This window comes from Cyprinus carpio, chromosome B13 (assembly GCF_018340385.1).
Source record: "Cyprinus carpio isolate SPL01 chromosome B13, ASM1834038v1, whole genome shotgun sequence".
In the NCBI taxonomy this organism is placed as follows: domain Eukaryota; kingdom Metazoa; phylum Chordata; class Actinopteri; order Cypriniformes; family Cyprinidae; genus Cyprinus; species Cyprinus carpio.
Window position 1 is genome coordinate 27,841,541 of NC_056609.1, and position 60,948 is coordinate 27,902,488.

General features: G+C 35.4%; 1 protein-coding gene and 1 long non-coding RNA gene across 2 annotated transcripts; one reads left to right on the top strand and one right to left on the bottom strand.

Annotated features, from left to right (window-relative positions):
• Positions 1-44,079: 44,079 nt before the first annotated feature.
• LOC109100390 (bcl-2-like protein 11) lies at positions 44,080-59,967 on the bottom strand. The gene is made up of 4 exons (XM_042737546.1): positions 59,610-59,967; positions 57,602-57,879; positions 54,552-54,685; positions 44,080-44,930 (listed from the first exon to the last, which is right to left on the bottom strand). The coding sequence occupies exons 1-4, from the start codon at positions 59,624-59,626 to the stop codon at positions 44,814-44,816; spliced, it is 546 nt and encodes a 181-aa protein (XP_042593480.1). The 5' UTR covers positions 59,627-59,967; the 3' UTR covers positions 44,080-44,813.
• Positions 46,566-50,200, top strand: LOC122139480. Its single transcript, XR_006156340.1, has 2 exons — positions 46,566-46,841; positions 49,577-50,200. It is a non-coding gene; the product is annotated as an uncharacterized LOC122139480 (long non-coding RNA).
• Positions 59,968-60,948: the final 981 nt, after the last annotated feature.

Sequence of the window (60,948 nt, forward strand, 5' to 3'; positions counted from 1 at the left end):
AGCAATGAAATGCAGAGCAGTGTTTATTAATTGTGGTGCAATGCCGCAGTCGTCCAGAAGGTGTCGCCAAACCCCTGTTGAAGCCGCAGCGCTGTTTTCCTATTGTCTTGAAGTTGTTTCGGCGCAGGTATCTCTCCCCATATGCCACAAATGAGTCATTAGAGTCATTTTGAAACAAAGGGAACTCTCTTTAATTTCGCAGTTTCATTTACAAACGTGCGACCTTTAGTATTTCACAAAAATACGGGCGTTTTTCATGAAGAGAAGCCTACAGACGCTGTAGGCTACAGATTGTGGCTCAAACACGTCGAGTTTATTTAAAGTCACCGTGATTACGCTTAAATCTCTTCTCGTATTCAGATGACAGCTCATTAGTTTCTTAATAAGTTACTCATGAACGACCTCTGTTATAAATATTCTTATGGTTTCTGTGGAATTATGTGCTGTTTTGCTCTAGTAATGGGTTATAAAAGAACACCTGAAATCATTTTGAGTCAGTCCTATGAAATTAAAGCTATTTTGACATTTCTTTATTTTTAGAAAATCGTCCAGTATGATCATTTATTACAGTTGTACTTTACCTAATTTATTTTGATTGTTGGGCCTACTTTAGCTACCTTTTAAAAAAATTAATCTGATCTCTAAATGTCATCATTCTGGGTTTCAGTGTCTCTTGTTTCTTTTGCTAACCACATTGTGAAATGTGATTAAATATCTAGATTAATTTAAATCCGAATTGCAACACATTAGCAACTTTTTGCTCGCTTGTTTATTTCACACATTTTGGAGCTTGATAACTAGTCAAGATGATCCCTTTTCACACGGATATACAGGCATAATTAAAATAAATAACATTGTGGTTTTTGTTTTTTAAGTAATGCAACTTCAGTACTGTAATATAAATTTACAAGTGAACAGTGAAGATATTTCAACCCTGGCTGGCTCTTCATAATGAATTTCATATAGTCTAATTTATTCTGTTTGATTCAGTCATTTATAAAATTTCTGACTAATTCAAACCATCTTATTTTGATGTTATCACATTTTTAGGTCTGACAAAATGCTTTTTATGTGTAGGATATGCTACAGTACTACCAGAATAGATGTTTTTATATCAAAGGCCGTGTTCTTTGTTTGTGTATCATTGTATATTAACTGAATTACAAGAGAGATATGCATTAGTCAGATCCTCCGAGGGCGTTTATTTCCTGAGCTACAACTCTTATCTAAAATTTGCTGTTGTGTGTCGACATTTAATTTTTTCCTCAGCTTAAATGTGTGAAAACTGAAACAGATTTTTAAGAGAAGATGCTGGCTTTCAATCTACGTCACAAATGTAATCTGTTTATATTAAAAATTAAAGTTACCTAAATGAACCAGTGCATGCATTTTAAAACAGACTTTTGTCCAGCTCTGGTGTTACCAAAAAATAAAATGCAATTCCTTGAATTGTCACCAGAATAAACTAAGAGGGATGCTTCTGAATGTTTCTTATTATTGTATTAAATAAGGGGGAAAAAGTGCATGTGCTTAATACAAAAAGCCACATACTCTGTATGACTTTTAAAGAAGCAATCGATGAGAGAAACATGCCGCCCGTATTCGAGTTTCTTCACACAGTTACCTCACTGACATTTTGTGAGTTTCACACACATTGGGCGTTAGGGTTTCTATCTTTACAGCCAACACAAAAACTATAATACACATTTAGAATAAAAGTTTCCAGTTCATATTTAAAGCCTAATAAATGAATCACATGAGTGTCTGCATTACATTCCACTTTTCAGCTGCCTTCTCGAAGTGTGAAAAATAATTGCTTTGTTTCTAAAAAAAAAACATAACAAGCTGATTTCAAACTCAACATGTGTCTGATTTTTAATTTGGTACATTTTAAACATGTATTAGATTTAGTTCTGTGTTTTTCATGTTGCAGCCACGGTGTGCCGTTTCCTCCTCACTATTACAACATCAGACCGGTTTGGTATTCTTTCTCAATTTATCTTATCTTTAGCTGTCTTCGTTAACTTCTAACTGTGATTTCTGGGAATGTCACACATGCAGTCCTGTAGTACCTGCGCATGTAGGCTGCAGCCTTTAATCATGACATTCTAGTTCACACATTGTGGGTGGATGAAGAAAATTTTTGAATTTCAGATGTAAGGGTGTTGTGTTCCATAAAGCCGCCTATCAATCAATATGGGTTTCTAGTGAGATTTTGAATGGACCTATGGCTGTAGTTTGATAAGAGATGATATCACATTGACTATTTCAGTATTAGTCAGTGGAAACGGTTGCAGGGTGTATAGAACGGCATATAAAGGATCAGCTTCAGTTTGTCTGCGTTGTATTAACTATGAAGGGTGAGTCGTTTGCTTATGAATTGTTTTTCCATCTTAGCTGTGCTGATTAGACTGTTATTTTAAGTTAATAATGTGAGACTGATTTGCTCACGCTGGATTTAGGGATATTTGAGATGACTGTTGTGTTTGGGTAGGGTGTGTGAATAGAGTTGTGGGTGTCTATACGATGAATATGACTATATTGTTTGCGTGCCGTGTGTTTTTGTTGCAGGGACGTTGATTATGTCTGAATGTATGTGTGCGCGTGACCGCTCGTGGTGTGTGTTGAGTGGAAAGGAAGCGCTTGACAGGCGTTCTCTTTGTTCTGAAGCATCGATTTGACTGCACTGGCTGATAAAGACCGTGGATCAGTGGTTCTGGTTTTGCTTCGGGACTGATTTTTACACTGTTTTAAAATAGTTTACAAGGCAGAAGTTTATAAATGTCCTTGTAATCAAATATTGGAGTGGATAAATATTGCTAAAACATGCTAATTTGGGCATCTAAAATTGCTTTAAGACTGATTTTTACACCATTCTAAAATTGTTTACCATGCAAATATTAATAAGTAGCTTCAAAATCAAATACTGGAGTGTGTAAATATAGCTATAAACATGAACAATTTGATACTTTTTTTTTTTTTTTTTTTTTTTACACCATTCTGAAATTGTTTACCAGTCATTTTTTTTTTTTTTTTATATTTTACTGAATGTTGTTTAAAACAAATATTGGTATAAGTTAGTAGATGGTGTTACAAACAATTTTGGTATCTAAAATTGCTTCAGGACTAAAATTGTGCAGGCAAAAGTTAATAAATTACCTTCAAATCAAATATTTGAGTGTATAAATATTGCTATAAACATATGCCCATTTTGGTATCTAAGGTTCTATTGAATGTCATACTATCTGTAGCAATATATATTTAATGCAGGTGTTTTTTCTTTTGTCTTGCATATCTAGTTTAACAGATTAATTGAAATAAAGAGATACTGTGTGTTTTCTTAACGTGATAAGCCTATATTCTAAGCCTATTCTATTTTCCTCCCTAGGCTTGATGTTGTGTGGTTAGTTGCATATTATTAGTTGCGTAAAGCTTTGTTTTTTTCCAGCTCTCTGTGATCAAAACAGACCCCTGTGACCCATTTTTTTGTCTCACGACCCACCGGTTACAGCACCAACTCACAAGATGTTTGTTTGTTTTTTTAAACAGGAAATGGCCACATGACCAGTTTATCACCTCCATTGCCCTTCTTATTGTGTCTTTCAGTAAAATGTCTGTTTAGCCTATTAAAGGTTTATCAGAGAAATAAACTTAAAATCATCCTATTCAGCACAGGAGGTGATTTTCATCACTGAAAGCAAAATCCAGGTTATGTTATTATGCAGATGAAATCTTGCACAGAATACCTTAGTACAGTTAAAACTCAGGTAAAAGATAAAAGTGAGCATTTGTTTTAAGTGCATTTACTCTGCACCCTGCTGTCCATCATATAAGGAAAACTGTGGTATTATGTTTAGCTCTGTTGATGTGCATTAGGCACTTTGTGAAACCAATGCGATGGTTCAAAGCAGCTGTATTTGGGCTTTTTACAGCATAGACACGACAATCTTCTCCCGTGATGGACTGAAAACTGCCGAGGGCTCCCGAATTTTAGATTGTGAAAACAAAATGATGACATAACAGAAGATAAGAGCAGACTGTCGCTTCTGAAAGCCGAGATGCGGTAAAAGAAGTATTGTAAATTGCATACGGCTGAGACATGAAACTCAAGCTGACTTCCACATTGTAGTTTATTTGAAGGCGCCCCGATGGCACAATTGTTCTGCTTTGAGCGAGGAAATTGAGCAAGGCCACTCATTTAAGCAGTGACAAGGAAATACGTAATGGGCTCATACAATGCCCCGAAAAATGCACTGTACGTGAATTTTGTTGCCAAATTACATGACTAATAACCCTGTGAACCTGCTTATTTTTAGATTAACTTATTTTTACAATTACAGCATGGAAATGTGTCACTCAATAACCATGCATGTCATTTAAACTAGATGAAGCTTTTATTTAATATTATTTAACATACCTCGTTTTTTTTTTTTTTTAAGTTGCTTTAGATAAAAATGTATGTTGATAAATGTAAAGGATAAATAATTGCATCGCTGATCCAAGACGGTCAAACATGCAGTGTACTGCAAAATTCAACACATGACCTTGTAATCACAACCATGCTAAGTAACACATGAATTAACCGGCCTTCCGGGCTTTTAAGAATGTGAATTCTTCAGTTCAATAACCATCTGTCCGCTTACATCTGAGTTGGTCTGTTTGCTATTCATGATTTTTTTTTATTCCCTCATTGGAAACTGTCGGGAAGCGCTGCCTATTTCACTGTGACCTTTAACCTTTTATTTGTCTCTTTGAAGAACAGCTGCACTAGTCTTACTACACGCAACGTGGGACTATTTCTGCAGCTCTGGAAAAGCAAAAACTGTTGCCTTTTGTGCAGAATGGAACAAACGGTTCTTTGTGTTTGCATTCATGAGCTACAGTATTGGCTTTTTTTTTTTCCGTACACCGTCTGTGCAGGATTCCAGAACAGATTATCAGTGATTGTCAAAGATAAAATGCATTTTCTGATAGTGCATTTTAAGCTCATTTGATATTAAAAACAGTTTGCTGAGAGATAATAGGGGAGAGAGCTGTGTTTGTGTGCGCGTGGGTTGGTTTCAGCACAGATGGCACCAGCCAAAAGCATAGGATGTTTAAATGTCAGGCTAAAATACCATATCCTCCACAAAATATAGTACAGTCCCGGCCTAATTAAATTGACTCTTTTTTTTCTTTCTCTCTCTCTTTCTCTCTCTTTTTTTTAGTGAAAACCACAACTTTTCAGTTTTGTTTTTCGGGCGTAATTTGGTTTTATCTTTAAGCTCATCATCTTTGTGTTAAGACAAACATTCCAGGAACCTCCACTGAACATCACCAGCGTTATTTAGAAAGCCTCTCGCTCTGGGCTTTATGTTGGGTTTTGTTGCATGCGTCAATCGCTTCTTCGTAGCTATCACTTTACGTGCCGTTCTCCGCTAGTATTGTTTTTGTATTGTGCACACATTTGTAATGCAGATCGGATTGCACTAGTAATGCTTATCCCAAGTTTAATAGCATTAATTGATATTCCAGATGCATTGGGGTTGCTTTTAATGCATGCGCTTTCAGTACAGAAATGCATATTTTAATGAATCCATCAATCATATTTAAACCTTTTAGTAACCAGTAGATGATATTCTGGGATTAAGTGATGTTAATGTAGCTTTTTATACTTTAATTGTGCGATTTAAGTATCTCCGCAAGATATTTCACGTGGTGAACAGAAACAGAAAAAATATCACTGGTAAACCGTAAGATTAAGATTGCTTCCTTTGACCTTTATTACTGCAGAGAGACCATTTTAAGTCATTTTCAGGTGAGATCTGGCTGTTGGCTCGACATTAAAAACTAATCTCTGAATCTCTGATCCAAAACAACAAGGCAAAGCCACAACATTGTGTATAAATGCATTCAGTGAGATTTTAAATTTCATCTGCTTACATTGAGATCTAAATGTTACATTTCAAAATCCACCTTAGTGGTTTAATGTGTATTGTTTTGTGTGTGTGTGTGTGTGTGTGTGTGTGTGTGTGTGTGTGTGTGTGTGTGTGTGTGTTTGTACTTGTGGTTGTGTTTGTTTGTTTTGTTTTACTGTGGGAGTGGTGGGGATGTTTTAACGGCAGTCTCATAAACGCTCCTGCATGAAGCAAAAAGAGCAAAAAATACCCAGCTGCACACGGTGGACATTTTAGTGCTTTCTGAAATGTTGTTAAAATTGTTACCTCTTGTTTTTGATGTTCATTCAAATTACTTCTTGAGACTTCACTCTGCATTTGCCAAAGGAAATGAGCAAGTGGCATGCCATCAAAGTTTCCATGTTTACATAAACGTCTTGCCTTCACCTAATGACCTTTATGCTATTAAATAAATCACTTATAAATGCAAAAAAAGTTCTTTATGGATATTTGAACTGCTTTTGGTTATATTATTGATTATTATGGTTGAGCTCCTCTGACATTTTTCTCATGCATCTTTTAGTTGTCCTTTTAGACAAGTCAGTGTTGACTAATAGAAGAATGATAAGGAATTTAATTATATACTTTTAAAAATATGTGGGTAAGAGTGGATGAGCTGTGTTGAAGGCTGGTCTTGTGTTGACTGTGAAGTTTCAGTATTATTGTCAGCGTGTGTAGGTGTAACTTGTTATCAGCAGTCAAAAACAACGTATGATTTTACTCAAACTATTCGTTTTGGAGTTGTCATCATCTGCGTTGCTCATAACGCTGGGGCTACGGCGAATTTTTTGCGTCAGTTTTTGGTAAAAACTGTACCGGGTTTGTCAGATGACAATGCAAACACGTGTGCAGAAAGATTAGAAGAGTTTGCACAAAAGTGAAAAATGTTATATTTTGACACTATAAAGCATTAAATTGTGTGAGGCGCACCGCAACAAAAAAGAGCTGCTATGAAAGAGCTGGAGATGAGAAAAGTGCTGTAACATTTGTTTTGATCTCCTTCAGGAAGATCTACATCAGCACTGCCTTCATGTGTGCAGCACTCACATCTGAATTACTGCTTTGAAATGACCAGTTGTCTTTCTCAGGCTTTCACTTATTTTTGTGTTCTTCTTTTTCTTATTTTGTTGTGTCAAAGACAGGAGAGAATTCGACAGTCTGCCCACGGCAGTTTTCTCCTCTTTGCCTAACCACGAAGATCATCAAACGCACTTCTTCTGTTCTCCTGGCTGCCTCAAATGACTAATTCTGATAAAGTAAAAAATGCAGCGTAAACCATGTGCCTTTTTAGAGCGTCGTCATATTTTCTTTCGAAATGTGGAAATTGAGATTTTTCTGTTGTGGGATGAAAGATCTTGGAACGAGGGTTCGGGTTGTTTTGGTTTCGAAAATCCCCTAAAACACTCAAATCTGAACATGGTTAAATTATCTCTAAATTGTACATTTCGTTGGCTAATTTTATAGAAATATCTAAACATGCTTTAGTGAGGTATAATAGGTTTCTTCTAGAGATCTAAAGAAATACAGTTATTTGCACTTGTTGTTTACATTCTTTTTTTTCTCCCTTAAATGATAAATTTAGAATTATTGTGCCAACTTTAATTTGGAGACACATTTGTCTTGTAGTTGTTTTTATATAAATAATCCTGAAGTCATTTTGAAACTGATGGTTTAGGTGATATTATAGACACACAAGGGGAAATTTGCCTCTTGAGCATGTTCTCACCCACTCAGTTTCGTAGGAAAATCTTTAACCTTTTCAGCAACAACGAATGCCCATCAAAAAGTCTGAGAGAGAGAGAGAGCGAGAGAGAGAGAGAGAGAGAGCGATGTCTGTTTTTCAGGCCACGCGTGTTTTGAGACAGACATCTTAAGGACAGCATTTGTGATATTCATTTCGGTTATGACTCAGTTTTCTCTCATTTGAAACTACAGATTTTACGAAGATTCACGGACTGATTGAATATTTCTTTCATGAAAATTCATTTCGAAGTGTCAAATTGGGACGGCGCACAGCTGAAATTTGTCGAAGACATGTATTTCAGAGATTCCAAAGCTAATTTCAGTGAAGTTGCTACATGAGTAATTTATTTGAGAATGTGTTATACTGGTTTTAAATTTGAGCACTTGAAATGTTAGGTTTAATATTATTTATTTGATTTGATACAATCCATCTAAATCAGTATAGATACAATCACTTAATAATATGTTTATCTTTTATCTTATTTAAGATGTGTATTTCAGAGCAACTCTACAGAATTAATGGAGACCTCATGCACATGTTAAACTTTTTATATGTGACCCGTTAAAATCAGAGAGATTTCTAATTCTGGTTATGTTAATAAACCTGCCTGATTTCTAAACAACATCATTTAAAACACACAGTCTAAATGCATCATGCATTTTCTTTTAAAGCCCTATTTATATTCAGGCTAGAGTAGGCCTCATGTTTTTGACCTTTTTGTCACCTGAAGGTCACATGAATATATTCAGCAATATATTGAGATTGAGATTTTCAGAATAAATTGAATTGATGAATTTGTTGTTTTCTCATGAACTGTCTCCTCACACACGCACACAGATATTAGCCTCTCACTTCCTGTTTAAACTTTTGTTTACCATTTGAAGGTGCTATTTTTAACCCTCTCAGCAGCGGCCGTTCAGACACTTTCTTATGTGCTGTTTCTCTCCTTGTTGATGTTTTTTGCATTGAATAAAACAAATGTAAATTCTCATGCTCCCTTTGACAAATACTCTTTGACCTCAATTGAGAGAAAAACACACCGCCTCTGAAGTCTGTCAGCTCCCACACGACCTCTAAAAGTGACTGTAGACGGTCTGAATAATAATTCCTGTAACTTTATCAGAAGCACAATGAGCTGATAAATAATTTGAAAGAAAATAGATTGCGATCTGCTCAGTGTTCCTTAATGCAGCACGTCAGAGAGAATAGTGTTTGGTGAATTAACGGCGTGAATGCGATGAGAAACCGCGTGTTGTCTTTCTCACTGTCTGACTAACTCCTGTAGTGCTTTGTGGTGAGTTTTATTCAGATACTGCACGAATTTGACTCTAAGATTTAGTGTAAACTTGACTTTGTCTTCATTGTGTCGTAACCTCTCCTTCTCTGTCTCATCCAGATGATTAAGCGCAAATTTGTGATTGATATCTGGCAGGAACCTTTGTGCATGAAGAAATTTCTCGCCTACCATCCACCTACGGGACCGGTGCTTTTTCACACAGCTCGTCTTTTTTTCCTCGGCTCACGCTGGAGATGGTTACTAATCACTGTTTCCTAATTTGGAACTCATTTATCAACTGGCCTAGAGTAATAGATGTGAGATAAAGCCGTCTGTGCTTGTGTCAGCATGTGATACACGCATACATGCGACACACATCACGTTATGAGAGCTCAGCAAAGACTTGTTTGCCTATATTCCCCTCGAGTGTCTGGTGTCTCGGCCATAAAGCTGCATATTTGCTCTTACATCATCTAAAGCACAAATAGCATGGCAGTTATTAAAGGTGAAGTGCATCTTCAGAGCTAAAGGTTACGTATTTGCGATGACGACCATTTTAGGATGTTTTTGAATTTTCACACCCTACGGTATATGTGTTATGCATTCTTACTGGCATATGCAATTGTTTTATATGTTGAAAAAGGCTTTTCGTCTCCTAAGATTAGAGATATACAATGTACACTACAATTCAAAAGAAATTCATACTTTTATTCATGCATTAAATGCGTTAAATTGATCAAAAGTGACAGTAAAGACATTTATAATTGTACATTTAAAAAAAAATGCTGTGGTTTTGAGCTTTCTATTCATCACAGTATCCTGAAACACAAAAGATATGAAGCAGCACATTTGTTTTCACCATTGACACTGAAGACTAGAGTAATGATGCTGAAAATTCAGCTTTGATCACAGGAATAAATGACATTTTAAAGTGTATTCAAATAGAAAATTTAAATTTTAAATTCTAATAATATTTCATAATTTCTGATCACATTTTCGATCGCATTTTTGAACAACATAATGTAGTCAATGTGATACAAGGGGGTTTAAAATTTGCATTTATATTTTCAGTTCATGCTTTCTCATACATTTATTTTATTTTTTTTAAAAGGTTGCCCTTTCATGTCACATCTGTTACAATATTGTATTTTTCAGCATTAAAGGAAGGACCAATCCATGACTGAATAAGCCATTGTCTCACATAATTAAAAACAACAATAAATCAAAATGCATGTGCTGAAATTCTGACAATTTTGCATTCGCTTATTTTTTTAAATAAAAATATTTATATTAGGTCATCTAATGCACCGAATGAATGCTCAAAAGCACCAGTAAATATACATGATTAATGAAAACTCCTAAACCCATAAGAGTAGCGTTTTAAAATGTCTCTCTTTACAGCATTCGTCAGCGCAGGCCGAAACCGAGAGGCTTGTTTGCACTAGGATCTTTAAAGAATAACTACGAGGAGAAATGGAGACATTAATCTCACTCAGGCATCAATTAAGAGGTAAAAGACTCACTCGCCAGTAACCTGCGGAGTTGTGTGAATATTTAATAGACCGGGACGCCATGTTGTTGAAGGGTGTGAGTGCTGGTGTCAGGAATTTGTTTTTTATGGGACATAAGTGCATTGTGCTCATATTGCAGTAAACCTCTTGCTGATACGGTGGTATAAACAAAATCAGATTCAAAAGTGATGTGCGATATTCAATCAAGCACATGTTTAATCAATGTGTTGCTTTGACATTTCCCATTTCCTGTAATTATGTAATTCTGAGTGGAAATTGTTTCTACACCAAATTTTTATTTTGATTAAAGTTTATGTCTGTAATATGTTCTATAGCAAACAGGGGTTTTGTGTGATGGCTAACTAAATTGTGTATCAGCATCCAAGATGCATCTGTTTTATAACACTTCTGTGATACTACTTTGAATCGGCCCACATGAAGTTGTGTATATTGTGTTTGGTCTGGCTGCATGTGGACATAGTCTTTGTGTGGGCCAGTGACTCACTGTGTGTGTGTAAGTATCTAGGCACACTCGGCCACAGTGTCAGGTTTCCCATCAGGCCCTGAGAGAGCTTTTCTGGTTGTTATCTCTTTAGTCACGAGCAGCGCCATCCCCTCCAGCGCTGACAGAGAGACGGGTGCGAGCCTTCCTCACGCCGCTCTCATTCTACACTCTTACTTCACTAATTGTTTTGTGAGCAAAGACTGAATTAGCACAAGATCAAGGTTATTGCTCAGACCATGCTCTTTCAGAACTCGAGACTTAATAGAGACTGCAGTGCATGTTTAAAGGTCTTAAGTTTTTATTTTTTTCTGAATATGAGTAGCAGCTTAGATCAATTGGTCTTGGGAGAAATGTGAGCTCATATTGAGATTTTGATCACAATATTTGCTATTGTTGCAAAACTGAGTACACTTTAAGATGACTGGGGCCCTTTTTTCAGGACAAACAAAAGAAGCACACAAAAATGTCTCCATTTGTTCAACTATTTAATCTCACTGTGGTGTAGAAGAAAATATCGCATTGTACTTTTTTAATTTTGGATAGACTCTTTTTCTCTTAAATGTGAATATGTTTGTATGTATGTATTGATTTTTTTTAAATCAATTAAATGTATTTATTTTTATTAATACAGTTTTATTTATTTTCATTGTCTGTTTTAATTATTTTCATTTCTTTTTAAATTATTTATATAAATGTTTACATTTATAAGAATTTATATTTATTGTGATAGTGTGTTTTACTTGAATCAGAGTCTTTTCTGTGAAATCTCTCAGCCTTGTGTCATCGTGTATCATGTATTCTTCAAGGATGTGGGCTTTGATACGTTTCTCAGCCATTAACCAACAAAGTTCTTGATCAATGACTTTGTAGAGGGGGGACTAACACAAGATCATGTGGTTGAAGTTGAGAGGGAGACAGCCGCCATGCACAATGCAAATTAAACACTGTGTGGGTTAATATGTATTTGTTTTTGACATCATTTTCTAGCACAGGTTGTACCGCTGCTTTTCCGTTGAATCGCGATTGCCGCAAACTATTTGTTTTTGCTGCCTTCATTATTGAAAAAAAGTGTGATGTGATTTTTGAAAAACTGTTTGATGCAGATGTGTTCAGACAGTGTTGTTTTTCTCTGTAGGAAAAACAATTCCAGTCTGTAGTGTTTAATAGCTGCATGGTTTCGCTGTAATAAAGATCAAAATGAGACTTTTTAGCATTCATGTTGTGATCTTCCAAAAAAAAAAAAAAAAATAAATAAATAAATAAAAGTGTACTTTATAGTTTCAGAATGGTACTTTTTTTCAGAGCTCTTAATAGGAAACATCTTACTATATGACATAAAATGTAAATATTGACTATTTAAAGCATGACTTTGAAAGAGCAAATTCTTTCAAAAAGATTTTTCTCAAGTCATTTAACTTTTTTGTGCTGAGGTTAACTAGATTATCATCTCAAAGCCCTAATCATTTTTTATGAAAATCCTAGTCATAAAACATGTCAGGTGGCATTAATTCTATACATGCTGACGTGACATACTATATTATATTGCTGAAAACCGAACATGTGCACATGCATGGTTTAATTTGAATGATCACACTGGTCAAATATTGTATGTTCTTTCCCAACTTCCAAATGTTCAAAAACATTGTACTTATGTTCCCATTAAGTTCTGAAAATGTTACGTCTGAATTTCTCTTGAACATTCAAAAACTAAGTGAACATTCCATTTTAGAATTTTGCAAACATTATAAGAATGTTACTTTTGAACCTTTTGAAACATTTAAAAAAAACCATAAGATGAATGTCCAGCTAAAATTTTTTTTTTTTTAATGTTCCGTGAACAATAGAATTTTTCTATGCTAATGTTTTGAAAACACTATTAAATATGAAACTCTCCGGATGACAAAAAATATGTCCGAAGAACGTTTTTGCTAAGGTTTCATTAAGTAAAATTTTTACTTTACTTATACTTATATGACCATTAAATGAGCATGCAAACATTATGGGACTGTTATTTTTAACAAGTAACATTTCAAAAGCATTAGATCACCGTCCGACTAAAGCATTTCGGAAATAAGATGTTCCGTGAATCATATAGATGTTGTTGTTTTGTTCTTTTAACACTGGAAGAGCGTTTGTTCATAACTTTGAGAGAGCCTTGCGAGAACGTTAACCAAAGCTCAGAGAGCGTTTCTTGTTTTTGACCTTTAAAAGCAAACAAGATCAACTCTATTTCTAAAAGTCTAATCCGTGGCGGTCATTATGTGTGTAATGAAGTCCGCCCGCTCGCTCTGGGAACAAAGAGACTTCTCTCACTCATGACTCTGTGGATCGGGGAGGAGGGGGTGGAAAAGAAAACACAAAAAAAGCAGAAACGGGGGCTGTTGAGGGCACAGCCTCAGGCCCTGAAACCTCAGCCCTGCTATTACTGCACGTCTGCAGAGAAACGCTCACAGACAGGTGCCGCAGCCCGCGGCTCTCCTCTCTCTCCTGACGTTTACTTCAGTCGTTGTGATTCTGGAAGTTAACTGAAGTTTGTGTGCTTTTGTGCAGGTCACGGCGAGGAGAGACTGTCGTCCGGCAGAATGGCGTCAGACGTGGGCCGCAGGACTTGAGGTCAGCCGTTCACTCAGCGCACAGTGTTTATTCTGCCTTCAGGTCCTCCTGGGAAGTTCCTACTTAAGATTTCGGAAGTCATAATTATGATGTGAAGTGAATTTGCTTGAAATAATACGGATGAGTTGAGCATATTTATGTGTGTCTTTAACCCAGCTAAAAAGGGAACGTTCACAGAACTGTTAATACAATGTTCATTAAGAGTTATCTGGTCTTTTATAAATTTCCCAAAATTTTAGCACAAAATATTATTATAAATCTTTCATGGAATGTTTATAATTTCTGAAAAATCAAATGTTTTCTTTTTAAATGTTTATTGGTTTTGGAATGTTCAGAGAATGTTTTGATCATGTTTGCAAAATTATCAAATTATAAAACACATTAAAAAGCACATTTTGAAAGCGTTGGATGTTTTGAATGTTCACACAGTGTTATAACTTAATGGGAACATTATCAAAACATTCTTTGAACTTTTTTGTTTGCTGGGAACTTGAAAAGCATTTTTAGTTCTAGTGCAACAAAATTAAGAGCAAATGATGCACATTAGTTGTGATTTAAGCTTTATGTATTTTATTAACCTTGTGTAACAGGTCATAACGATTGATTTTTTTTTCTTTTTTCTTTATCACAAAATGTTTACAAGTTTTAAGATTTACATTAAATCAACCTTCACAGTCTTGGTTCCAGAAATAATGTTTCTCATTCATTTTCTATAAAGGGATTTAAAAAAAAAAAAAAAAAAAAAAAAAAAAAAACTTTGAGTTTTAAGCCATTAAAACTTCAAAATCCAACTAGCTTCCTACAAGTCAGTCTTCTCATAAAATATGACAAAACTCTTGACTTTCAGTCATTTATTGTTTATTATATATCATATAAAGTATAATGCAAATATTAAGTATAATTTTATTAAGCATTATACAACTGCAGTTGAATAGTTCATATATATAAATGTTAATAAATATATTTTATTTATTCATTATTTTATTTAATGTATTATTTTTATTATTTTTTTTTTTTTTTTATTTTTTATTTTTCTTACGAAAATGATCAATGATTTACATGTTTTACATATTTTAGTGTTTTAAGTGTTTTTGTTGATTGTGTTTATATGTTTTGTAAATTTTCTGAAAAGACGAATGGATTGTACTTCTTGAACCCAATTGTTGTGTTCTGTAGCAATTAGCTTCTGCTGTCATTTTATCAATGACACGAACCCACCAAAAAAGGTCGGGGCTTTTATAAAATCCCATGTTTCTCATTACTAATTACGACATCCTGGCAAATATGACTGTGACGTGGCTTGAAGACAGCATTGTTTATTATTTTCAAGCTAAACTGCTGTGGACAACAGAGCAGCACTGCCAAACTAGCTGAAGTATTATTGATGAGCCGATGCACTTATCACTGGCAATAAATGTTTCCCTGAAAAATACGATCAGTTTGACATCTGTCTTTTTCTGTGGTCAGACTTGTGACTGTTTATTTTAACGGTGTGTTTACGTTGAGCTGTCCTCCTACGATCAGTCTGCCAGTCGCGAACAGAGTGGTTGAGTTGTGGTTTATGTGCACGCAGTGCATTCCCAGAGTCTGTGTGTGAGGACACGTGTAACGCTCTCTCAAATGTCACTAACACATGAGATGCGAGCTTCATGTTGTTGACATACAAAAACTGCCTATTTGAAACATTTCTGCAGTTTGTGCCATTGCATTTCTGCTTGCCTTGATTTTAGGACAATGCATTTCCTGAGTGTGACCATTAATAGATTTATTTTAGTTTTTTGTTGTTAGTTACCAGGAAGAATATGTTGGATGAATTAGTAAATCATGGTGCAATTAATCATAACTAATTTTGCAGTGCTATTTTAAGTATACAAAAAAAACTCAAACAGTTTATTTATAATTTACATGTGCAAGTGTAAATACAAAATGTGTTTTGATTTTTAAATGTAGATCTTAATTAAGATTACAATTTATTATCTTGTTTAAAGACGTGTTTGTGCATGCATCTGCATTAAATGCAGTGCAGCGTAGAGTAATGCAACGGCTGAATTTGGATTATGCAGATGTCATATTTATTCCTCCCACTATTAACACTAATGGGTGTCGGTTAAATGAAACAGTTGAATCATGAATTTTGCATAAGTGTTAAAAGTCAGACAGACTTATGGGTTAAGGTCACCAAATATTTGTGACTTTAGAGTGAGTCATTGTTTGTTAAAATAAGAACAGTGTCATTAGTTCTTAATCAGTGGTTGGTAGATGATAAAAAATGGTACATGTGTAGGTGGAAAGTGGGTTAAGATTCAGCATACTATAAAAGTGGATTTATGACACAGAAATAAACAAGCAAACAAAAAAACATATTTCTTTTCTTTTCTTTTTTTTTTCTTATTGTTTTTTTTATTAATTTTCTCAGTTTTTTTTTTTTTTATTTTTTTATCATATTATATTATTTTTTTTTTTATAAACAATATTTTATTAAAAAAATAATAATTAAATAAAATAATAATTAAAAAAAATAATAATTTGATATGGAATTTATATATATATATATATATATTTTTTTTTTAAAGTGTGTGTGTTAATATTATTTAGTACACATTTTTAACTCAAACACAAATGAATACTTTGATGCATATTAAGCCACTAATGTTTATATTGCCTATAAATGTCAACACATATCATAAACTTTTATGAATTTTCTGAGGTTTTTGTTTCAGGATTTTTTTCTCATCATAAATTACACAAAATAGAAACATATGTTTCTATTTCCACTATAAAACACAATCTATGATTAGAAAAAAAATATAATTTGATATGAAATTTACTTTTATTTATTATATATAATATATCAGATTTGTATATTAAATAATATAAATGTCAAACCATATAATAAAGTGTTATGGATTATCATATATTATTTTCTCAGCTTTGTTTTCTTATTATAAATTTTATATAAGACAATTTCAAATGAAATTGACTTTATTTATTATATAATATTATATTTATATAATTAAAGTAATATGAGTGTGTGTGTGTATTTAGAACATTTTATTTTTAACTCAAATAAAGCCAAAAGAATGCTTTGATGCATATTATGTCATATCCTATAACTGATGTTGACATTTCCCATAAATGTCAACATGTATCACAAACTGATGTTGTTCGGTGATAAGCAGCATGTGTAACCGGTGCTCTCAGTGCTGAGGGGTTCAGATCGGGGCATTGTAGGGTGGGTCACCTCAGGACATGATGGCTCTGGGTCTTTGCCAGGATCATAAGCTACTAACCAGCGGCTCCCTGCTGATCACACACTTACTGCGTATAGAGCCACAGGTGCTGCCACACCAGCAAACTCATCTGACCTTTAATCAACTACTGTAGGAAGTTGAAACTGATGAAAAAAAAGCTTTTTTCTCACATTTCCGTATGATATTATGATAAAAGCGCACTATTCATTTTAAAGTGCCGTTATTAATGTGAACAATAATATGTCCGTTCGTAGGCACCAAAAGACATTTGTGCTTTCCTTGTTGAAAAAACAGTGAGTGAAAAGAAGTGGTGGTTTTTTATTTTTTTTGTTGGGGTAATTATTTATTTGTTTAATGATGGGAGGTGGTTGGTATTATTATCAAGACAAAAACATCCTGTAGACAGGCCTGCTCGTGCTACAGCAAATGTGGGCAGATCGATCTGATACTTTGCTTTCTTAAAATTGTTCTTAATGTCTCCAGCAGCAGGTGCAGAGCAGATTTTGCATGGAAAGGGTGAAAGTGTGCAGCTGCAGCAGTGATCCTGAAGCTCAGACGTATGTCAATATTTTGCTGTCGTACCTTAAGATTAAAGGCAAATTTCCTCTGGAGCTTCATTTGACATTTACTGGGCTTTTGCATTGTCTGACTATTTATATCACAGCAGAAACATACCTTTACAGCACTGCCGTAGAATTACAGTGTCTTATTTAGCTCGAAAGCATGTGAAATAGCACTTTTTTTAATTGCAGGTGTATTATTCAACGTCAGTAATTTGCATCACAATGTTTGACATGAAACTTGAAATAAAATCAGGAACTAGCTCTATTTTAGATGTATGGGTGAAACATTTCTTGCAGTGGACAAAATTAGACACGTGCGGGAAAATACTGATGAAAACCCCCTGAAATACTGTTAGTATCACCCAAAGATTATATTTTATGTGTTTTAGTATCTTTCGCATGCATATTTTTATCTAAACATGCCACTGAGTATCTAAAAATTCAGTTAATATCAGTAAAAAAAAAAGAAAAGTTTTTTTTAGACTAGAGAAATTTCACACTTCAAGTGAATATTTCTTAAACACTTTTTCATTGCAAATTGTTATTTTAATTATAAAGTATTAGTATTTTATCAGCATAACAGTTTGAGTAAAAATGTAATTCAAATTAATAAATGAGTTTATCAGTATTTTTGTTTGCATTATTTGTGCTCCTGAAAATAATATCAGTAACAACTAGAGATAACATTTAGTTTTAATATTTCACATATTTTTATATATACAAACTAAATTAGTGAATATTTCAATATTTGCATAAGCTAATGAAATTCAATGCGCCTGTTTACTGTAAGTGCATTTTTCTAATTAAATACTTTTTCATTACAAATTAAATTATCAGCATAACAAATTTAATTGAAATGAATGATGCATTATGATTTTAATTTGTCTTATGTGCTTATGTAGCCCTACAAATACTGTCAGTATCCATATTTAATTTTTAATATGTATACATTATGTAGCCCTACAAATACTGTCAGTATCCATATTTAATTTTTAATATGTATACACACCACTGAGTATATAATAAAAAATCTTTTTTACATCAGTAAACCAAAACATATGAAATTTTAATGAACTAATGAAATTCATTACACACATTTATAGTTTATTTATATGCATACATGTATAAATAAATACTTTTTTGATTTCAAATATCATAATAATTTAATTTTAAATGCCATTTTAAATGATCTTTCACATAAATATTTTTATGTAAACACAACACCAAGTATCTAAAAATAATTTTGATAAGTAGGCTAAACAAAACATTTTAATATTTAATATTATCAGCATAACAGTTTGAGGGAAAATGTTCTGAAATGAGTAAATTAGTATTAGAAATGGTTATTTTCTGGTTTGTCTTTAATGTGCTGTAATACAAGCAAGAAAATCAGAACTTCTATGTTTTGACATTTATCTTCATGTATAAACTGAAAGCTAAACAACTGGAAAAGCAAGCATCTGGATCATAAGCTCCTGGTTCACGAGCGCATTCTGCCCACTTGTGTCTTCCTGACCACACCCTCTGCTGTGAGTCAGCGAAAAACACAGGAAGTTGTTTCATTACACAATGCCTGCTAACTGTTCCCAGTTTTTCTTTTTTCATGTGCCACTGTAAATCTCTTTGGCAGAGCTTTTACCTGATGTTCTAGGCACATTTTAGCACCATCACGTAAAACCCAAGACAAACACAATCCAGTCTCATAATCATTATCTTATGTGGCAAGAGGCGAGAAGTCAAGGTCAGCTGAAGCCGAGTGACAGCGGGAACGATGAGGAGAAGAGAGGCATAAAAGAGCTTGACAGACGTGTTGGAGCCAAAGCATGTGTGATACAGATATGATGAATATCTGTTTACAGGCCACCGGGAGTCACTTCACAAAGACTGTGGTGACTCACGGCCGTCCGGATGCCTTCCTGCTCGCCTCGACTGGGGCTGTAAGTCAAGCGTCGGCGCCTGAAGCTGTCAGGCCTCCAAATGCCCCATATTTAACCACATTAATACCTCCAGGTCGTGTATTTAAACAGCAGGGGCAGAAATGAAAAGGCCTGGGTGCAAAAATGGCACTCAAAGGGGCAAAATTGCTACAGATATTAAGGATGTGGATACAGAAAAAAACAGTTTTTTTTTTTTAATGCTGTCCAACATATTAAACGCTACTGTTCGAAAGTTTGTGGCCGGTAAGATTTTTTTTATGTTTCTGGAAAGTCTCTTCTGCTCACCAAGGCTGCATATATATGACTAAAAATACAGTAAAAAAGTAAATATTATTACAATTTAAAACAACTGTTTTCCATTTGAATTTATTTTAAAATTGAATTTATTCCTGTGATGCAAAGCTGAATTTTTAGCATGATTACCCCAGTCTTCATTCGTCCTTCAGAAATCATTCTAATATGCTGATTTGCTGCCCAAGAAACATTTCTTATCTATGTCCAAAACAGTTTTTGCTGTTTAATATATTTGTGGAAACTGTGATACATTTTTCTTTTCTGGTTTCTTTGTTGATTTTTAAGTTTATGGTTTCTTTTTTAGTAGGAAGTTAATATTTTGTATTTTTTAGTAACAGAAATATTTTTTATTTTTTGTATATTTGTTTTTTATTAATTTTATTTTTTTTTGATGTATATATATATTTATTTATTTAACAAATATGTAAGATTTAATATTTAATAGTAAATATATATATATATATATATATATATATATATATATATATATATATATATATATATATATATATATATACATACACATACATACATATATATACATGCATATCTAACTGACCCCAAATGTTTTAACAGTAGATGTCAGATATCTATTTACTGGTTGTGGGTGTTTTTGTAAAAAAAGAAAAAATGTTATCTCTAAAACCAAGCAGTAAAAATCTGTAATTTTGACTGGACTGTATATGTAACAGCTGAGAGTGATCAGATCAATTAGGAAACAATGCCCTGAGAGTCAATTCTGGAACGTAAATTTTTTCCTTTAATAAAGTCAATTTCTGTCACTGCTGATCATCCTTTTAACAGATGTTCCAGTTTCCAAAGGAAAGCCGTTTGAAAACAGTGTCATAATGAAAACGTTAAGTCATGGAGAAGTATGCCTATTGACATGCTCCTAAAACTCTATTTGTGTTTCACGCTTGATGTCGTAGCATGAGGGACGTGTGTTTGTGTTTCTACTTAATCCACCTGAAACTGTCTGTTACAACTGTACAGTATTCCTGACTCACCGATATTAGCATTCACGGTTATAATCACACCATGGCAACTCAGCCCCAATTAGCCTACCCCTGCACCGTTCAGGGTTTTTATTAGTCTGAGGTGTGGTCATCATCATGAGACAGCAGTCTGCTTTTTGTTTATTCTCATGTAGTTATGACACAAATGCAGCGAGAGAGGAGTCTTCTGTCTGGGCCCTGCGTGTGCTGCGGGCGAAAGGCTCCTCGGTGTTACGCAGATGGGACACGCCCTGACATGTCGCTCCGCCGCTCTTCTCCTCGCTCGCCGATCTTTGTCCAGCTCTGTGTAAACAAAAGTCGTGGAATCAGGTGCTGATTTGCTGAGATGAAACAGACAGGAGTAAAACATGCTGCAGAAGCACAATCAGTCATATCCAGTGCATTTAATCTAAACCGAAACATCACTCTGCTGATCACTATAGAGATATCTTTAACATTTGTGACCCTGGACTTAAGGGTCAATTTTTCAAAATTGAGATTAATACATCATCTGAAAGTTGATTAAAAAAGCTTTCCTTTGATGTATGGTTTCCATTGATGTATAGGACAATATTTAGCTGAGATACAACTAATGTATTTGAAAATCTGGAATCTGAGGTTGCAAAAAAATTGCCTTTAAAGTTGTCGAAATGAAGTTCTTAGGAATGCATATTACTAATCAAAAATTAAGTTTTGATATATTTACAGCAGGAAATTTGCAAAATATCTTCATGGAACATGATCTTTACTCAACATCCTAATGATTTTTGGCATAAAAGAAAAATCGATAATTTTGACCCATACAATGTATTGTTGGTTATTGCTACAAATATACCCCTGCTACTTATGACTGCTTTTGTGGTTCAGGGTCACATTTCTTCTAAGCATTAAATAGAGAGCAAATTGACACTTTTGCCCATTTTTTCCTCAGGGAAGGTCTCAAACTGTACTCAGATTTGCCAAGACATCAGTCTCAATGACAAGGATTAGAACTGTATCTCAATTGTGTCTCCTCTAGTTTCAGAGGGATCTCAAATAAAAGCTGATGTTTCAGTGAATAGACAGAGTTTCAAGATGTCAAATTTCAAGCAACATGAAAGCAAAATCAAAAATGTCTCAATGTTTTCGCCTAGAAACTTTTTAAACACTTTTGCTCCTTTTCTCTCAGACAATTTGCCATGTGCACAGATTCACCAAAATCTCAGAGAAAAGGCCTAGAATCTCATGTGTCTCCTTTAGTTTCAGTAGGAATTCAATCAAAAAGTTAATGTTTCAATGTGAAGATAAATCCAAAATGAGTCCAATTTCAAGCCACATGTAAGCAAAGTCACAAATCAGATAATTTTAATGTCTCAAGTGTTTCTCCTATAGGCATTAAATGGAGAGAAAATTTACACTTTTGCTTTTTTTTTCTCATGGACAAATGCCAGTGTTCTTACATGTTTCTCTTCTAGTTTCAAATGAGTGTTCAAGTCAGCACTTGAATGTAAAGAGACATTCAAAATAATTGAAAGCCACATGAAAGCAAAATTATAAATGAGATAACTTTTATGTCTTAATTGGTTCTCCTTGATAGCACTCAGATTAAACTGGTTCTGCTTCTCTTTGTGTTTCAAGGGAGATCTCTTGTTGATGTCTCACGTGTTTCTGGCTTTCGGCAAGGAAAAAGTCTAGTGTCTCACATAATTTCAAAATAAATCTCAATCAAAAAGTTGACATTTCAATGTGAAAATAAAAAAGTGCTTTCCTCTCAAGAAAATGATATGCATGTTCTCTGTGTTTCAGGAAAGGTCTTATTAATGTCTCAAATTGTGTTCAGATTTGCCTAAACATTAAAATGAACTTGGACAGCTTTTATTAAATTCTCTGAAGACGAAATGATTTGCGTTCCATTAGTGCAGTGATTTCATGCACGGTTAGCTTCTGCTGTCAGACGGGACAGAAAAATCACAAATCAGATCTCTTTAATGTCATACGTGTTTCTCCTAGCCATTAAATAGAAAGCAAACTGAAACGTTTGCTCTTTTTTTATAAAGAAAAGAAGCCTAGTGTCTCACATGTGTCTCCTCTAGTTTTAGAAGAGATCTCAATCAAAGGGCCAACACTTCAATATGAACAGATGAAGAGATGAGTCAAATTTCAAGCCACATGAAAGCAAAATTACAAGTGAGATCACTTTTGCCCTTTTTCACATGGACAAATAAAAAACCCAATACACTGCAAAACCTACATAAGAGATACATAATTCAACCCATAAAATAGATTTGGTAGTATAAATGAATGTTTTAGGTTGAATCAGTGATATTAAATGATATTTTTGCCTTGAATCCAGTCCGTTTCGATGCTGATAGTTTTGTTCAGTGTACCATCAGAAGAGATGCTAATCAAAAGATCGACACTTTGATGTAGAGAAGTTTAAGATGAGTCAGTCTCTTTATAATCTTTGAGATCTTAGTTGTTTCTTCTAATCTAACTGAGAGCAACAGGTCTGGCTTCTCTCTCTCTGTGATTCAGCAGGGATCTCAATGTCTCAAGATCCGATTTGCCAAGACATCAAAGTCAGTGATATCAATATAAACTTTGACATTTCTCATTCAAAGGTTCAAATGTTGATTCAAAGGTTGGAAACACAATGAGTCAAATCTTAAACCTACAGAATCACTTCGTTTCTCCATTTAATCTGAACTCTCAGTGAAAAGTCAGAGATATCAATCTGAACTCAAACAATTTTTATTAAATTCTCCCAAGACCAAATTATTAACATGAAACACGTCCCACTGTCTGACGGGACAGAAAAATCACAAATGAGATACTCAACCCAGATCATTTTCCTTTGATTCTCCTAAAACGAAATGATTCACATTTAAACCACATACTGCCATCCACAAGGATTGATTCATTTATATTTTAGGTTGTTACTTGTACTCACCCTGAGTCAGCTGCTCACGTAGGACACAGACTTCCTCGGCAGAGATGATCGGTGAGCACTGATTGTGGGGGTTTTCAGAGCAGAACATGTTCTTAGATCAACATCTTTTTGTTGTTTCTAGAACAATGTGTGTGTCAAACAAAAAGTCTTTACCCTTCTGCTTACACTGTCGCACAGATCTGATTGGGTGATAGAAGAGTCATTCCAGGACTACACTGATAAAAGTCAACGGCCGTATCATTTATTTAAAGTGCTTTTTTATATTGGTCTAATCAAAAATCATGGTTTTGTTCAGTTTGTCCAAAAGCAAATTACACTTAAAATAAATAAATAAAAGAAACATTTTTAAGTAGTATATTTCTGTTGACATATCATATCTTTGAGATATACAGTATACTATAGCTTTTATTAATAATTTGAAAGTTTTAACTTTAATGTTGTTCATTTGCAGTTTTATTTTAAAATGCTTAGGTTTTTTTTTTTTTACTAAATTAAATGTTGATACGCACAACATATTTTTACTGAGCACAGAAATTTTAAATTGTATGATAGTAAGTAAACTAAATTTAACATTAACTAATAAAATATTTTAGTTTTATTAAAGTCCAGATTCTACTTTTATATCTAATTTAGATTTTGTTCACGATTTGTTCATGATTACATTAAGTATATATATATATATATATATATATATATATATATATATATATATATATATATATATATATATATATATATATAAGTAACATTTTAGCTTGTGTCTGTTTTACACTGAATGAATGTTTTTGTCTTTGAGGAAATAAATATTTTGATTAATATTAAATCCAAATTTATATATAATTTGAGAAAACAAAAAGAAATTTGGCTCTTTATTTTATGTTTGTCCAAAGTATAGTGTATCTTCTGATCGCCCCCTCTATCCTGTTATGTCATTTTTAACTGGCTAATCATTGCTGGTGCTTCTGATAAGATTGCAGCAGCTGATAGCAGATGACATTTTCTGTATGTTTTTGTGTTGTGTGTCATCCATCCTCAGACCTGAACATCATGAGATGCACAAGCCTGTTCAGGACTCTGGGGAAGCCTGTGTTGTATGCGAAGGGATCGGGTTTTGGCGATAAGGAACCGTGTGATGCAGGCTGGTGTGTTTAGTGCAGGGTTCAGTCGGATGAGGGAAGTGTTTCTGATGCTGGTTTGAACAAACAGTGCGTGATGTTCAGACAGTTTCTGTTTTGGTCCTGTCGGGTTGTCATGTGTCTAAAGGTACAGCCTCCTATGCTTATCAGCTATATATCAGCCCATTACTTTCCTAAGAACGACAGCACACTTTCTGATTAGCATCAGACTGGAACAGCAGCCCTTCAACTCACAGTAATATCACTGATTTATTTCAAGCAAGTTTTAACACTGTAGCTGTTTGATAAATATTTATTTTTTATTTGCATTTGGCCTAATGTTTTTCCCGAAGTAACATACAGTGCCATTTTTATGTTCCCAGGTCACGAAGCCATGACTTTGTTGCTGTGAGAAACACGCATTGCCTGTACTGACATTGGGAACTTATGCAAATAAATAAATAATCCAGGTCTTCCTTGTGAATTACGTAAGATATTTTAAAAGATGGTGTAGTAGTGTTTTTGCCTTTTTGTATCATTAATGTGATTTAATGTGATTGTTTTTCGCCCCAAATTTTTTTCAATATTCCATGACATTGCTAGTGCTGTGCTCTACCCATATTTATATTATATATCATATTTAAACACACACACACACATATATGTACAATGTTGTATTTAAGGTTTTTACATGAGTTCACGCATTATTTCGCATTAATTGTACGTTGCTTTCATAGCACGAGGGTTTGTGATTGCGATACTTTTTAAAAGGAGAAACATAATGTCAGTGTTGAAATGTGGTGGCTCCTGTGAAATCAACCTGCTAACTGATTGTGATGACTCACACCACAGGACGCTCACTACAGGACGGCCTGCTGGCATTTTACTCAACTGTCCTCACCACAGGCCCTGCCATGATCTAGCCTATATATTTACATGCATTCACCTCCCGCAGGACATGTCAATGCACTTTTTTGTCTTCATTCAGGACAGTAAATCTATTGTTTTATTTATTTGTATTTAGAATAAGAATACTATTTTCCATTTAAAGTTTTAGTCGTAAGTCTTTACTGTTTGGGGTCACTTTATAGGCCTGTATTGTATGATCAACAGGTTTAAGAATCAGTGTTTCTCTATAACGGGCAGTTATCGTGCAGGAAAGAGGAAGATGTGTGTTTAAGGTGAGTGAAGGCAGGTCAGTAAAGGGACACAGTTCTCTGTCTATCAAGTAAGCGAGACATACGGGATATTCCAGAGACATTTGACCGAGGAGTTTCTTCTCTGAGAGCTTGCTTCACCTGAGCTTGCTTTATATCTGCTCAAAATAACCCCGTCCGGCTTAGCCACACCTCATGAGTCACCAGCGGCTCACACACATACACGCACAAGCACTGAATCAACACATTTACATGTGCTGCTCTTTTTGTGTTAGCTCTAGAGTCATTAAGCTTTTTAATGTTGAAATGTTTTACAATGTTATTATGTCCTACAGTTCTATGTCTACAGTATATTTAGTACAGAAATAGAAAGTATAGAAAATAAATAAGTGGTGTAAATGAACTGAAAGGGACAGTAAAACCAGGGAATATGGTAAACAAATTCATTAAAAGAAAAAAAAGAAATAAATTGGAAATTAATTTTAATGTATGCGTCTACTAGATAAATGCCTACTCAAAACGATTTCAAGTTACCTGTTAAGTTTTCTGTTAAGATCATTTATTCTATTGAAAAGTTTGATTGGCTTGATTTTTATAACACTTTTTTGTGCATTTTTGTTGTGATGATTTCTGTGGGGTTGTGTTTTGTGGTAACTTGTTGTGACATTTATTTTTAACGTTTTGATGTATTTCTGCAGAAATTCTGCAAGACAAAAAATAAAAGCGATTTCAGGTTAGCTGTTATGTTTAATTAATTCAACTTATTCTGCTGAATTGTGTAATATTTTTATGAAATTCTTTCTAATAACTGATTTATTATCTACATTTTTGAATGCATTTTTATTCTGGCATCGCATTTTGTGGTCTAACTTTAGAGTAAAAGAGTATATTTGATGCATTTTCTTTAGCGATTTAACTAAAAAGAAAATAAAAGCACTTTCTTTTTACTTGTTACATTTTCTTTGAAGATCATGTAATCTATTGAAAATTAATTTGCTTTCACTTTTTTCACTTTGTGCTATTTTCATGGACTTCTTACTAAGAACTGCCTTACCTAGATTTTTATTGTGCATTTGTGTTGTGGTGAGTTTTGTCTGGTTGCATTTTGGTCTAAGTTTAAAATAGTTGACTTTTTTTTAATGTGTTTTGATGCGTTTCCTGCAGCAGCTCTGCTAAGCAGAACAATAAACATCAAACTCTACAAGCGAAAGGCAACAATAGCAAAAGTGAACACACCTAAAGCAAACGTATGAGGGAGAAACCTTCTCTGCATTATAACGTGCATTCACGCTCCTGTAAATGCTGGCAGTAAATGGTAAAGAAGATGGTGTTGTGTAAGTGTCTGGGCCGCCCTCGGGCAGAGCTCTGTTCATGTTGACACTTCCTGAAGGGGATTTTTCAGGAGGGGCCGAGCTCGAGCGAGTGAAAGGGCCTATAGGATGACTAACTCACCCTGGAAAGTACACAGAACTCCTGGAGGGTGAGGGGCCGGAACACAGGTGTGGCGGGAGGTAACTGGGATGGGGAATGGGTTAGGATGGTGTTTACCCATGGAGTCTACAGCTGGAAACCTTTGGATCATATTTGCATAAATTAAAAAATCAGTGCACGGTGGATGCCTTTGGACAACTCCTTGAACTTTTATGAGGTTACACAGTTAATGTTTGGTCAGCACGTAGGGTTAGTTCAGCTGAAAATGAAAATGATGTCATTTTCATGTCATTGCAAGCTTGTGTGATTTACTTTATTCTTACGACAAGACACTACCAAGAAAAACATTGTTTATTCATGCACTGGTCAGTTTTCAGATTTTGTGCTATTTGCCTTTTAATTATTAAGGTGTTTTTTTTGGGGATATGTGGACAGAAAGTGTTTATTGCACTTCATCTATTTGCGTCTGTGTATTTCAGTATAGTCAATACATGAATACAATACATATCTTTATAGGCCATTTTCACAAAATGAGTTTTTTCTCCACTACAGCAGCACTTACATACACCAACACTTACAGATTTATTCTTATCTGTGTGCTGAAGGTTTTTGTTGTGGGGTTTGTTTATATATTAATCACCTGAGCTTTTACAGCATTTCATTACTAAAGTAATTTTTTTTTTTTGGCTGTTGACAGTATTTTCTGATTCATGGAGTGATAAAAAGTTAAATTCAAAATCCCCTCTGTAAAATCCTTTCACTCTAATATAATAAAAAATGAAACAAGAACTTTCTACCAATTGTTCAGGTTTCTGTTCTAAAAAAAAATGATGCAAATTAGCGTATTTTTAATCACATAATGGATCGTTTTTCAGTTTGAAAAAAAAAAAAAAAAATTCAAAAACCTAATACGAAAAATGTTTACTTTTTTTGTCCTATTCACCTGAGGAGTCTTGTCTTAAGAATCAATAAAATAAAATATATATATTTTTTTTTTTATGATCGTTGACAGTATTTTCTGATTTATGGAGTGATAGAGATATCCAAAATCCCTTCTTTAAAAAAAAACAAAATTGAAACAAGAATTTTTAAACAACTTTTAGATGTCTGTTCCAAAACTTCATGCAAAGTAGTGCATTTTTAATCACATTATGCATCATTTTCATTTTTAAGCAACATTTCAGAAAACCTAATGCAAATACATTTAATACATTTTTACCCAATTCACCTGGGGTGTCGTGTCTTAAGAAAACAAAACATTCACGCTACTAATTGCCATGCAATGGCAATGCAAGACGATGCTTGTCCTGCAAGACGAGGTGGATTCAAGCTCAAAAAAGCACTGTAAAAGAATCTAAAGTCATGCGTTTTCAAAGTCATGCATCTTTCATTATACTTTTTAAGCCAAAGCTCCTACAGGTGGCATCTTCCAATCTTCCCGGTTGCAAATTAAGTTTTTCAAAGAAAAAAAAAATAGTCTAATAATGGTTGGGGGAGTATTCTTCTGAAGGGTTTGGGTGACACACATTTTCCATGACTCTGGTGGCCAGCTCATATGTTTGTCCTCCTTGCCCTCTATAGAGACGAGCTCAGGAAGAGTCGCTGCTGCCCCCCTTTCTGGAAACAGCTGCATGCTGAGAGAAAGACAGCGAAAGAGAGCAAGGGAAAAAAAGGAAGGCAATAAAGTAGAGGGCTGGATGTATTTATTTGCTTTTGGTCTGGATTACCAGCAGCGCTAAGTTTCTCTTCCCACTAACACTTTACCAAGAGAAGTCCCCAAGCAGAGTTAAAGTCCAACATGCTACGGTAAATGCAACCACACTGCAGTGTGGCCCAATTGCATGCTATATACAAAAAGTGATGCATGTAGTGGGTGCATCTTTATTTGTCCCATCTGTCTCGACACAAGGAAGTAAAACTGCAGAATATACTGCAGTGCTTCTGTTTGTGTTTTTCAACGGCAGATACTTTTGACTTATGGTGTGTTTATTCCATTAAACAACTAAATGAATCCCAGAGCAGACCTGTGAGTGCAGCTGCTTTGTGACTTAAAGGGGTTTTTATTTTTTTTTCACTTGCAAGCGTGCGAGTAAAGATACTGTAGAAAAAGAGAGAAAAAAAAGGTGCTGTGCAATGCGGCATCAATTCTGGTGCCTGATATTTTGGGGACTTTTGACATTTCGTATTCAAATGAAAGATCAACAAACTGGTACAGTGGCCCCAAAAGCACTACATTACAAAATATCAAAGCAAATGTCATGTGCATTCAAGCATCTTTTCACTTCGGTATTTTTGCTAAATGTATTTTAATCATCTGGTGTTTTGATGACTTTTTGTGGATGTATGAAGGTCAAACAGGTGTTGTTCGCATATACACTGTATCTATTTAAACTCAAAATTGAATTAAGTTTTATTTTTATTTTTTTGTGCATGTAAAGTGTATTTGTGCCATCTTGTAAATAAATGCCATTTGCTTTAATATTTTGTTGTCTAATGCAGTGGCTTTTCATAATGTGCTTTTTCAGACAGGTGGAAAGAAAACATCCAAAATACAGTTTTTTAAGAGTTTTTTTCCTTCACATAAGTAGCACTTACATACATCAAAACGTACAGATTTATTCCTACCTGTATTCTGAATGTTTTTACATTTTTTTTTAAAGTGTGGTTTAGGGGTGCTCATGTTTCATTTGCCCGATTTTAAACAGCATTTTCTTCCTAAAATTTAAATCAGTGCATGTTTAAACATAAGAAAGGTTGATATTTTTATGATTAATTTTTTAATGTGCACAAATGTCTTTTTGTGCATGCAAAGTGTACTTGTGTCATCTTTCTTGCTTTTACATTTTGTTTACATAATGCATGGGCTTTCAGAAATGTTAAATGTGACCAAATTTTACTATAATGTTGATTACCTCATAAGCAGTGGATACAGTAAAGCACTTACAGTAGATGTAGTGCAGCATAAATGTAAAAATACACACTTTGAAAGTTCAACCATAAGATTTAAACATTAAGCATCTCAAACTGAGACTGAAGTCAAAGAATTGCTTACTGCCTGTGAGTATAAAGTTATAGTCAATATTTCCTCCTAATATTTCAGCTCCTGTCATGACCACTTACATCTGGTAAACCACAGTTACTTTCATACGATATGCACAAGGATACAAGAGAAGAACATTTAAATTAAGTAAAATCTGCCCACAGGAATAACATCTGTGATGCATGACTAACACTTCATGTGGCTTGAAAAGCAGTGCCACCACTAAAAGAACAATTTAAGACACCTCACAACCCAAATAACACATGTCTTTCAGGGAAAAAAAGCCCTTAAAAAAAATTAGCTTCACAAGTTAGCTTTTTAAACCTGTGAACTGCACGACCCATTTAATTTCACTGTAACTACTTCACTGAGTTTTTGTTGCAAAAAAAAAAAAAAATTTAAATTGTACAGTATGTGTGGTATATGGCCATATGGAATAAATGAATACACATACATACATTTTTTAAAAAGCATTAAAAAAAAAATTAAGTCCAAGAAAATACATTCACGTAATTCACATCTGATGAAAAAAACAGTCAGTTGTCTTTAATATGTGTGCATCAGCAATGAATATATATAAATAAATAAATAAATAAATAAATAAATAAATAAATAAATAAATAAATAAATAAATAAATAAAAGCACACTCTCTCTCTAGAAACATTATTAATTCAAATCTAGTAATTAAACCTAAATCTAATAGTTTGGTCTTTAGTATAGGCTATTTAACATTTGCATTTAAATAGGCAACTATAACATTGGAAATGTTTTATTTTTTTTCTTTCCAATTCAAAAATATATTTAATTGAGCTTCACTGTTTACAACATATATTTAGCATATATTTAAAATATATATGGGCCCGGTATTTATTTACTTATTTGGAAATGCTGTAAATAGCCAAATGTGTGTTAAACCACCAACTTTCCTCTTCTCTGGTATATTTTCAAGATCTAGATCAGCCTTACAAGTCCATGTGAATGAGAGAATGACGGGTCCCCAACTTCTGATGCACATGCAGCTTTAAGCATTAGTCCATCACCAGCCTGGTTAATATTGTACAGCCAGAAGAACTAGTACAGCTGCATATTTGTCCGATGAGCTTTTTCTTTTAGTCACACTTTCCTTATCAAAACAATCATGAGTGACTGTAATTTTATGACCCATTCTCGATCGAAACTGTTGACACCGGTTCAGGACTGGATGCATGTCCATTTTGGCTTAGAAATGCAGTACTTTTCTGTGTCTTGAAAAGCCACCGCACCGCTGAAACCTGCCCTTCAGGTTGATGCACGCTGAAGTCTTGTGTGACATGGATGGCTCACGTTGAGGATAAGATGTTCTGCCATTCAGAGGCTGCACTTGTGTAACACCTTCTCTGACCTGTGACCGACTTCATTTCTCATAAAGCACAAAGAGAGAGAAAACATGATGAACGATCTATATGGAATGTCCTCATACAAACAAGCCAGAATTTCCCTCATATTTCCCTGACATATACTTCGCATTTCCTTGTTATTTTTTGGATTTGTTTGCTTTTTGTTTTACATAACAATCTGTCACAAAGATCTTTGCCGTGCATGTTCATGTGCACATCATATAACTCTTAGATAAAATATTAAAGATGGAAATTACATTAGCTTTCTTTTTTCGCCATATTGCAATTAAGTAAACACATAAGGTGAATTTTGAATACATTTTAATTATATTGTAATTTATATATTCCAGGTGTTTACTTCTTTTTTTCTAACCAATGAATTCAACAAAGCTTGTTTAATGGGGATATTGTGTAAATTGGTAATTGTTTGGTAATGGTTTAGTTTTTTCCTCTGTGACTTAATATAACTTTCCATCTTGTGTTGTAAAATTAAGCCACTTCCTTAATGACATCATCCTGCAGGAAGTGACATGGTTTGAGAGACAAAGCAACACAAGCTTCAGTAAATATGAGCAATTTGGTGAAGTCAGCGGTGTTATAAAAAATAAAAAATAATAATAATAAAAAAATAAAATTAATATTACATAAAAATAAAAAATATAATTTAAAAATAAGTTTGCAATTGTTTTTATATGTGTGTGTGTTTAAAAAATATTTTTTGTAATATATATATATATATACATATATATATGTATATATATATATATATATATATATATATATATATATATTTTTTTTTTTGTCTTTTTCAAAATAAAGTATATACAAATCCATACCTTACTGTCTTATCCAAAGCAACTTACAAAATATATAAATATACAAAATATTTTAAGTGTCTGTGCTTGACCAGAGCAGATTTCTGAAAGTCTGTTATACTTCCTGAAATATTTCCTGTACACTGTAACACCGACCTGATAACAGGACCTGATACTGTCACAGTTATTGCCTTCTTTGAACTTTTTTTTCAGTTCATCTTCTGCAATACATTAACAGATCCCCGAACGAATCACTACGCCGAGTGTCACTTATTAAACCTGTAGTAGCTGCTGCAAATCTGATGTAACTCCACGTCGCGGCAGAGATGCACAGCGCAGATCTCGAGGTGATTCAACCGCTGGCAACAAGTCAATAGAAACTCTTTATTATGAGCTTATAATGTCTCTATGATTATTTACCACCTGAACAATAGTGCTCAAGAACACAGCATGCTCAGCAGGACTGGAGGACATGCATATCTGAGGCGTTCTTTTTCAAACAACACTTGCACATAGCCACTGAGATTATTATTAGAAAGGACTGCTGGGACACTGTGTGCGTTGCAGTTAAATGTGCATCTCACAACTCTGCTTTTCACATTAGAAACCTGAGAGATGCTGGACTGTTCTGAGCTTCTGACAGTGTTTTACGCAGGACAGAATATCTAGCAAATTTGCGGCCTGCAGTTCACTTGCGTGCTACCTGAGATCTACATCTGTACAATGACAAAACTTTTGCTGTGGAAACAATTCTCATTTAGAGATCGCTTGTAGATTTCACAAACAATTACAAAGAAACAGCAAGTGATAAATTAAATTTACCATGATTTAAGTAGAAAAAAAACATACTCCAATAATCTCATTTACTACTGCAAAATTATTTTATTAAGTGTATACACCTGGCGTATTATAAAGTAAAACCATAAAAATATTTCCATTGCTTGACTAAAATAAACTTTAAATAAAATAAAGATTTAAAATTAGTTTAACTTTATGTACTAAAATAACTAAAACTGAAATAAAAATAATAAAATATAGACATTATTAAAACATAGATTATTATTATTAATTATTATTCTTTGTTGTTGTTGCCTTTAAAGGAGAGTGTAAATAACACATAAAGTGGGTTTTTTTTGTTCTTACCAGAGTAATTTAGATGTGTTTACAAATTAAATTTAAATCGTTCAAATTAAATAAACTTAACAATTAAATAGTTTGTTGTTGTTTTTACTTTAAATGTTTTGTGCACAAGAAAAAAAAAATATATATATATATATATATATATATTATATATATATATATATATATATATATATAATATATATATATATATATATATATATATATATATATATTCATGTGCGTCCTAATCCCTGAAAAACACTGAGACTAAACCATCTAAACTGACCAATCAGAATCTGTCGGCAAATGATGCAATGCCATTTCTTTCTATTGGACAAAAAATGTAAAATAAATTAAATTAGCCTTCTCTATACATGTCAAATTAAAAAGCACATTTATAAAACCTGAAGTTTGCTGTTTGAATTGTTCATTTTGTAGGCTATTGACAAGAATGGTGTTTAAGATTGGAAAGATTTGCACATAATGAAGGCTAAAAGTTGAAGTCGTTTTTCCCCTCCAGCGAATGGAATGGCAAACTAATCTCAGTGTGTAGTATTTATATGGCACTCTCACATACTCTCCGGTGCCGTGGTGGCTCTGACAGTAAGGAATACAGACAGAACATAACAATATGCCATTTAAATTTGTATCCGTTTTTCACTCTGATGATGAATTTATTTCCACATCCTGACTTTGCTGTGATACTGGAGCATGTGCTTTTCCACCCGTGTACGGCCTGATGCAAACTCCTCCGGTGCAGCTGGTAATGGAAACTGCGACACCGGCTGCCACTTCAAACACACACTGAGATAAAAGCCTGACAGAAGAGCATCTCGCTCTGTGTGCTTTATATTTCATTGTAAACTATTGCAGAAATCTCTCTTTCTTACACACCAGATCCTCCTCAGCCCTCACCACAGCCTTCATGCAGATTACAGCCGCTTGATCTTGAAAGTCAACAACTGAAACAACATCCCATTTCAGCTGACATCATCATGACGGCACGGGCGGAGAAAATAGCCAAACATGTTTCACAACCACTTCCCTTCATGCACCTGCAGCATCTGCTGTGAGCTGTGACCACCACATAAAACAGGGCTGTTTTTCCTGCCCATATTCCCAAATTAACCAGCTTGGGACTCGTCAGCTTTAAAGTTGCACTTTGAGGAATTTCAGAGCAGATGTCATTGTGTTTAAGCCGTTTCCAAAATTTGAGGCAGCACAAAATGCTGAAGTTATTTACATACAGTAAAATCTAAATTGAACATAATGCCTTTTTTTCTCCTGATTAATTATGTAAGGAAATATTATTTCAGAATTTTTTTTAACATTTCATAAATTTTAATGGGTTATGAACTGCCTTTGTTTTTTAATTTGTACTGTTCGCTGAGGTCCAACATTATTACATCAAAAAACATAATTTAGAAGTGATTTTCTGTCCTGTTTTTAACCCCCTCATTTGAACGCCGTGTTTGCAATGGTGTATAAAGAAAACAGTTACTCACACTTGTGTTGCGGATCTATTACTGTCGGATCCAATATAGTCGGCACAACATTATCTTTTAGTTTCAATCTTTTTTAAGATGTCCCTTGTTTGTAAGTGAATCCACAGTAAAATGAAGTGAACAAAATACCAAGATCTTACTGACACAGTCTGGATTTTCATTAAAAATAAAGTTCATTCTCTCTTTTCTTAATTTTGGGATCAGAAGGATGGCAATGCATGCAAGCACTGTTTTTTCACACCTTGGCACTGAACAGGGTCTTGTTGTCTTCAGAGTATCTTTATCGTTTGGTTTCTGCTTTATCGTTTGAACCTGCATGTTTGTCTCTCTCGTAAACACTACATGTGTGAATTGGTGGGTGGGGCTAAACAGGCAGTGATGTCAAAGCAGGTGTTCATCTTCTTCTGAGGAGGCGGTGCTTATCCACATTATTACATCATAGAGTTGAACATTCCTAAAGTTGTGGTTTTGACAGATTGGCTTCAACATAAACTGTTTTTAGACTAAAGTTTTGAGTTCTGAAACTTACAGGATGTTTTTATAGTACAATGACCTCTTGATGTTAAAGGTCAAGGGAATTTTGGTTTCTGAGTTCATGACCCCTTTAAATGGTCAATGCATTAATTGCTGTTACTTCGTAATCAGTTGTGAAATTTATTAGGAATTTCTAAATGAAAATTGTTTCTATACCATATATTTCTTTTTCAGTGTGGTATTATTGCAGTGAAACAAAAATATATATATATATAAATAAAAAATGATGTGACTGCCGCTGCAGCTGCCATATGTCCCAGGGGCCTCTGAAACTGTTTCAGTGGGACCGCCGTCCTGCTCTTGAAAGTATTCAGGCAGTTCAACACTGACTGAGCACGTTCCTGCATGAGGCGTGCTGTCTGTCTTTTTCCCTGTTAAGCTGAAGGCCCAACCAGCTGAAGTGCAAGAGCACCACGTCCCTGTGTTTGCGCATCTGATCCTGAGACTGAGCTAATGTGAGCTAGTTGTCCAGGTAGTTGAGAATGTGAACACCCTGCTCTCTCAGGGGAACAAGGGCTGCCTCAGCTACTCTTGTGAAGACACGGGGCAACAGGGACAGCCCAAAGGGCAGGAACTTGTACTGATGTGCTTGTCCTTCGAACGTGAACCGCAGCAATGGTCTTTGGTGAGAAAGGATTGATACATGAAAGTATGCGTCCTTCAGGTCAATCGCTGCAAACCAATCTCGGGGACGGTTACACCTGAAGATACGTTTCTGTGTCAACATTTTGAACAGACACGCAGGTCCAAGATCGGTCGTAACCCATTGCCTTTCTCGGGTAAAATGAAGTAGGGGCCGTAAAACCCCCTCTTCATATCAGCTGGAGGGACCGGCTCTATTGCATCCTTCACCAGTAGGACTGTGATCTCCGCAATGAGAACATGACTCATCCACGAACGCCACCTCAGTGTGCTTAATGCCCAGATATGTGAGGCAGCGATAGTGACCATCACCCGATGCCAGGTAACAACCACATCCAGAAACGCATGGGTACGATGTCTGTAGCAAGACACAATGTTGTCTTTAACCTCTTTTAGTGTGCTGAAGCGCACAGGGGAGATGGCCGCCTAGTCCAGCCTGATGTGTCCAACCCACTCGACAACGGGAAACCACCACCGCTGAAGCGCCGTACCGCCAACACGAAGAGCTCTCAAAGAGCGTGCTGAACTCATTCAGTCTTCTTCTCTCAGTAGAGTAGTCAGGAGCAAAATGATGTGATCACTTTGCTCTGAAGTGAAAAGCTAAGTATGTGTTGCACCTGCTGCCTAGTTATATTTGCGCTGCGATCAGCAGCAACTGGATGCAATCATCGCATGCCAATGTGCATTGGCTCATTTAGTTTACACTCAAAGTGGACTGGTATCTATAAGAAAGGTCCCAAAGTCAGTCATAAGAAAGCATTACTGTTTTGCAAGGTGGTGATTTGGTACAAAGTTGTTTGATTTGAATCGTATGAAAACATTCAATTTTTAGAAAACAGTTAAGTATGAAGATCCACCTCTTAACAGATCGTACAAAAACTTACAAACCAAACTGTATGAATTCTTGTGAATTAGCCACCAATTTGCCAATTACGAGGTGGCGATTTTGTACACACTGGTATGATGTGAATGTGAATAGTACTAAAACATTATTATTATTTTTTTTTAGAAATGTACAAATGTACAAATTTCTTAAGAAACTTGCCAAAACCCAGTCACAAATTGTCATGAAAATGTGTTGGCAATGTCAACAGCAAAAATGAAAGTGACTCAACTTTCCACTGGAAATTAGCTTACTGGTACATGGCTTACTGGAAAAATAATACCTCATTTAATTTTTTGTTTCACTTCCCTATACATTATCCAAGCATTCTGGGAATCCAGTTTATACAAATTAGCCGCCAAAATGTAAAACAAATTGCCATGAGATTGTGTCGGTAACGTCAACTGCAAACATGTTGTAGAACATACTAAATTGGTTTACATCCACCATAACTGAATCTGGAAGATTGTACATTTCAGAGACTTACATTAATCAAAAGCAAACAGATCTAGTTCAGGTGAGAAACAAGATTTTGTTGTGTAGATCAAAAATAATATGACTGAAGTTTTTTCCTGTTTCTTAGCATTGGGGAGTGAAAGCAGCAATGCTGCTTACTAGACATTTATCAGGAGTGTGACAGTAACTCAGCTGTTCTCAATACACTGTTGTTTTTCCAGTAACTAGCTGTTTTTAGAGATGGGTAGCAGTGTAGCGTGACATTTGTTGACATTTGCGCACACCTTTACAGCTGAGTGAACTGTGGCGATAATCAAACTTGCTCTGCTGAAACTTCCACATACACGTGGCTCTGGGAAGTCTCGCTTTTTCTGCTTAATTGGTTTGTTGTTTCTGCAGCAAAATACAGTGCCACTGCTGGGTTCCCAGCATGCTTTGTGGCTGGGGTAAAATTCTAGCAATATTTGATCTGATTGTATGAAATGGGTTTAGATGGGTTTCATAGTTCATCATAGCTGCAGATTTCAATGTAATATGGCATTGTATAATGTGGGTTACCATTGTTGAGATTTATTGTCCAGTAAGTGTAGTGTTTGATTGCTGAAGGTTGTTTTTTCTTACTTTTTTTATGGTTATATCTGCTTTTATTATAGCATGACATCAATAGAGTAATCCTAAATAAAACAAATATGTAATATTTTGTTTAAATGTTGCTGCTACTTTGTTTTTGAGGCACAACTGATCATTGTAAAATAACCATTCACGTTGGACTGCATCATTTGTAAGTTATACTTTTACTAAAAGATTTCTCCCTCTTAAAAGGCTTCATTATAGTTAGCTATACACTAAAAAATGTAGCTAACTACTTTTCCAGGGGTTTAGTTTGACTGTAGCGTTGGAAAGTATGTTTCAAAGTGGCTTCCAGCTTTGGATAAAAAACTTTGACAGGAGCAAGATGGCAATTTATGTTTTTATTTATGAATTTGTTTAGGTGCTGTAAATGAAATCACTACATATTCTATCATATTTGTACAATACTATGGTATTTTGTTTTATTGTAAATGGACAAAAAATCATTTGGCTGAACAAATTTACCATTAATACAGATACTGCATCCATTGCATCTGACAGATTTTCTCAAACTCTTGACTTAAAGAAAATCCCAAGTTTCCCCACTCGCAATTACAAATTTGCAATGACATTCATGTGCATTTAATAAAAAACAAAAAAATATTTTCGACACGACTTGGACACACCATTACTGCTGACATTATAGCATAATATTAATGAAGGTTGATCTAAATCTTTTTTTTTTTTATATATAGCGCTTTATATAAAACAGATTATTTCAAAGCAACTTCAAAGTATTAAACAGTAAAGTAAAATCAATGCTGCAATCTTCAAAAATGTTTGAATTTGGATTTGCCTCACTTTTGAAATTTGCAACATTGATTATACTTTACTGTTTAATAAAAGAATATCAGAAAGCAGCATGTAAACAATTCTATAACATCCAATATAGCATCTACAATATCAACAAAACAATAACATGTACAATATCCACAACATCCTAATAACGACACTATTGTCTTACAGCTGCTGTACATCAATGAAGTGAATGAAGAATGAAGTGTATCATAGATACACCTGACAAGAAAAAATCAGCAATGTACTGGAAATGAGGGTTTCTCCCAGGTAAGCTGATAAACATGTTGAGGTGTTTGCATGATGGAAATTCTCTGTGTGAATGAAGTCAATAGAGGAAGACATTTGTCTGGGGTCTAAACCACAATATCCTGAGCATATGGCCCCCATTCTGCACAAGGGTGAGCTGTGACAGCCAAACGCACCTGTGAGTGTGTGTCCTTCCAGTGAAGACTAAATTTCCTGAAAGATGTGGTTTCACACTAAAGGGAAACCAACAATGAACAGCGGCTGTGCTGGAACCCGGTGTGACGTTTGAGAACTGTGCAATGATGATGAATTGAGTTTAATGTCAAAACAAACAGAATTTGCATCTGTTTGTTTTGAGTTACATCACACTTGACAGCACAGACACTCGCTCACAATGCCAATGAATTATCTGACATTCAGATGAAATGAAGTGTGTGACATAATGTGAGTTTAAGAATTTATACTCTAACCCTTGTGCACTAAGCACTTCCTCATGCCAAAAACACACTCATTTAGTTTTTTGTTTTCCAGTGGGGAAGAAGAGAATCGTGTTTGTCAAAGCTTTGTAGACTATATTGGTCGACGTTTTTCAGATTTTATCTTGTGCATCCTGCATGATAAACAAATAAATGACTAACCGTGATGTGAAATATTTGTGTGGTATGCAATAGTACAACATTTACATAAAATTAAACACATCAATTCAGTTATACTATGTGGAATTTTATTTTATTTTATTTTATTTTATTTTATTTTATTTTATTTTATTTTATTTTATTTTATTTTATTTTATTTTATTTTATTTTATTTTATCAAAGCAACCCAACAGTATTTATTCAAGAAGTCAGACACCAATCAACAAGCAGTAATATATAATAAAAAACAAGAAAAAACATTTATTACTGTGATTTATTACTCTGATTGTGCAACAATTAGACATTTAAATAAAATTAACTCCGTTTTTTTTTTTTTTTTTTTTAAAGCAACCCAACAGTATATAACAAGCAGTAATGTGAAAAAATAATTTTTCAATATCTATATTAATAATAATAATAATAATAATAATTTTCATATCTATATTATCATCATATGTTTTACCCAAGGTCCGCTAATGTAATTGCAGACAATTTATTAATTTTAGGGCTGTCAATTTAGAAATATTAGTTTGAAAATTGCAGTATATCTTCATATTGAAATGTGCCCTCAAATGAAGTTACTTTGGAAGAAACCATTGTAGCTTAGCTGTGTTGAGAATCATTTGCATGGGAATTTTCCCTCATAGATCAATAAAGTGCTGCTTTTTTTTTTTACCAGTGTGTGTGATGCAATTTGTTTTTAACTTGTTTGTGCACATTTTGATTGGTTGGAAGTAACAAATGCAATTAAAGGCTGTCTTTCACTTTACAAATGTGGGACAAAATATATCATATTGTGACATTGAGAAGTTTTATTCCCCTAAACTTCACCACATCAACAGGTCGTGTCAGAGCACGGCTAACTGAGTCATGCTAAGTTAGACACAACTGTAATATTCTCAATAAATCCTTCCTCTTTGGTGCACGTGCAGTCATGTGACCGCACCCTGATTGGCTGAAATCAAACTATGGAATTATGTCACAGCTGATGCCAAGTTGTGGAAGGTACCGTACTTTCCATGTCTTGCTGAAGAGCACTGATAGGTCGCTCATTTGGAGGAAGAGAGACTTTCCAGATCTCACAAACAAAGTCTTTGTAGAGTGTGTCGCAACATTGAGTTTTTCATGCAGGCTGTACAAAGTGTACCTAATCACACCTGTAAATGTCTTTTAGTGATGTAATCCAAATGAATGGTCCGATTTGATTAATTATTAATTGAAAGTAATTGTCAATTTGATTATGCATGACAAATTCCTTTACAGTCGGCAATTACAAATTTCCACATATTTAAAAACTTCAATTTAATTTAAAGTTCAATTGCTGCCTTGAATTTTTAATCGGATTGGCCATTTAATTTATTTAAAGTTAAATCATATTAAACTGACTTGTAGCTCAATCTTGTACAACATAATAAATGAAGTTAAAATTGGTTAATTTGATGGTTAAAAAATGGAAAACATTTTGATAACTTATTGATCAAATCAAATAGTTCAATAAAGCATGCACACATATTAATGGTTATGTTTTCTTATTGCAGAATGTATGATGAAAATGCTATTTTTTGTTGTTTTTAAATAAATCAAGAATCACCTTGTATTGTCTTTTTTTTTTAAGTTGTATACTATTTTTGACAACATTTTAGGTCTGTTTATCATGTTTATTTGATGATTAATTTTTCATACTGACTTAATCTTTCATTTCATTTAAAGTACATTTCTGTACTTGTTTTACTCTGTCCTGTGCATGATATTTTGCACAATAATGACAATAAGTAATCATTTGCACGGTGTACAGTTCTTAATATTTTCAGTCCCAAATATTTATATTGAATAAATTTTAACTTTCTAGTGATACAAAAATGACTTTATTTTGTTGATCCAATTACATTTCCCGCATGGCATCAATAAAAACGTTTTAAATTTATTACATTTAATTAATTAATTTATTGTTTAATTTATTAAAATCTGTGGATTAAAGCTTATTAAAACAGACAGACTCTGTATTTAGAAAGTTGAAAAAAGCGGCTTTTATTTACAGCAGTATTGCACAAATTAGCACAGAAATGGTTCAGTGCAAAATACAAAAAAGATGTATTTAACAAACAAACAAACAAACAAAAACAAATGATCATTGTGCTACAAATGTACTGGGTCCTGGGTGGCGTCAGATCGGGTGATGCGGGTGTTCAGTGCAACAGGACTTAGACTCAGTCAGAGGTCCAGTGAGAAACACACAGGTTGGCCTGAAATTCATGGAAAAAACAAAAACGGTTTGTTCTGGAATCGAAGGGCTAAAGAATGGGAATGCTGCTTAAATCTTTTAGCAAAGGCAAAGAATGAACACATGCAACATGACACAATGTAGTATGCATTGAAAAACGAGGTCTTTGGTTCAAGTGGTAAACCTGGAACGGTAGACAAGCTAAACATTGTCATTTTGGCAAAGAGCAACAAACCAATACACAAACAAATGCATATGATAACACAGGGCCATGGGTCTTCCACAATTGGAATTGTCTAACCGACTTCCTAAACTTTCAGCAATACCTTTCATGGTAGGTAGTCAATACATCAGTTCATATTTAAACCTTTTGGCTTAAAAAACACATCATCGTTATACCAACATACATGATGACTCATCCCGAGCCTTGTGCATTGATTACTGGAATACTGGGAGAACGGTTATAAAAGGCAAAGCCGGGAGGAGAATCTATAAGCTGAAGTAAAGATGGAAAACTGGTTTGTTCAAGAAATCTACACAGGTGTATTTCCCTTAGTCCCTGAGGCTGTTAAAGGTCATTTAGTCAGGCCAGTTTGTTAGACTCGGGGTAAGGCTGGAGTTAAACAGTGGTTGTAATGTGTAAACTACTAGTGGACATGGGTAATTAACTAGAAAGGTTGCAAATTTCAATCCCAAATTTGGTGTAACCATAAACAATGTTTCTGTGAATAAAATCCTGAACTATCACCGTTGTGCCCTTGAGCAAGGCACTTAAACGCAGTTTCTTCCACGTGCATGATCACTTCAGAAGAAAGCTATTCCAAATAAAACCCCTTGACCTAAACTATATTCACAAAACTAGTCATAAACACATACTGTTTGAGCATTAATGGAATCATCAATTACAAGCCCAAAATGTCACTTTTGCTCTCTAATAAAACCAAACAAATAATCTAACAAAACCGAAACACCAAATGTGGAATATTTGTCAAAACAACAAAAACGTCCATATTAGTTACACATACTTACTATCTTTGCCTGTCCAATTTGATTTATTTAGTGACAGGTATTCAATAACATAAAACAATGCTCGAGATATGAGATTTAGGAGTTGTTCAGAAGAGCTTTTCACATGACACTCATCTTTAAACACAAGCATAAAGCGGCACTTTGATCTTTGCAGGAAAAGTGTTGCAGATAGCAAACCGGCAAAGCTAATTTCTTGGCTTTCTGGGTAAGAACGGGGAAAAAAGTGAAAGAAAAAAAAAAGGTTAGTCAAATGTAGGTTCATGTTGTGTTGTATGTAACGTGATTTGAAAGTTCAGTGACAAAAAGGGTTCAAGTTAATATTATTTGAAATTACGTTAAGGCAATATCAGCAGTTATAACTAAGTGAAATATTAGCTGATGTTCACAGGCCAAAATAGGTCTATTGCCTATTGTTGCTCACACAGAAGTCACTTTCAAACCAAGCAGCTTTCAGTCGAAGTGGCTTTTTTAACATGAAGATTTTAGTGGGTAGTGGAATTTTTTCTTGGAACTTTTTCGACCTCATGCAAAACTCTCAGTTGTGTGGATTCCTATAGAAATTACTGGATTTTTGCCACAGAATTTAAAGAGTCACCTTAAGGATGGGATCTTTTGGGAAATAATTATAATTTTTTCATTTTTCCTTGGCCCCAGTGCAAATCTGTAGCAGAAGTTTCCTCCAAATGGTTGCATCAGCAACACAATAAAATGGAAAGGGCCAGCCATACTATAACTAATACTAATACGACTTTCAGTATATCACTATACAGACTACTGAGTGAACATCATATAACCTAATAAATATTCATGTCCCTCCTATTTGTAAAAAAGGTTACAATGCAGTAGCTCGGTGCTTCAAAGTTTCCTGATGTATTGGGATTAATGTGAGTCATGTGAAAAGGACTTTAATTATCTGGCTTTAAAGTGAAAATGCATTTCCGATGTAAAATCCAAGAAAAAGACAGACTAAAGGTAAATAATCATGCAAATGGTATAGGTCAAATTTTTAAATATTGTTGATGCTTTCGGTCATGTCTTCAATTGCAATTTTATTAAAATTCTAACTTCATTTTCTGTTTTGGGGTTTGTATTTGTATAGACTATGCAAACCAATCGCAAGTGCAAACTTGGAGCCAATGAACACACAAGGGACAGGCAGAAACACTAATATCATCACTTGATCGACTAACGTCCACGTTCATGATATTATGCATAAAATGTACAAATTAAATACAGTGAAAATAAATATAAAAGCAATAAAGAAAAAGACAGGGTAAAGACAAAAAAGAGAGACGTGTCCAGGGCAAACAGGCAATGAAGGCACGTTTTCCACACTCCACATGGGGTTCAACAAAAACCTTCACGTCAACACAGCATCTAATGGCTCAGCTTTCCAGGTGAACGCAGGAAACTCTGCTGTGAGTCAGTCTATGGATGGTTTATGTATCCGTCCAGGTCTGCACACATCCCGACAGGTCCAAAACTGTACGCCGAAACCCGAAAAGGTTGCGGAAGAGCAGCACTGCTGTTATCCCTTATTATGTACATATTTACAGTCAGGTGAGGGGGTGATGTATGATGCTACATGTCTGCTACGCGTCTGCTGGGTGTTCAATGTGTCAATCATCTCCTTCGCAGGAAAAACTGTACTACACGTCCGATAAGGTCGTTCATCCATATGATGATGGCGTGTTCGTTGGGAGCGTGCAGCTGGACCGCGTTGTTCCCGCCTGCACCGGCCTGTTCGGAGGAAAGAAAAACAAGGCATTTAATTGAGAATCATGTTATTAAAATCAAATAGTACAATGCAAATAGACAACCGCTGCTGACAGTATCCTTTAGGGATGGCATATTCTTGTAGGCCAAAAAAGCATTAAAATCCTGTCATGCAACTCAAACTTTCAGGTAAAATTTTTATATATAAAGACTGAAAGAGTCGTCAGAAGCTAAATGGTATCATATTGTTTTTTTTTTAAAGCCTATGTTTAGCTTTTTACTTCTGGTCACTGTATTTAAGCTTGTATTAAGTTGTGTTCCTTTGTGAAAATTATAGAGATTATTTTGTTGGCCACAGAGCCTATTTTCTGCAATAACTCATAAGCCACCTGAAAATCCTATTGGCTTTTCATTGAGAGAACCAGAGTTATGCTAATGTATTGCTGAGAGGTTGGCTTACAACAATACGTTATCACCGCAGTGCTACATTGCATTCGTTTTAATTGTTATAAAAATAATATATATCAAATATATAAATAATACATTTTGCATTTTGCAGCTGTAAAGGGCACATAAACATAGAGATGTGACTCTAAATTGAGGGTTTGGCTTGAATAAAAGCATTTTAGCATAGCACACTAACTCTTCTTTATGTGCATCTATTAATTACATACATTTCCAAGGGGTTGAATTTGGAGCTAAATGCTAAAAATAACAGTGTTTACCTTACTAATCTACTATTTTTGGACGCATATTAGCGCACTTACGCACATGCTGAAATCATTCTGACTCGCAGCTGCTAATCTTTACAGTAAAGAGCCGCCCAGGTAAGTCCTTCAGCATATACCGTGACACTCTGCACCATGTTGACACATGAAATACCATGTTGAGACCTTGATGCTTTGAGGGATTTACAGTATCTTTACGCCGGTCAGATCTACAACAAATGCAATACAGGATCTAGCAGCTGCCAGGTTATCCGGTGATCTCTGAGTCTGTGAGTTTTGGCAGCGGCTGACCTGAACCAGGTGGCCTCTTTCTGGCCTGCAGCGCTGCGCTGCGTTCACCCGGCGTGCTGAATGACTGCGATAAGCAGCGAGGGCATTTCCCCCAGGAGACTGGCAGGAACTCGTGAGGAAACGCACTCTACAAGCCAGAAAAAAAGACAATAAAAAAAGCCTTTCCTGTAGAGAATGAAAGGAGGATGAAAAACAGCAGGCCGGGGCGTGACCCTCACCTCCAGGATAAGAATCTACTCTCAAATGGCAACTATCAATAGGCCGGGTGAATCTCATAAAAACTGGTATTTCAGCCCAGAAATCTAAACACGAATGTTTCAAAATAACTAAACGATTTATATAATATTTTATGTAAATAATTGTATCACAAATACAATTATATGCAGTATAAAACAGAGTAAAATAAGCAGAAAAATTATGTAAAAAAAGGTCTTAAAAGAGGCCTTTTATTTATGCCAAAATGTAATTTCATTTCACAATTTTCAATTCTAATATATAGATCTAAATATATATATATATATATATATATATATATATATATATATATATATATGCTAATAATGTCACATTAAAATACTAAATGCCACAAAAAAAGACCTTTTTCTTTTCCTGCTTTTTCTTTATGCAAAATCTAGTTTATTTCTTTCTTTTGGTTTTGGGGTGAAATGACCCATTTTATGAGATTCACCTGGCTATCACACACACATTCGTTAATGAACTAAATCACTGAATCAAGGCAGGTGTGCGTCTAAGAATACAATCGACCTGCATGGGGTCTAAATTAGGTCCTGTCATAAAACACTTTCTTTGCAAACAAAGACAGAGAGTGAAAAAAACAGTTTTTAATTCAGTAAAAGCCCTGCCAAAAATCACAACGTGCCCAAGGAAGGATTGTGTATTCAGCCAGAGGAAACAGGTGAGGAGGAAGTGGAGTGAAATGGAGGAAGATTTTACCATGTGTGTGTGTGTGTGTGTGGTTATAGAAGAGAATCATGAGTCAGTGGGACTGTGGCGCTCAAACCGAACGTGCTTCAAAGAGATACGCTCATTTCAAAAGCTGCATATTTTCACATGACGTTCATTTTGACTTGAGTGAGTCAACGCTAAACCACGCATCACTGCGAGTCAATGATTTCCACTACAAAATAACTCCTGAGGTCACTGAGTTTAGGTGAACCGAATACAAGGGGCATTTCAGAGAGGAAGAAGTGCCACATATTGATTTATACATGCAGGAAGCTTGATCTGAAGAAGTGCTGTTTACTGATATGGGTTTTCAATGGCCAGTAGAGATAAACAGAGAGTAGGATTGCTGTTGCATGAAATAAGATGCGCATATCAGGTAGGGGTGGGTGATAATTCAAACATTATGTTTTGGAATTACTTTTTTTTTTTATTTATTTTTTTTTTTATCAAGGAATCAAAGTTTTAAATATTTTTAATACATTTTGACAATACACCAATGCTACAAAATTCTGCTTCATGCATGAGACGCTGCACAAGACTAGATGGTCAAACATGTCCGTCAAGCACATGAATACACAGAAAAACAATGGAAAAGCAGTGCAGTGCAATGAAAAACCTGTAAAGAACTACTACTGTATGTTTGATTTTTAATGTTTGCATGATAGTGATAGGCTAAAATACTACTGGTGTTATACAGTACTTTGCCATTTTGAACTTGAACTGCCTTGACTACTAAAACTGAATGGCTTCATTTTGGTTAATAAATATTTAACATTTTTATTATTTTATAATATTTCTGAACATATCGGCTATGTTTAAGACAAGTTTATACAATAGTTGTCTTCATATTTCATGCATTGTTGCTGTACGAAGCCGAGTTATATACACATTTTATACTAGATCTGTTAGTCCACATTTGCAAAAACCACTGGCATGAATTCAACTGCACTAAAGCATTTACATGACATTTAAAAAGGACAAATTATTGTTTTTATCTGACTGTAATCAAACATTTTAAGTGTGTTACAAGCCCCTTAAGGATGGCAAAATTTTAAAACCGCTTCAAACACAATCAGAATTCTAAGTCGGAACTTTCTGTTTTAAAATTTGGAGGGAGATTTAATGCTTCCATTAATTGGACACAGATACGATGACCCTAAAACAGCCAAACAGCATCAGATTTATTGGTCTATCACTAGTTTACATAACTGTTCATATGCTGTTACGAAAGAGCAGTTGTGTGTTGCATGCACAACTGAAGCGGGTCACGAAAAGGCTCTTGGTTGTGATGTGGTGAGCGTGTCTTCAAAACCAGCGTGACACTGCAGATCGAGTAAAATGACAGAGGCGCATCCCTCTAATCAGGCACAATTCGCTTATGCGCCGCTGCGGAAAAACACCAGACTTATTTACTATTTCAGCCTGGCTGAGTCGACACCGATCAGCTCTCGCCTCCTCCATCTGGGATCAATTGTGTCACTGTTAGCTTTAAAAACAATCTTGACACAAAAGATGGTGTTTATCTAGAGTCCTATCTGTACTGTGGGACGGGGGACAAACAGAGAGAGCGTATGGGAGAAGAAGAGTGGCATCCCTGACTCATCTTGCAGGGACAATGGAGTGTGGCGTGGAAAAAAACCCAGGGACCACATGCAAGAAAAAGAGTTGCCACAACTCTACAAAGCCAGAGCGCAGCAAAACAACCCTCACAGACTGTAGTGAGCTGCTAATACATTCACAGATGGTTGGTCCGCTATTGCCAGAGCTGGTAAAATGCATGTAATGCAACACAAGTGCATGTGCTTTCATTTTATGTGGAGTAATAGCATGTGACAAACTGACGAAATAGAAAAACATGGAGCAACAAAGTAAATACTCTATATTAGCTGCACGTCACGTTGCAGTGTCAAGACGTATGATGGGATGTGTATAATTGTGAGAATCAGTGTAATGACATGAAAACATGAGAGGAAAGTACAAACAGATGCAGAGGAAGCAGAATTTGGGACTTCAATCACACCAATGACTTTATATTTAATCAAAATTCACACTTTACAGTAAGTTTCCATTTATGAACGACATTTTTGTGAACCATTTTTTAAAAATGGTTTTAGTTAACTATAATAACTGCATGAATAGTTGTATTTTTATTAACTAATCTTTAAATAATTAAATTTACTTAAAATAAAATGAAATTGATACAATTGGCTTTGTTGTAAAGTTTTTCCAATTTTTTTTTTTTAAAATATATATTATCATTTAATTTTATTATTTAAAAAAAAGTTTAATGCATGTTCCTGGTTTTATTGTGACTGATTCCTAAGGGCACAATAATTGAAAGCCATTTTATGTCTTTCTAATCTAGTTAACATCCAAAAAAAACAGAGTTTTAATATTTAATTTACCACCAAACTACACAACAAAAAATACTGAATGCACTGTACTTCTAGCCCTTGCACATTTTCATCCATATCATATTAAATATAAGTGTTCACACCAATGCACGATAATATTCAGTGTAACATAAGCATGCGCCGTAGTTTTGTCATCTGCCACTTTAAATGCTCAAGCTCTTTAAAGTCAGGTGGATTCTGATTGGCTGTGCTCGAGCTCTTTAAAGTCCGGTGGATTCTGATTGGCTGTCGGTGTTTTTGTTTTTTTTTGATTTTCACTGAATTTAAACAGTTATCTTCTTTGGTGTGAACAGACCTTAAGGTCAACTGAAGCATCTTTATCTACTCGATGAAGCATCCAATGATTCATCTCAGCTGCGCCAGGAAGGACAGTTGAGGTTCTGACTTACTGCTAGTCACTCAAACAGCACTAACCCTCAGGGAGACAGTAAGTTTGCAGCATGTTCGGACATAAACGCATGCAATCATCTCCTGAGAGGTAGCCGCATGACTCAACAGAAACTTCACCAGCTACAATACCCTGGACTGTTCCAGTTCTCCAGGGAAGAGGCCTGCAACAAAAGAGCATTGATGCAAAGAGCTGACAAAGGTCCGTCATGTGTGATTTTGCAGGGCGAGATGCAGACATTAGCGGCGCTGGAACAACAAGCAGCTCTGTGGCCAGACATCTGCTCTGCATTAGCTCGGTGCTTACTAACAGAGTGCTAGCATGTCACACCAGCACTCCTCCATCAGAGCCAGCGCTGGAGAATGCTGCACATCCAGGACAATTATAGGGCCTCCAATAAATCCCAGCTGAAGTTTCTGATTATCTTTCTATTTATGAGAGGAACTTGAACGGAAAGCTCACACTGAGTTCTTGCGCCGCTGCATTTAATAAACAAGTCTGCCAAAAGAGATTTGATTGCTCAAGTCTTTCTTAATTTATTTTTTATTGGTGCCAAGCATCATTATTAATATTCCTCATACTTACTGTTAGGGCTTTATTCATATCCCTAACACAAAGTGTTAGACGTTATAAGGCACATAACTCGTCCTAATACCTCAAATCGAGCGTCTTGAGTGGGAGAGGTGTGATATTGCTTTTCTAAGAGAAAAATTTAAATTTTTGTCTGGCGAAGAATAGAACAAGCCCAAAAAAATTCATAAACTTACAATGAATTAGGGACCAGGTCATATTTAGAGACTTGAGGATATTATAAATGTCATTAAGCATAATTTTAATGTGTGATTTCTAGACCTGGAAAGGGGGTGTAAATCAATACAAATTACACAACTACTTTGGCATTTCTACAGAAATGATAATTTTTTTTCCTAGTTATGCCAAGCTCTAAAATATTGAGTAGAAATTGTGAATGATTACAAAAAAAATACTTATCCTTAATCCTTATAAAATCTTACAAAAAAATGGAACTCACTGGGACTCAAATATTGTGGAAAATAGGGGTCAGAAAGGTTAAAAAGGTTGAAAACCACTGGTCTACATTATAATTTATTAAATAATAAAATAATAATAAATAATTTACTTAAGTTAAACACTATAAACCACTTGGCAACACCCTAGAAACCATTTTCAATACTCTAGCAACCACATAGCAGTGTTCTGACATGAGCTTTACGCAAGAGAAGATAGCATTTTTTCATTAATTGTTTTGAAATGTGTTTTACGCTAGAGAAGATAGCATTTTTTCATAAAGTCAAATTTGACAAAAATCACCATATAGACGTCAACCAAATGTGGACTAAATATCCAAACACGCACAGGAGCATCAAAACCCAAAACAAACCACTGAAGGTTGAGAAATATCCAAATTTTTGGTCTTTTTTTTTTTTTTTTTTTTTTTTTCAACCTTTTAGTAACTTGGTATAAACTAGTTGGAATATAGTAGCATTGAGTTAGATGTTTTATATATTTTTTTTTTTTTTTTTTTTTTTTTTTTTGATGGATTTTTCGGGATTTTTGTTTAATCCGACATTTCAAATGTGGAAGTACTTCAATTCATTGACAGCTTTTCCAATCAGTTATTCCAAAATTCGCTGTATTGAGGTCAAACAAACTTGATCTAAACAAACTAACACACAGGAGCATCAAAACCTCAAACACAGACACGTGAGAAGAGAAACAAACAAAAGCGAGGAGTCCAACCTCTCCATTTGGAGTGCTGGGAGGCCGTTTCCTCTCTGACCCTGACAGTGAGCGGCTCTCGCTCGGCCCGAGTGCGTCTCTATGGCGCTGAGGAGACTGACCCGCTGCATAATTAGAGCCCAGAGCCTAACCGCAGGGTAAACATAATTGAAGCTGAGCTGTCCCAGACACATACAGCGCTGCCATGCAACCCTCCCTCTTTTCATTTCTCTCCCTCTCTTTTCAGATGACCCCTCGGCCTATTAGAAACTCCACCAGGGCTATTAGCCTGAGTCTTTAAGAGAAGTGGGCGGTTTAGGGGGGGGTTGGGATGAATTCTGCTCCTCCTGAGTCTTCTGAAACACGGCAGACGCTGTACGAGGCTGTTGTCACGCACACGCTCCTGTAATGTTAGGGCTGCTTGTTGTGATTCATTAAATGGATATAACATTTGAATGGACTTGGCATCCGCTCTTAACTGTGCTTCAAGATTACTTTTGAGTTTTGTATTATTTCAACGTGTAAAATGACCAAAATTATACACCTGCAGTACTTCCAAAGGGGACTTCAAGATTGCTTAAAATGCTTTGAAAAAAAACAAACATTAAAGTGAACTAAAATAAACTCAGAATTCTAACTTCTCTCCTAAGAATTCGGAGTTAACATCCTTGTTTCTTCAGAATTCTGAGTTTCCCACAGTTCTGACTTTTCCCCTTAGAACTCTGAGTTTACCTTTCACAATTCTAACTTGCTGCCTAAGAATTGAGTTTACATCCCTAAATTCTGACTCGTTTATTCAGAATTCTGAGCTTACACCCCAGTTCTGTTTTTTTTTCTCTCTTAGAATTCTGGGTTTACATCCCAATTCTGACTTTTTCTCCTCTGAATAGAGCTTTCATATGGCAATTCTGTTTGTTTGTTTCTGCCGTGAAATAAAAATTGCAACAAGGTAATTGCAACTTATTTCACCATTCTGATCTGGATATACAAGGAAGCTTAAAAGTATTATGAAATAGTGATTTTAAAAAACACTCAGGCCAGTTCAACAGTAGCTGTCTAATGCCCCTTCATTCATTCAATCTATAGCTATTTTCTTAAACTCTTTACTTGGTACAAGTAATAGCCTAAAAGCTATTTTTTTTGCTTTAAAATGGCCTTCTGGGGTCCTAAACCTGAACGTCCCTTCTGATTAGGCTACAGGGTGTGTTTGGAGAACCAGGCAAACACGACACGCAACAATGAATCACTGATGAATCAAGTGCACTTGTTTACAGTAAATGCGTCATGCAGCATTCTATAAGAGCATATCTCTCTGAAAACATGTGATTGTTCTGGAAGGATATTATTTTAAGGGGAAAAAAAAAAACTGAAAACAAAACAAAAAGTTGCCACAGGCATAGTGACGTATGAGACATCGCTTAACAATCAAATGAAGAACAGATCCTATTTACACTAGCATTCACAGGTTTGGGGACAGTAAGATTTTATTTTTCAAATAATAATCAGCACAACTGTTTTCAATATTAATAATAAGTGTTTGAGGAGCAAATCAGCATATTAGAATGATTTCTGAAGGATCATGTGACACTGAAGACTGGAGTAGTGATGCTGAAAATTAGGCTATTAAACGGCTATTTTAAGTTTTTTTTTTTTGATAAAATAAATGCAACCAAGGTGAGCATTTTTCAGAAATGTTTAAAAAAAATCTTACAAAACTTCTGAATGAGTGGTGCATGGAAAAAATGGTGTATATGTATGTATGAAGATGGAAATTTATGAAAACATAATGTCAGCCTTTTGTTCACACTCTTAACCCCAAGTATGAGCAATAAATAGTAACTGTTGCCTTAACAAGCACCACTAATAAATGTACAGTTGAGCTGTTTATGAGCACGTCTGGGCTCTTGCCTACAGGTATATCTTTCGAGAGGTTTGCAGGCCTTGCTCACTTGAACAATGACTAAGGTAATTTTACGCAGCAATAACCAGACAACGATAGCCGGAGTAGATAAGGCTCTATTTGCATGCTGAGCTCACAGAGACGACCTCAATCAAAACTCTGTCTGTTTACACTCCTACAGAGAGTGGCTACGAGAAGCTGTTCAACTTCAAATGCTCAAAGAAGCAACATTTGCTAGTCGCTAAGTCGAGAGCGTACGGTCTGACACAACATAATAAACACAAATACTACCAGACAGAACTGCGTCCAACTGGACAGCTGCCCAAACAGGAAGCATGACACAGTACTGGAGTACAAGAGGTGAAAGGCAATAAATCTTCAACGGAGGTATTAATTATCTCAGATTTAACCAATACAATAACTGAATCTTATCAGAGCCAGCAGCATCACCATACAGTGAAAACAAGTTTGCATGTTCAATAGATAACCAAAGGTGGGCATACTGTACTGGCAAGGCTATATTTGCATAAGGAATACACATAAACACAACTTGAGTCATACAGCCCTGGACATTAATCTAACAAGGTCATAACTATATTATCTAATGTAATAATTGCTCATCAATGCATGGAAATTGCAGTATGAATATTAAGCAGAATACCTGATGCTGATTTGATTTGACAAATTTCATATATAGTGGTGCTAATTTTAATATGACTCAGTATTACTACTGTGTTATTTTTACTAATAAAATAAAATAAAAATAAAAGTGGGACTCCAAAGAGTGATCATAAATCCCTTGACTAATGGTTACTGATGATTGTAGAATCTAGTACTGGAGAATGAGATGAAAGATGAAAGTGTGAACACCATATCAGCCTTGATTCTTTATGAAGAACCTTGATTTCTTGACTGCTGCTGAAGTGATGCAACATTAAGAAATACAAGTTATGAAAATAAAGCTGCCTTTACAGAGACAGAGTAAACATTTCCCTCATTAAGGCCCTGATCTGCAGAGACTTGCGATGCCGCTTTCGTATGCACGCTCCTCTCTGCAACACCTGATTTATACTCTGATATGCAAGGGGGTGGCTTCCAAACGCAAATTCAAACCAGCTCCCCTGGACAGACAAAGAAAGCCGTTGCTCTAGCGAGTGAAAATATTTCATCATCATCAATCTCCTGCACTTGATCCTATGGTGTCACCTCAGTATTACTCACCCCCTGACAGTACAGACGGTTGAACTCGTCTCCAATGCGCCGCAGCTCCCGAGCGACCGCCATCTCCGGCCCCATGGCTCCCACAGGTGCTGCCATCTGCACGTGCTGGTGGCTAGGTTCGTCAAACCATACCTCTGAGAAATACAAGGGAATTCAATTTTAAGACATTCAAACCTCAAATGATAGGGAATGAGCAATATGAGCAAAAATTAGTTTGTATCCAAAAATACTTATTTTTATTTAAAAGTGATTCAAACATTAACAAAATGTCTTCATGTCCAAAGTAAAGGTAGGTCTATCAAAGATGAATCTGATTAATTTTTTAATTGAGAACTGCAGTTGCAATAAAGAATATAAAAAACTTATTTTGCAGTACAAAACACACACAAAAATGGTGTAGAAACAATTTTCATTTGCTAGTAAAACTGCTATTCAATAACAATTAATAAGAAATGGCAAGTAATACATTGAATTTAAACATATATTTATAAAAAAAATTTATATATTTGTAAAATGCATCGCAATAATCCTTCCAATCATTTACAACTTTTGAAAATCCTTTTTTACAGTGGAAACATTTTTAAAAAATATAATACTAATATTAAGTGATTTTAAAAATGAATAATATATATATATATATATATATATATATATATATATATATATATATATATATATATATACACACATAATCCCTTTTATCTTAAAAAAATGTCCAAAGTAAAAGTGAGTCTATCACAGATAAATCTGATTTTCTGAAAATCTGATCTTGAAAAGTTGCAATGCAATAGGAATCATTTGTGACATCATCTGAAAATATCAGTTTAAAGTTATTAAATTTCGGCTAAAGATTATGAAAACAAGATTTTGTGTACAGCTGAATTGTGAAGGCCATGATTAAGAAAAAGGGCCGGGTCATATTTAGAGACTTGAGGATGGACTTTAAACAAGCAGTAAAACAACTACAAATCAAGACATTTCTTATTTCAATTCATCCATCTACTGTTTTTTTTTCTTCTTTCTAGAACCAGAGTTCACACTGTCTTCATACGGTCACATAGAAAGCCATGACAAAGAATCCAAATAAGCTTAATTTCATTAAAAAATAAACACTATTTGACCACGCAGGATGCAACTTTTCTAACAAACTTCTTCTCCTGTATATCGCATGCCATCGATTGGTGCCAACAAACCACCACTGCAACCTCTGGTTTGGTTTTTCCACAGTTAACAGTGCTAAAACTACGAGTTGTCGGTTTAAGACAGTAGCTGAACGATAGCTGAGGTTATGAGGCGAAACGCTAATATCACCCAAATTCTGTCTGAACTCAAATTGATCTCGTGCTATGACTCAAGCGAGAAGCTGTTTGACTGTTATTTCTCATGCTCAATCATATTAAGACCAATGGATACTCATTTCCTTTCACAACTCCGCTAGACCTATATGAACTGAACCAGACAATATCTCAAATATCACTCAAAGTTTTAGTCAACACTTTCACCTCATTCTCTCGGGCCTTTACTACACGGTAACTACATCACCAACAACATGAGGACGTCTAAATCAATACTGCAGTGGTCAGATGACTGTGCGCTCAGTTCTGGCTTTGTTTATCCCCGCGTCTTCATTTATCTTTGGACAGAATAAGACGTCTGACCCACAAGAGGTACTCAAAAAGGGCACAGAGTTCCAACATGTAAATGCAAGACCTTGTGCCAGCACAATGCAGCAGCTAAAGGTATAAACAAGAGGCCACTGGTAGAGGAACTCTCCTGTCAAGAAAGCAACAGATGAGAGCCCTGATAAGTTATTGTTGTTTCTCTTCGCCATTAAGAGTGGCTACAGGAAGACAATTATCGCCATCTCATATCTCCAGGCTCTCAATAGGGAAAACAGAGATGGTTGGATCTCATGTCTAGCCTGCACAAAAGACAAACTAGTCTATTTTGACTGCATGCACTAAGGTCTCTGACTGCTTTCTTGAGGCCTTGGTGACAGTGAAGGTAAACAAGAAGACAACAGGCAAATCAGCCCACTCTATCTGAGGCATTATGAGAAGATGGGTCACACGCTGTGGTCATGTGTCTCAGGTGCACCGGGTTTGCAAGATATTGTGAATGAACCAGGCTGAAGGCTCATGCACGTGCAAGCGCATGCTTCAAAATACAAAATGCGTGAACAATCTGATGTTAACAGAGAGGAAATGCAGGTTGCTTCTTTTAGAGCAGCTTTCACAAAGACGAATGAGTCGACTTGGCTTTAGACAGATCTGTGCTGCTCCTAAATGAGAAGAACATGCTTTCTGGAAGAGATTCTCGAGACAAGTGCACTGCCAAGCATCAAAACATTATGCTTATCACTGCGCTAATGTGAAAAACTGAGAGCCAAGTTAAACATCCAAAGCACTTAAATGGATGACTTCATAAACAGTGAGATGTGACTCTATTAATATTTTTATGCACCTTTATTTCACCTGCACAATCTGTCATTGTCTATTTGGACTATTTTATGTATGTATTTATTTTTTACTTCACAGACCCAGGGAGCCCCTCTTCTATTCGGACCCCTAACATATATAATATGGCTAGATTTTCTTTGGCAACGTCTTTGATTTAACATGCATACCATACAACTAATCTATTACATTTTCACTAATATAAATTTTTTTTTTTAAAGAAAATCTGTTTTATATATCTGTCCACTGACCCCCAGGGGCCCAAAAATAAAACTGTCCCTTGACCTTGGGAACAGAGACTGTTTTAGATAGCATAAAAATGACAATTTAAAGAAACATTTACTTTAATCGCCATTAAATGATCAAAAATCAATAAATATAAATTATTAATTTCGTCAAAACATAGAAGAGCGCGCGTGTGATTCAAAGCTCAGTCACACAAGGGCGGGAAAACTGCAGCCGGCTTCAAATTTTAAATGATCAAATTCTTAACGGACTAAAAGAAAACCGTTATGATGCCTCGCTGTTCGTCGCGTAAGTGTCGTGTTTACACACCACAAAATAGAGCCTTTTTTCTCTCCAGGGGGCTCTTACCATCATTTTGGTCGTCTTGCGCTTCGGAAATATTGGGCATTAGCGGGGAACTTGGCACAGAATCGCTGTCGACGGAAAAATAGCCACTAGAAGACCTGGAGAAGGTTCGGGACATCGGTGACCTCGACTGGTGACTATTAGACATGGAAATCCCTCCCCTTAACGGGTCCCCTTCGCTCGGCTGAGGGAAGTCAAAGTGTTCGGTGCGCAAGACCGCTCCGCCACCGGCGCTCTCTCCGCCTCCCCGCGAGGCCGGGCCGTTGGCCAGCGTTTGCTCTCTGCAGAACAAACAAAACAATCATTACTGTCTTTTGCAAGCGATTCGAAGAGAAATTGTGTGGGTTGTTGGCAGGGGGTTTTGAATTTCCCGTCTATTTCGTGACGATTAGCACGCGTCTGGAAATTCGGCTGGCAGCGAACGCTACACAACCGGCGAAGTGCGTCACAAGCGAGCTCCACTTCAACTTCCTATTTCTTCCTTACAGCAAAACAGTGTACATTTTGGGATGAAACGCAAGAACGCGCGAGGGCGTCGCGTCGAATACCGCGCGGCACTTCGCGACCGCGCTGTATCGGAATCTACACGCGTTCGACTTTGTTTAATCCTTCTAGTCTAGACGGGTTTATTATGTCGCGCTTTTTAAAATGAAAACACATCTCGCAGTTCTCCGTAAAGCAGTTCAGCTTCGTCAGTCACGCCGGTTTGTACAAACCGCGGAGCAACACAACAAAACAGCGGCAGATACAGAAATAAAACACAACAATTACAAGCTAGAATAAAAACAGAACAAACTCCGTCAGTGCTGTTGTAGTATCACCTACCGCTGTACTTGTTGCCCCTGCACTTGTTAGTCACTACTAATAAGTAGGCTACTTTAAAGTCCGTAGGAGCAGCGCGAGCTAGAAACACGCACGCGACTAGATCGCAGTTGCTTTCCTCGGTTTTCTTTACATCTTGCTTCGATGTCTCTCGTCAGCGAGTTGCAAAGTCAGCATTTTACTGACAGTAATGAATACTGTACTGTACGAGCGGGGTTGTTTGACGCAACGCGATCGCGACGCCTTTCTTTCTTTAATTTAACTCGTCGTGCTCAATATTCTACTGTCAGCCATCGGCGCTGAACGAGCGCGGAGTTTTATAGCGATTTATTTTCAAGGAGAGCGCGGCGGCGAAACAATATGCGCACCAAAACAAAGTTTCCTATTAATAGGAGCGCGTCGACGCCTCCAAGTGTTCAGACAAACAGACAGCAGACAATAGCGCAAAGTTCTGCGGGACTAACAGCCCGACAGATTAGACTATATCGTTAAAAAGAAACAAACAATAATAATAAAACATAGGATACGTGTCGTACGGCACGTTTTTAATCCGCCATTGTTTCCAGCCGGGAACATTTCGAGTCTTATTTCGAAAGTAAAGCGCGAATAAATATATCTTTTATACACGCTGGTAGAGTATCGCCTGGCTTACATCTGTAGAACTTCAACAACATCGTATTTTGACTTATTTTTCAGTGTATAACGGAAAAGTAAACAAAGCAAACAGGTGCCTGTCGTTACCCAATGCAAACAGTTAAATTATTCACTCTGGTTAAATGTCAACAAGTATGGGCCACTGATGGGAGTGGACTCCTCTACTACATCTCAACTTTTGTTGTATTTGCGACATTGTTTGGCTGGACGCTACGTAAAGCGAGCAGACAACGCGCATCTGAAGTTTCACTTTTTTTCACCCTCGCCGCGGCGCGCAACTTTGTTTTTTGCGCGTTATGCTTTGCTATCTTAAAATATCAACACGAAAAATAATCCAAGGTGATCTTGACAAATTTCCGATTTTACTAAACAGCTTCATTGCTTTTAAATCACGGCGAGCAAATGTTAAAACGCGTAAATTATTAACATGCAATCCCTCCTGAAAGACAATGCTGTGCAAAGAATAAAAAATGCAAAAAAAAAAGTTGTTCTAAAGAAAGCCGGCATATTGTACGATACGCGCGTATGAACTCACCTGGACGTGTCAGACATATCCGCTGCGGCGAAACGCGTTAACGCATCATCTTAGCGATAGACAACAAAACGAAGGGTAAATTTCGAAATATCCAGAGATTAAAAAAAGTGTTGTAAAAAAGTGAAAATAATAAAAACACAATTCCAATAGCAGGCAATCGATGGCTCTAAATCTCTCGATGTATTTGTGTAGTTTAGAGCAGCTGTCATATAAGATCCTGTGCGAAAAAGGTCCACAGGATTGTTTTGAATGGTGTCTTTTGTTTCGGTGTCTTCTTAAGTGCACTTCCTCGCCGAGGCTCACTCTCTTGCGTCTGCTGCGCAGAGAGAGCAAGTTGTTCTGCTGTGTATTTACTGAAGTGAACCCTCAGGGTAAAGCTAGGAAGCCACGCCCACATGGGATGGGCTTGTGATGGTCAAACCCACAGGGCTGGGATCTTCTCAGACCACACTATCAGACTCTAAATGTACACAAACACTTTAGATTAAACTAGAACAAAAGCACTATAGTTCTTCTTTTGCACGGGCTAGTCTCTTCTGTGGTATATTTCATGTACAGTCTGGTTGAATAATGTTTGATCACAAGTGGCACAAGTCACAAGTGAATCATGAGCATTTTGAAACGATGTAATGCTGCATGCAAAACAAACCAGGTTTACAATTGCCAAACTAAGTATTTGGTACACATTTTATTCTGTTACTATTTAAATTATCCACTGTTTCTGGCACAGCAGAACAACATGCACAATGCAAACACAAAGATAGTTAGGAAAATAACTAAATAGAAGTATCCAGTCTTCCCTTAGTTTACATTGACAAGTGCAGAAAACATGGAAATATTAGGGAATGCAACAATTTATTTGCAGAATATTACAGAATTGCTGTGTTTGCACACTTTAGTAAGAAATCAACAAACTGGAAATTTTATATATATACACATACATACATACATACATATACAGTGCCACTTGAAAGTTTGTGAACCCCTTGCAGAATCTGTGAAAAAGTAATTTTATCAAAATAAGAGAGATCATACAAAATGCATGTTATTTTTTTATTTAGTACTATCCTGTATAAGATATTTTACATAATGTTTACATTTAGTCCAAAAGACAAAAAAAAGCTGAAATTATTAAAATAACCCCACTCAAAAGTTTGTGAACCCTTGGTTCTTCATACTGTGTGTGGTTACCTGATGATCCATGACTGTCTTTCTGTTTTGTGATGGTTTTTCATGAGTCCCTTGTTTGTTCTGAACTGTAAAAACTGAGGACTGTTCTTCAGAAAAATCCTCCAGGTCCTGCAGTTTCTTCAGTTTCCAGCATGTTTTGCATATTTAA

What these genes read in the sequence shown, in the direction of transcription:
- LOC109100390 (XM_042737546.1), bottom strand. An exon ending in GCAAGACGACCAAAATGATG is followed by an intron (nt 54,686 to 57,601) that starts GTAAGAGCCCCC and finishes TGTATTTCTCAG; the next exon opens with AGGTATGGTTTGACGAACCT. An exon ending in ACCGTCTGTACTGTCAGGGG is followed by an intron (nt 44,931 to 54,551) that starts GTGAGTAATACT and finishes TCCTCCGAACAG; the next exon opens with GCCGGTGCAGGCGGGAACAA.